We start from the raw sequence: 71,443 nt of genomic DNA, 5'->3' as shown, positions 1-71,443 counted from the left end.
AAGATCAGCCATGATCTAATTGAATGGCGGAGCAGGCTCGAGGGGCCAGATGGCCTACTCCTGCTCCTAGTTCTTATGTTCTTATGGGGGACCTTGTCAAAGGCTTTGCTGCAGTCCATGTAAACAACATCCGCCACCTCTCCCTCATCAATCATCTTTGTCACCTCCTCAAAAACCTTGATCAAGTTAATATTTGAAAGGGGGTGCAATCACTCGGGTTGCCCAGTTTCTTGAGTATTATTGGAGCTGCACTCATCCAGGCAAGTGGAGAATATTCCATTACAAAGAACAAAAAACAAAGAACAATACAGCACAGGAACAGGCCCTTTGGCCCTCCAAGCCTGTAATGATAGCACCTTTGGCCAAATCCTTCAGCACTTCCTTGTGCCGTATCCCTCTCTCCCCATCCTATCCATGTGTTTGTCAAGATGCCTTTTGAACGCCGTTAATGTATCTGCTTTCACAACCTCCCCTGGCAACGCGTTCCAGGCACTCACCACCCTCTGTGTAAAAACCCTGCCTCACACATCTCCTCTAAACTTTGCCCCACTGACCTCAAACCTATGACCACTGGGGGGACTGACCCCTCCACCCTGGGAAAGAGTGCCTGCCCATCCACTCTATCCATGCCCCTCATAATCATGTAGACCTCTATCAGGTCACCCCTCAACCTTCATCTTTCTAATGAAAACAGTCACCCTCTCCGTATAGCTAACACCCTCCAGACCAGGCAACATCCTGGTAAACCTCCTCTGCACCCTCTCCAAAGCCTCCACATCTTTCTGGTATTGTGGCGACCAGAATTGTACGCAATATTCCAAGTGCAGCCTTACCACCCTGGGGCTGGTTTAGCTCACAAGGCTAAATCGCTGGCTTTTAAAGCAGACCAAGCAGGCCAGCAGCACGGTTCGATTCCCGTACCAGCCTCCCTGGACAGGCGCCGGAATGTGGCGACTAGGGGCTTTTCACAGTAACTTCATTGAAGCCTACTCGTGACAATAAGCGACTTTCATTTCATTTCATTTCACCAAGGTTCTATACAACTGCAGCATGACTTGCCAGTTTTTGTACTCGATGCGCCTTCCAAAGAAGGCCAGCATTCCGTCTGCTTTCTTGACTACCTTGTCCACTTACATTGCCACTTTCAAAGATCTGTGGACCTGCACGCCCAGATCTCTCTGACTTTCTATATTCCCAAGAGTTTTGCCATTTATGGTATATTTCCCCTCTGTGTTAGAGCTACCAAAATGCATTACCTCACACTCCTGACTTGTGCCTTGTAGATGGTGAACAGGCTTTGGGAGGGGTCAGGAGGTGAGTTACTCACCGTAAGATTCCTAGCCTTTGACCTGCCCTGGTAGCCACAGTATTAATGTGGCTGGGTCCAGTTCAGTTTCTGGTCAATGGTAACCCCCAGGATGTTGATTGTGGGGATTCAGTGATGGTAATGCCATTGAACGTCAAGGGGCGATGGTTAGATCCTCTCTTGTCGGAGATGGTCATTGACCGGCACTTGTGTGGCACAAATGTAACTTGCCCCTTGTCAGCCCCAAGCCTGGATATTGTCCAGGTCTTGCTGCATGGTTTTGTGCAGGGAAGGTCATGTCTTACAAACCTAATAGAATTCTTTGAGGAAGTGACAAAGTTAATTGATGAGGGAAGGGCTGTAGATGTCATCTACATGGACTTCAGTAAAGCATTTGATAAAGTTTCCCATGGCAGGTTGATGGAAAAAGTGAAGTCGTATGGGGTTCAGGGTGTACTAGCTAGATGGATAAAGAACTGGCTGGGCAACAGGAGACAGAGAGTAGTGGTGGAAGGGAGTGTCTCAAAATGGAGAAAGGTGACTAGTGGTGTTCCACAGGGATCCGTGCTCGGACCACTGTTGTTTGTGATATACATAAATGATCTGGACGAAGGTATAAGTGGTCTGATGAGCAAGTTTGCAGATGATACAAAGATTGGTGGAGTTGCAGATAGCGAGGAGGACTGTCAGAGAATACAGCAAAATATAGATAGATTGGAGTGTTGGGCAGAGAAATGGCAGGTGGCGTTCAATCCAGGCAAATGCGAGGTGATGCATTTTGGAAGATCAAGAGCGGACTATATGGTCAATGGAAGAATCCTGGGGAAAATTGATGTACAGAGAGATCTGGGAGTTCAGGTCCATTGTACCCTGAAGGTGGCAACGCAGGTTGATAGAGTGGTCAAGAAGCCATACAGCATGCTTGCCTTCATCGGACGGGGTATTGAGTACAAGAGTCGGCAGGTCATGTTACAGTTGTATAGGACTTTGGTTAGGCCACATTTGGAATACTGCATGAAGTTCTGATCGCCACATTACCAGAAGGATGTGGATGCTTTAGAGAGGGTGCAGAGAGGGTTCACCAGGATGTTGCCTGGTATGGAGGGTGCTAGCTGTGAAGAAAGGTTGAGTAGATTAGGATTGTTTTCATTGGAAAGACGGAGGTTGAGTGGGGACCTGATTGAGGTCTACAAAATTATGAGAGGTATAGACAGGGTGGATAGCAACAAGCTTTTTCCAAGAGTAGGGGTATCAATTACAAGGGGGGTCACGATTTCAAGGTGAGAGGGGAAAGGTTTAAGGGAGATGTGCGTGGAAAGTTTTCTACGCAGAGGGTGGTGGGTGCCTGGAACGTTTTGCCAGCGGAGGTGGTAGAGGCGGGCACGATAGCATCATTTAAGATGCATCTAGACAGGTATATGAACGGGCGGCAACAGAGGGAAGTAGACCTTGGAAAATAGGCAACAGGTTAGATGAAGGATCTGGATCGGCGCAGGCTGGGAGGGCCGAAGGGCCTGTTCCTGTGCTGTAATTTTCCTTGTTCTTTGTTATGAACATGGCCGTGCACTCAGGTCCTGTGCAGACCAACTGGCGGGTGTGTACGCGGACATCTTCAACCCCTTCCTACTCCATTCCAAGGTCCCCACCTGCTGCAAGAAGACCACCATCATACTGGTGCCAAAGAAGAACCAGGCAACGTGCCTCAACGACTATCATCCGGTGGCCCTGACAGCGATCATAGTGAAGTGCTTTGAGAGGTTGGTCATAAGGCACATCAACTCCATACTCCCAGAACGACTTGATCCATATATACCTTGAGGTATAGGGTGGAATTAAAGGGGCGGGAGTTAAATAGGGAAGATGACGGACGGTAGAGGGGATTGGAGGCGCAAGCCTCCGGTAAGGTTGGTAACGTAGAATGTCCGGGGACTGAATGGGCCGGTTAAAAGGTCGCGGTGGTCGCGCACCTCAGGAGCTTGAAAGTGGGGGTGGTCTTCCTCCGTGTGAAGGACCAGGTTAGGTTAAGGAAGGGATGAGTCGGGGAGGTTTTTCACTCGGGTTTTGATTTTAAATCGAGGGGAGTGGCGATTTTATGAGTAAATAAATAGGATTTGTGAGTGTGAAGGAGGAGAGAGATCCAGGTGGGAGATATGTGATTGTGAGCGGGGTATTGGAAGGGGCACCGGTAGTGTTGGTAAATGTGTATGCCCCAAATTGGGATGATGTGGGTTTTATGAGGGGGTTGCTGGCAGCAATCCCGGATTTAGCCACGCACCAGTTGATCATAGGAGGAGATTTTGATTTGATTTGATTTATTATTGTCACATGTATCAGTATACAGTGATAAGTATTGTTTCTTGCCTGCTGTACAAACAATGCATACATAGGGAAGGAAGGAGAGACTGCAGAATATAATGTTACAGTTATAGCAAGGTGTAGAGAAAAGATCAACTTAATACGAGGTAGGTCCATTCAAAGGTCTGATGGCAGCAGGGAAGAAGCTGTTCTTGAGTCAGTTGGTACGTGACCTCAAACTTTGGTATCTTTTTCCTGACGGAAGGAGGTGGAAGAGAGTATGTCCGGGGGGGCGTGGGGTCTTTAATTATGCTGGCTGCCTTTCCGAGGCAGCGGGAATTATAGACAGAGTCAATGGATGGGAGGCTGGTTTGCGTGATGGACTGGGCTACATTCATGACCTTTTGTAGTTTCCTGCGGTCTTGGGCAGAGCAGGCTCCATACCAAGCTGTGATACAACCAGAAAGAATGCTTTCTATGGTGCATCTGTAGAAGTTGGTAAGTGTCGTAGCTGACATGCCAAATTTCCTTAGTCTTCTGAGAAAGTAGAGTCGTTGGTGGGCTTTCTTAACTATAGTGTCGGCATGGGGGGACTAGGACAGGCTGTTGGTGATCTGTACACCTAAAACCTTGAAGCTCACGACCCTTTCTACTTCGTTCCCATTGATGTAGACAGGGGCATGTTCTCCACTATGTTTCCTGAAGTCGATGATAATCTCCTTCGTTTTGTTGACATTGAGGGAGAGATTATTGTCGTCGCACCAGTTCACCAGATTCTCTATCTCATTCCCGTACTCTGTATCGTCATTGTTTGAAATCCGACCCACTACGGTGGTGTCATCAGCAAATTTGAAAATCGAGTTGGAGGGGAATTTGGCCACACAGTCATAGGTGTATAAGGAGTATAGTAGGGGGCTGAGGACACAGCCTTGTGGGGCACCGGTGTTGAGGATGAATGTGGAGGAGGTTTTAACTGTGTCCCAGAGCCATGGGTGGATAGGTTGAGCCCCAGGTCGATAGGTAGAATACGAATGGCGAGGGAGCTGGGGGGATTTATGGAGAGGATGGGTATGATGGATCCACGGCGCTTTCAGAACCCGGGGGAAGGGAGAATTCCTTCTTTTCACACGTCTATAAGGTGTATTCGAGGATTGATTAATTTGTAGTGAGTTGGGAGATTTTGGTTGGGGTGGAGGGGACAGAGTATGCGGGGGTAGTTATCTCGGACCATGCACCCCACTGGCTGGATATTCGGTTCAGTACAGGGCGAGAGCAGAGGCCGGGGTGGAGGTTTGACTCGAGGTTGTTGGAGGATGGAGGTTTCTGTGATAAGGTGCGGTCAGTGATTATGTGGAGTTGAATCAGAATGAGGAGGAGTCGGCGGCCATGTTTTGGGAAGCACTGAAGGCAGTGGTCCGGGGAGAAATTATCTCATTTACGGTTCGTGCAGATAAGGAAAGGAGGGCGGAACATGACTGTCTATTGAGCGAGACAGTGGAGGTGAACAGGGAATATTCGAGGGTGCCCACTGTGGAGGGATTGACGAGGAGGAAAAGGTTTTTGGGGCAGTTTGACAGGCTGACAACGGGGAGGGCGGTAGAGCAACTGCGTAGGGCAAGAGGGGTGCAATACGAGTATGGGGAGAAGGCGAGCCACATGCTGGCGCACCAGCTGCGGAGGCAGGCTGTGTCCAGGGAAATATTGAAGATCCGGACTGGGGCTGGGGTTTGGTGTTGGGGCCAGGGAAGATAAATGAGGCATTTAGAGAGTATTGCCAGGGACTTTATGAGATGGATCCAGGGGGAGAGGAGAGGTACATGGAGCGGTTTCTGGACAATGTGGAATTTCCCCAGGTGGAGGAAACAAAGAGACAGGCGTTGGAGGAGCCCCTGGGGCTGAGGGAGGTGCTGGATAGTATCAGGGGTATGAAGTCGGGGAAGGGCCCTGGGCCAGATGGGTACCCGGCAGAATTTTATAAGGAATTTGCGATGGACCTGCCGTTTAATGAAGCGCTGGAGAAGGGGGAGTTGCCGGAGACGATGACGCAGGCAGTAAACACACCAATCCCAAAAAAAGGGAAGGATTCGGTGGAATATGGGTCGTATAGACCCATATCGTATTGAACATGATGTGGAGATGACGGTGTTGAACTGGGGTGAACACAGTAAGAAGTCTGACAACACCAGGTTAAAGTCCGACTTTACTGTTCAAACCTGTTGGACTTTAACCTGGTGTTAACCTGACTTCTTACTATTGAACACGGATGTGAAAGTATTGGCTAAGTTGTTGACGGGGAGGATGGAGGACTGTGTCCCGGGGGTGGTTACAGAAGATCAAACAGGCTTAGTGAAGGGCAGGCAGCTCGCGAGTAATATAAGGCGGCTGTTGAATGTGGTGATGAATCCGTTGGGGGCTCTGGTGCCGGAAGTGGTGGTGTCCATGGACACGGAGAAGGCATTTTGATCGGGTGGAGTGGCGGTACTTGTTCAAAGTTTTGGGAAGGTTTGGGTTTGGGCCGAGATTTGTGGCACGGGTGTGGTTGCTGTATGTGGCACCAAGAGCGAGGGTGAGGACGAATGATATGAGCTCACAAAGCTTTGACTTACACAGGGGTACGAGGCAGGAGTGCCCGCTGTTGCCGCTGCTGTTGGCGTTGGCCATAGAGCCATTGGCGATGGCTCTCAGGGGTCAGCAGAGTGGCAGGGGATAATGAGGGGACAGAGGGAGCATCGGGTGTCTCTCTATGCTGATGACCTTTTGCTGTATGTTTCGGATCCGTTGGAGAGTATGGGAAGGATTATGGACCTGGTGGGGAGGTTTAGAACATAGAACATAGAACATTACAGCGCAGTACAGGCCCTTCGGCCCTCGATGTTGCGCCGACCTGTGAAACCCCTCTAAAGCCCATCTACACTATTCCCTTATCGTCCATATGCCTATCCAATGACCATTTGAATGCATTTAGTGTTGGCGAGTCCACTACTGTTACAGGCAGGGCATTCCACGCCCTTACTACTCTCTGAGTAAAGAACCTACCTCTGACATCTGTCCTGTATCTATCTCCCCTCAATTTAAAGCTATGTCCCCTCGTGCTAGACATCACCATCCGAGGAAAAAGGCTCTCAACGTCCACCCTATCTAATCCTCTGATCATCTTGTATGCCTCAATTAAATCACCTCTTAACCTTCTTCTCTCTAACGAAAACAGCCTCATGTACCTCAGCCTTTCCTCGTAAGATCTTCCCTCCATACCAGGCGTATGGAGGGTTCTCGGTGTACAAACTGAATGTAGGAAAAGCGAGGTATTCCCAGTGAATGAGCTGGGACAGCAGGCTAATTTAGGGGGAATGCCATTTACGGTAGCGAGGGATAGGTTTAGGTATTTGGCGATTCAGGTAGCGAGGGAATGAACGGGGGTCCATAAATGGAAGTTAACGAAGCCTGTGGAGGAAGCCAGGGAGGATCTTAGGAAGTGGGGTACACTACACTTAACGTTGGCGGGGAGGGTCCAAAGTGGTGAAAATTAATACTCTGGCGAGATTCTTATTTATCTTTCAGGCTCTCCCGATCTTTATATCTTTCGATTTGGTTTAAATTTGAAAGAGATGTATAGAACCTTAGTTAGGCCACACTTGGAGTATAGTGTTCAATTCTGGTCGCCACACTACCAGAAGGATGCGGAGGCTTTAGAGAGCGTGCAGAAGAGATTTACCCGGATGTTGCCTGGTATGGAGGGCATTAGCTATGAGGAGCGGTTGAATAAACTCGGTTTGTTCTCATTGGAACGACGGAGGTTGAGGGGCGACCTGATAGAGGTCTACAAAATGAATGAAATGAAATGAAATGAAAATCGCTTATTGTCACGAGTAGGCTTCAAATGAAGTTACTGTGAAAAGCCCCTAGTCGCCACATTCCGGCCCCTGTTCGGGGAGGCTGTTACGGGAATCGAACCGTGCTGCTGGCCTGCTTGGTCTGTTTGGTCTGCTTTCAAAGCCAGCGATTTAGCCCTGTGCTAAACAGCCCCTATGAGGGGCATAGACAGAGTGGATAGTCAGAGGCTTTTCCCCAGGGTAGAGGCGTCAATTACTAGGGGGCATAGGTTTAAGGTGCGAGGGGCAAGGTTTAGAGGAGATGTACGAGGCAAGATTTTTACACAGAGGGTAGTGGGTGCCTGGAACTCGCTGCCGGAGGAGGTGGTGGAAGCAGGGACGATAGTGACATTTAAGGGGCATCTTGACAAATACATCAACGGGATGGGAATAGAGGGATACGGACCCCGGACATGCAGAAGATTTTAGTTTAGATGTGCAGCATGGTCGGCACAGGCTTGGAGGGCCGAAGGGCCTGTTCCAGTGCTGTACCTTTCTTTGTTCTTTGTTCTATGCCAGAAACACCATCAAGTATGTGGTGGCATCAAGGACATTTTCTGGTGGGGAATTTGAGCTGGAGAGAAGTGGTTGGAGTTTGAGCATGAGAGGGAATTAAAAAGAAAGAAAAAGAAATGGAGATGCAGCAAAAAGAAAAGGAAATGGAGATTGAAATGGAGAGGATGGAAATAGAGAGAGAGGGAAAAGCAAAAGAAAGAGAGTTCCAGTTAAGGCACTGGAAATTAGAGCTGCCAGGAACTAGAGGGGAGCTTCATCTCAGAAGGGAACCCAGTGGCAATGTGTTTACATTTATATAGCCCCTCCCAAAATTTAATGAGAAGGAGGAAGAAACCTTTTTTTTCTGACTTTTGAGAAAATAACGACCCAAATGGAGTGGCCGAGAGAAAAGCTGACATTACCCGTGCAGAGTAAATTGACGGGGCAGGCACAGGAAGTTTATGCTTCCCAGTCAGAGTGGGAGTCTAAGGATTATGAGGTGGTAAAAAAGGCTATTCTGGATGGGAATTAATTGGTTCCTGAAGCAGAAAGAGACAGACAGACAGATGTGTGCTGAATTCGATATGGTTAAGCAAAAGAATTTTGATTGTTTGGTTACGAGTATTGGGAGTTGTAGCTCCTTCTGAGGCTCTGAGAGAGGTCATTCTCTGAGAGGAATTTAAGAATTCCCTACCTTCTATCATAAGAACCCATGTTGAAGACTAAAGGGTGGTGGCCGTGAGACAAGCAGCCAGCGTGGCTGACGATGATGAGCTGATCATAGAGTTTTTTAAAAAATAAACATTTTATTGAGATATTTTTGGTATTGAAACAGCAACAAAATAAATAATATACATGAAACCATAAACATAGTGCAATAGCCATTTACCTCTCGTACAGGTCTCACCCTTATTAACCCCTGACTCTAATCTAAACTACCCCCCCCCCCCCACTCCGCCCTGCTGACGATTAATTCTCCGCGAAGAAGTCAACGAGCGGTTGCCACCTCTGGGGGCAGCACGGTAGCATGGTGGTTAGCACAATCGCTTCACAGCTCCAGGGTCCCAGGTTCGATTCCGGCTTGGGTCACTGTCTGTGCGGAGTCTGCACATCCTCCCCGTGTGTGCGTGGGTTTCCTCCGGGTACTCCGGTTTCCTCCCACAGTCCAAAGATGTGCAGGTTAGGTGGATTGGCCATGATAAATTGCCCTTAGTGTCCAAAATTGCCCTTAGTGTTGGATGGGGTTACTGGGTTATGTGGATAGGGTGGAGGTGTTCACCTTGGGTAGGGTGCTCTTTCCAAGAGCCGGTGCAGACTCGATGGGCCGAATGGCCTCCTTCTGCACTGTAAATTCTATGATAATCTATGAAACCCTAACAGTGACCCTCTCAAGGCAAACTTGATTTTCTCCAAACAGAGAAAGCCGATAGCCAGGTCTCCGACTTCGGGGGCTTTGAGTCCCTCCAAGCTAATAGTATCCGTCTCCGGGCTACCAGGGAAGCAAAGACCAGAACGTCTGCCTCTTTCTCCTCCTGGATTCCCGGGTCTTCCGACACCCCGCAAATCACCACCTCTGGACTCTGTGCCACCCTTGTTTTTAACACCGTGGACATTCAGGAGCGCGGAGTGTGCTTTTTTTCAGCGAGAGCAGAAACCAGGGGCCTGTTGGAAAGGTAAGTTTTCCTATTTTAAAAACTTACCTTGCAGTTTCAATGTGTGTGAGGAGCTGAGCGGGAGTGGCCGAATTGCGCTCTGGGAAGGTGAGTGAACTGATATATTTGGGCAGCGGCTAAACCCGAGACACGACACGTGTCGTGTCTCCCACCCGCCCTTCTCCTCTAACCAAAAAAAAGACTGTGGTGATAAGGAGCAGCAGCCGTCAGATTCTCGGCGGGAGCAGCAGCCGTCAGATTCTCGGCGGGAGCAGTGGCCGTCAGATTCTCGGCGGGAGCAGTGGCCGTCAGATTCTCGGCGGGAGCAGTGGCCAGGGGGTCGTTGGGAAGGTAAGTTTACCTCTTTAAAACTTACCTTGAAGAGTGACATCACAGCAAAGCAGTGACCTGATTGGCTGGTAAGGAAAGTGTTCCAATTAGCAGCAGCTGGGAGAAATTTAACTCTTCCTGTGTTGGTGAGTATTGTGATTGGTAAGTAAAATCTTTATTCCTTTCACTTATTAATTATTTGATATTATATTTGTAATCAGTTAAGGTAAAGTGTGAAAATGGCAGGAGATCCCAGACCCATGTTATGCTCCTCGTGCTCAATGTGGGAGTTCAGGGACGCGGCCAATGCCCCTGACTCCTTCATGTGCGGGAAGTGTGTTCAGTTGCAGCGCCTGTTAGACCGCATGGCGGCTCTGGAGCTGCGGATGGACTCACTTTGGAGCATCCGCGATGCTGAGGAGGTCGTGGATAGCACGTTCAGTGAGTTGGTCACACCGCAGATTAGGATTGGTGAGGGAGACAGGGAATGGGTGATCAAAAGGCAGAGAAAGAGCAGGAAGGCAGTGCAGGTGTCCCCTGCGGTCATCTCCCTCCAAAACAGGTATACCGTTTTGGATACTGTTGGGGGAGATGACTCACTAGGGGAAGGCAGTAGTAGCCAGGCTCATGGCACCATGGCTAGTTCTGCTGCATAGAAGGGCGGGAAAAAGACTGGCAGGGCAATAGTCATAGAGGATTCAATTGTAAGGGGAGTAGACAGGCGTTTCTGTGGTCGAAAACGAGACTCCTGAATGGTATGTTGCCTCCCAGGTGCACAGGTCAGGGATGTCTCAGATTGGCTGCAGGACATACTGAAGGGGGAGGGTGAACAGCCAGTTGTCGTGGTGCATATAGGCACCAACGATATAGGTAAAAAACGGGATGAGGTCCCATAATCAGAATTTAGGGAGTTAGGAGATAAGTTTAAAAAGTAGGACCTCAAAGGTAGTAATCTCAGGATTGCTACCAGTGCCACAAAATAGTCAGAGTAGAAATTCAAGAATAGTCGGAATGAATACGTGGCTTGAGAGATGGTGCAGGAGGGAGGGGTTCAGATTGATGGGACATTGGAACTGGTTCTGGGGGGTGGGACCATTACAAACCGGATGGTCTACACCTGGGCAGGACTGGAACCAATGTCCTAGGGGGTGCTTTTGCTAACACTGTTGGGGAGGTTTTAAACTAATGTGGCAGGGGGATGGGAACCAGATTAGGAAGTTAGAGGTCAGTAAAGAGGCAGCAACTAAAGCCAGTAAGGTACTAGATAATAAACTCAATGTGACTAAGGGGAAGAGTAGATAGGGAAGAGATGATGAACGCAAAGGGACAGGTGGTCTGAGGTGCATTTGTTTTAATGTGAGAAGTGTAGCAGGTAAGGCAGATGAACTTAGGGCTTGGATTAGTACCTGGGAATATGATGCTATTGGTATTACTGAAGCTTGGTTGAGGGAAGGGCAAGATTGGCAACTGAATATCCCAGGTTATACATGCTTCAGGAGGGATAGAGAGGGAGGTAGAAGGGGTGGAGGAGTTGCATTACTAGTCAGAGATGATATCACAGCTGTGATTAAGGAGGGCACGATGGAGGATTCGAGCACTGAGGCAATATGGGTAGAGCTAAGAAATAGGAAGGGTTCAGTAACATTTTTGGGACTGTACTACAGGCCTCCCAAAAGCGAGCATGAAGAAGAGGTACAAATATGCAGACAGATTATAGAAAAATGTAGGAGCAATAGGGTGGTTGTGATGGGAGATTTTAACTTCCCCAACATTGAATGGGACTCATGTAGTGTTGGAGGCGTAGATGGAGCAGAGTTTGTAAGGAGCATCCAGGAGAGTTTTTTAGAGCAGTATGTAAATAGTCCAACTCGGGAAGGGGCCATACTGGACCTGGTATTGGGGAATGATCCCGGCCAGGTGGTTGATGTTTCAGTCGGTGATTACTTTGGGAATAGCGATCACAATTCCGTAAGTTTTAGAATACTCATGGACAAGGACAGGAGGGGTCCGAAAGGAAGAGTGCTAAATTGGGGAAAGGCAGAGTATAACAAAATTCGGCAGGAGCTAGGGAATGTGGATTGGGAGCAGCTGTTTAAGGGTAAATCCACATTTGAAATGTGGGAGTCTTTTAAGGAAAGGTTGATTAGAGTGCAGGGCAGACATGTCCCTGTGAAAATGAGGGATAGAAATGACAAGATTAGGGAACCATGGATGACGGGTGGAATTGTGAGACTAGCTAGATGAAAAAGGAAGCATACATAAGATCGAGGCAACTCAAAACTGATGAAGCTTTGGAGAAATATCGGGAAAGTAGGACGAATCTCAAACGCGCTATAAAGAGGGCTAAAAGGGGTCATGAAATATCTTTGGCTAACAGGGTTAAGGAAAATCCCAAAGCCTTTTATTCGTATATAAGGAGCAAGAGGGTAACTAGAGAAAGGATTGGCCCACTTAAAGACAAAAGAGGGAATTTATGCGTGGAGTCAGAGGAAATGGGTGAGATTCTTAATAAATACTTTGCATCGGTATTCACCAAGGAGAGGGACATGACGTATGTGGAGGCTGGGGATGGATGTTTAAATACTCTAGGTCAAGTCGTCATACGGAAGGGGGATGTTTTGGGTATTCTAAAAGACATTAAGGTGGACAAGTCTCCAGGACCGGATGGGATCTATCCCAGGTTGCTGAGGGAAGCGAGGGTCGAAATAGCTGGGGCCTTAACAGATATCTTTGCAGCATCCTTGAGCACGGGTGAAGTCCCGGAGAACTGGAGAATTGCTAATGTTGTCCCTTTGTTTAAGAAGGGTAGCAGGGAAAATCCAGGGAATTACAGACCTGTGAGCTTGACGTCAGTGGTAGGCAAACTGTTGGAGAAGATACTGAGGGATAGGATCTATTCACATCTGGAAGAAAATAGACTTATCAGTGATAGGCAGCATGGTTTTGTGCAGGGAAGGTCATGTCTTCTAATAGAATTCTTTGAGGAAGTGACAAAGTTAATTGATGAGGGAAGGGCTGTAGATGTCATATACATGGACTTCAGTGAGGCATTTGATAAAGTTTCCCATGGCAGGTTGATGGAAAAAGTGAAGTCGTATGGGGTTCAGGGTGTACTAGCTAGATGGATAAAGAACTGGCTGGGCAACAGGAGACAGAGAGTAGTGGTGGAAGTGGAAGAAATGGAGAACGGTGACTAGTGGTGTTCCAGAGGGATTTTGGAAGATCTGACTCAAGAGCAGACTATATGGTCATTGGAACAGTCCTGGGGAAAATTGATGTACAGAGAGTTCTGGGAGTTCAGGTCCATTGTTCCCTGAAGGTGGCAACGCAGATCGATAGAGTGGTCAAGAAGGTCACTTGTCACTGGACAACAGCCCCTTCACAAACCACCTTCAAATTACGCTGACCGCACTGCATGTATGAAATCTCCCCGGAACAGCCAATCAGTAGCTCTGCTCTGCTGCCCTCTGCTGGATGCTTGCCTTCACTTGAACACCTCGGGTCTCTTCCACCGGTACACCTTCAAAATTAGGACGCTTGAGAGTTACAAGTTAGCTAGGAAGGCTCTAAAGAGAGAGCTAAGAAGAGCCAAGCGAGGACATGAGAAGTCTTTGGCAGGTAGGATCAAGGATAACCCTAAAGATTTCTATAGATATGTCAGGAATAAAAGAATGACTAGGGTAAGAGTAGGGCCAGTCAAGGACAGTAGTGGGAAGTTGTGCGTGGAGTCCGAGGAGATAGGAGAGGTGCTAAATGAGTATTTTCCGTCTGTATTCACACAGGAAAAAGACAAAGTTGTCGAGGAGAATACTGAGATACAGGCTACTATACTAGAAGGGCTTGAAGTTCATAAGGAGGAGGTGTTAGCGATTCTGGAAAGTGTGAAAATAGATAAGTCCCCTGGGCCGGATGGTATTTATCCTAGGATTCTCTGGGAAACTACGGAGGAGATTGCTGAACCTTTGGCTTTGATCTTTAAGTCATCTTTGTCTTCAGGAATAGTGCCAGAAGACTGGAGGATAGCAAATGTTGTCCCCTTGTTCAAGAAGGGGAGTAGAGATAACCCCGGTAACTATAGACCAGTGAGCCTTACTTCTGTTGTGGGAAAAGTCTTGTAAAGGTTTATAAGAGATAGGATGTATGATCATCTGGAAAGGAATAATTTGATTAGAGATAGTCAACATGGTTTTGTGAAGGGTAGGTCGTGCCTCACAAACCTCATTGAGTTTGACCAAACAGGTGGATGAGGTTAAGCAATTGCTGTGGTGTATATGGATTTCAGTAAAGCGTTTCATAAGGTTCCCCATGGTAGGCTATTGCAGAAAATACAGAGGCATAGGATTCAGGGTGATTTAGCAGTTTGGATCAGAAATTGGCTAGCTGATGAAAGACAAAGGGTGGTGGTTGATGGGAAATGTTCTGACTGGTGTCCAGTTACTAGTGGTGTGCCACAAGGATCTGTTTTGGGGCCGTTGCTGTTTGTCATTTTTATAAATGACCTGGAGGAGGGCGTAGAAGGATGGGTGAGTAAATTTGCAGATGACACTAAAGTCGGTGGAGTTGTGGACAGTGCAGAAGGATGTTACAAGTTACAGAGGGACATAGATAAGCTGCAGAGCTGGGCTGACAGGTGGCAAATGGAGTTTAATGCAGAAAAGTGTGAGGTGATTCATTTTGGAAGGAATAACAGGAAGACAGAGTACTGGGCTAATGGTAAGATTCTTGGTAGTGTTGACGAGCAGAGAGATCTCGGTGTCCATGTCCATAGATCCCTGAAAGTTGCCACCCAGGTTGAGAGGGTTGTTAAGAAGGTGTATGGTGTGTTCGCTTTTATTGATAGAGGAATTGAGTTTCGGAGCCATGAGGTCATGTTGCAGTTGTACAAAACTCTGGTGCAGCCGCATTTGGAGTATTGCGTGCATTTCTGGTCCACACATTATAGGAAGGATGTGGAAGCATTGGAAAGGGTACAGAGGAGATTTACAAGGATGTTGCCTGATATGGAGGGAAGATCATATGAGGAAAGGCTGAAAGACTTGAGGCTGTTTTAGTTAGAGAGAAGAAGGTTAAGAGGTGACTTAATTGAGGCATACAAGATGATCAGAGGATTAGATAGGGTGGACGTTGAGAGCCTTTTTCCTCGGATGGTGATGTCCAGCACGAGGGGACATAGCTTTAAATTGAGGGGAGATAGATATAGGACAGATGTCAGAGGTAGGTTCTTTACTCAGAGAGTAGTAAGGGTGTGGAATGCCCTGCCTGCAACAGTAGTGGACCCGCCAACACTAAACGCATTCAAATGGTCATTGGATAGGCATATGGACGATAAGGGAATAGTGTAGAGGGACTTCAGAGGGGTTTCACAGGACGGCGCAACATCGAGGGCCGAAGGGCCTGTACTGTGCTGTAATGTTCTATGATTCTTGCAGTAAACCCATTGCCATCCACTTCAGATGCAAATATTTCCCAGAGCATGCCTGTTGTGAAGGAAAATATACACAATAGCTTGGCTTCAGTTATTCAGGATGAGGACAGCAAGGACTGTGAAGTGACACCAAGCAAACAGCGGATTAACCCACATCCTGGTTTAGAACACTGGGCTAAATCGCTGGCTTTTAAAGCAGACCAAGGCAGGCCAGCAGCACGGGTTCAATTCCCGTACCAGCCTCCCCGAACAGGCGCCGGAATGTGGCGACTAGGGACTTTTCACAGTAACTTCATTGAAGCCTACTCGTGACAATAAGCGATTTTCATTTCATTCATTTCATCCTTTGAAAGGCCTCTTCAAGCTAAAGGAAGCAAATAGCAAAGGAGGTGAATTAATTAGTGATCAATTCCTTCTGAAATGAGGAGGAAGGTGGATGATTAGGGTTTTCATAAGATGAGGAAATGATAAGGACCCGATTAGGGAATGACTAGGTAACAATGAACAAGAGGTTATGCTGCAACTGTACAAGACCCTGGTGAGACCACATTTGGAGTATTGTGTGCAGTTCTGGTCACCTCATTATAGGAAGGATGTGGAAGCATTGGAAAGGGTGCAAAGGAGATTTACCAGGATGCTGCCTGGTTTGCAGGATAGGTCTTATGAGGAAAGGTTGAGGGAGCTAGGGCTTTTCTCTTTGGAGCGGAGGAGGATGAGAGGCGACTTAATAGAGGTTTATAAGAGGATGAGGGGGATAGATAGAGTGGACATTCAGAGACTATTTCCTCGGGTGGATGTAGCTGTTACAAGGCAGCATAACTATAAGGTTCATGGTGGGAGATATAGGAGGGATATCCGAGGTCGGTTCTTTATTCAGAGAGTGGTTAGGGTGTGGAATGGACTGCCTGCTGTGATAGTGGAGTCAGACACTTTAGGAACTTTCAAGCGGTTATTGGATAGGCACATGGAGCACACTAGAATGACAGGGAGTGGGATAGCTTGATCTTGGTTTCGGACAATGCTCGGCACATCGAGGGCCGAAGGGCCTGTTCTGTGCTGTACTGTTCTATGTTCTATAATTTTTTAGCTAACGCTGAGAGTTTGATGAGGATTGTTGGAGATAATGAAGGTTTAATGTGTAATTAATAAGGGAGTAATTTAAAGATGGGAAGGTTTTAACACCTAAGACTGAGACAAGGTTTGGAAAGAAAGAAATGGTTCTGAGAAGGATAATAAATATGGAGCAGGTAAATTATTCAAAGAAAAATAGAATCATAGAAGAAGATAATCTTCCAGATGCCAATTTCGAAAGGTGATGTCATCGTGGTATTGTTACTGGATTAGTAATCCAGAGACCCTGGGTATTGCTCCAGGGTCCAAATCCCAACACGGCAGGTGGTGAAATTTGAGTTCAATAAAAATCTGGAATTAAAAGTCTGAAGATGACCATGGAACTATTGTCGATTGTCGCTAAAACCCATCACTAATGTCCTTTAGGGGAGGAAATCTGCCGTCCTTACCCGGTCTGGCCTACATGTGACTCCAGACCGACAGTAATGTGTTTGACACTGGAATGCCCTCTAAACAAGGGCAATTAGGGATAGGCAATAAATGCTGATCTGGCCAGCGATACCCACATTCCATTAACAAATAAAAAAGAAACATATCTCACGCACACAAACACTCTCTCCATGTGTGACTCACTTTGTTCAGTTAGTGCCAAATCAAACCAGGGCCCGACATTGCAGAGATTCAACCAGCTACCGCAAACACTCAGTCCAACCATTCCAACTTCAGTTTGCAATCAGAACGAAATGCAAAGACATGACTCCCAAGCTTAATTTACTGCTTTCCTGAAATGGAAAGTTCCTTTGGAGTCAGTGGGCAACAAGAGTGCGAAGCAGACAAACATCTGGATCTCATTTACTTTGAGGGGCACATACATCTGTATCCTATCAACCAGTTTATGGGCACAGAACTGAAAACAGTCATAAGGAAAACATTCCACCTACCAGTGAATTTGTCCCACCACACACTCCTTCTCTCTCGCTCCACCTCTTCCTCTCGCTGTCCATTTCTTTCCCTCTCTCTCGTTCCTCCTCTTCCTCTCTCTGTCCGTCTCTCTTTCCCTTTCTCAGTCCGCCTCTTTCACTCCCTCCCTCTCCTCCTCTTTCCCTCCCTCACAATCTAAGTCTCTTTGTCTTGTTTGCACGGTGACAATTGGAGCTGTTCCTTCTGCTGCAGCACGGGGCCACATCTTCCATCAGTCGTCTTCAAGTGATTGTACATGGAATGTTGAAACTGGGATTTCAACACATTCATACCAACAAATGCCAGGCAATGACCATCTCCTACAAGAGAGGATCTAACCATCGCCCCATGACATTCAATGGCATTCCCATCGCTGAATTCCCCACAGTCAACATCCTGGGGGTTACCATTGATCAGAAACTGAACTGGACCCAGCCACATTAATACTGTGGCTACCAGGGCAGGTCAGAGGCTCGGAATCCTGTGGAGAGTAACTCACCTCCTGACCCCCCAAAGCCAGTCCACCATCTACAAGGCACAAGTCAGGAGTGTGATGCAATACTCTTGACTTGCCTGGATGAGTGCAGCTCCAACAACACTCAAGAACCTTAACACCATCCGGGACAAAGCAGCCCCACTTGATTGCTCCCCTTCCACAAACATTCACTCCCTCCACCACCGGCGCACAGTGGCAGCCGTGTGTACCATCTAAAAGATACACTGCAGTAACTCACCAAGGCTCCTCAGGCAGCACCTTCCAAACCCACGACCACTACCATCTAGAAGGACAAGAGCAGCAGATACCTGGGAACCCCACCACCTGGAGGTTCCCCTCCCAGTCACTCACCGCCCTGACTGGGATATATATCGGCCGTTCCTTCACTGTCGCCGGGGCAACATCCTGGAACTCCCTCCCTAACAGCACAGTGGATGTACCTATACCTCAAGGTTCAAGAAGGCAGCTCACCCACCACCTTCTGAGGGGCAACTAGCGACGGGCAATAAATGCTGGCCTAACCAGCGACACTCACATCCCATAAATGAGTGATTCAAAACTTCCATCAGTTACCGGCTGCTGGCTACTGATATTTGCAGTAAACCAGGAGATGCGGTATGAGGGAAGTGTGGGTGTTGTCAGTTTGAGGGAGGGACGTGGGGAGGGTCAGTTTGAGGGAGGGACGTGGGGAGGGTCAGTTTGAGGGAGGGACGTGGGGAGGGTCAGTTTGAGGGAGGGACGTGGGGAGGGTCAGGTTGAGGGGGGGACGTGGGGAGGGTCAGTTTGAGGGAGGGACGTGGGGAGGGTCAGTTTGAGGGAGGGACGTGGGGAGGGTCAGTTTGAGGGAGGGACGTGAGGAGGGGTCAGTTTGAGGGAGGGACGTGGGATCAGTTTGAGGGAGGGACGTGGAGGTTCTGTCAGTTTCAGGGAGGGACGTGAGGAGGGGTCAGTTTGAGGGAGGAACGTGGGAGGGTCAGTTTGAGGGAGGGACATGAGGAGGGGTCAGATTGAGGGAGGGACGTGGGGAGGTGTCAGTTTGAGGGAGGGACGTGAGGAGGGTCAGTTTGAGGGAGGGACGTGGGGAGGGTCAGTTTGAGGGAGGGACGTGGGGAGGGTCAGTTTGAGGGAGGGACGTGGGGAGGGTCAGTTTGAGGGAGGGACGTGGGGAGGGTCAGTTTGAGGGAGGGACGTGAGGAGGGGTCAGTTTGAGGGAGGGACGTGGGATCAGTTTGAGGGAGGGACGTGGAGGTTCTGTCAGTTTCAGGGAGGGACGTGAGGAGGGGTCAGTTTGAGGGAGGAACGTGGGAGGGTCAGTTTGAGGGAGGGACATGAGGAGGGGTCAGATTGAGGGAGGGACGTGGGGAGGTGTCAGTTTGAGGGAGGGACGTGAGGAGGGTCAGTTTGAGGGAGGGACGTGGGGAGGGTCAGTCCAACACAGACCCTCTCCCCAACACAGACCCTCTCCCCAACACAGACCCTCTCTCCAACACAGACCCTCCCTCTGCTCTCCAACATAGACCCTCCCTCCGCTCTCCAACACAGACCCTCCCTCCACTCTCCAACACAGACCCTCCCTCCACTCCCCAACACAGACCCTCCCTCCACTCCCCAACACAGACCCGCCCTCCACTCCCCAACACAGACCCTCCCTCCACTCTCCAACACAGACCCTCTCCCCAACACAGACCCTCCCTCCGCTCCCCAACAGACTCTCCCTCCACTCCCCAACACAGACCCTCCCTCCACTCCCCAACACAGACCCTCCCTCCACTCCCCAACACAGACCCTCCCTCCGCTCTCCAACACAGACCCTCCCTCCACTCCCCAACACAGACCCTCTCCCCAACACAGACCCTCTCACCAACAGACCCCCCTCCGCTCCCCAACAGACCCTCCCTCCACTCCCCAACACAGACCCTCCCTCCACTCTCCAACACAGACCCTCTCCCCAACACAGACCCTCCCTCCGCTCCCCAACATAGACCCGCCCTCCACTCCCCAACACAGACCCTCCCTCCGCTCTCCAACACAGACCCTCTCCCCAACACAGACCCTCTCACCAACACAGACCCTCCCTCCGCTCCCCAACATAGACCCGCCCCTCCGCTCCCCAACAGACCCGCCCTCCGCTCCCCAAGATAGACCCGCCCTCCACTCCCCAACACAGACCCTCCCTCCGCTCTCCAACACAGACCCTCTCCCCAACACTTGCTTGAATTCCAATTCCAGCACGTCTATAGACTCCTCTTTATCCACAACTCCAGTTACGCAGAGTCATACTACACAGTAAAGGCCTTTCGGCCCATCGAGTCTGCTCCGCCATTCAATCATGGCTATTATTTTCTCATCCCCATTCTCCTGCCTTCTCCCCATAACCCCTGATCCCCTTATTAATCAAGAACCTATCTATCTCTGTCTTAAAGACACTCAGTGATTTGGCCTCCACAGCCTTCTGCGGCAAAGAGTTCCACAGATTCACCACCCTCTGGCTGAAGAAATTTAAAGGATCGGGTTTAAAAATAAATAAATTTAGAGTACCCAATTCATTTTTTCCAATTAAGGGGCAATTTAGCGTGGCCAATCCACCTACCCTGCACATTTTGTTTTTGGGTTATGGGGGTGAAACCCACGCAAACACGGGGAGAATGTGCAAACTCCACACAGACAGCGAGCCAGAGCCGGGAACGAACCTGGGACCTCGGTGCCGTGAGGCAGCAGGGCTAACCCACTGCGCCACCGTGCTGCCCCAAAGGATCTGTTTTAAAGGATCGTCCCTTTAGTCTGAGATGGTGTCCTCTGCTTCTAGTTTTCCTACAAGTGGAAACATCCTCTCCATGTCCACTCTATCCAGGCCTCGCAGTATCCTGTAAGTTTCAATAAGATCCCCCCTCATCCTTCTAAACTCCAACGAGTACAGACCCAGAGTCCTCAACCGTTCCTCATACGACAAGCTCTTCATTCCAGGGATCATTCTTGTGAACCTCCTCTGGACCCTTTCCAAGGCCAGCACATCCTTCCTTAGATACGGGGCCCAAAACTGCTCACAATGCTCCAAATGGGGTCTGACCAGAGCCTTATACAGCCTCAGAAGTACATCCCTGGTCTTGTATTCTAGCCCTCTCGACATGAACGCTAACATTGCATTTGCCTTCCTAACTGCCAACTGAACCTGCACATTAACCTTAAGAGAATCGTGAACAAGGACTCCCAAGTCCCTTTGTGCTTCTGACTTCCTAAGCATCTTCCCATTTAGAAAATAGCCTGTGCCTAAATTCCTCCTTCCAAAGTGCATAGCCTCACACTTACCCGGATTGAATTCCATTTGTCACTGATAAGCCCATCTGACCATAAGACCACAAGATATAGGAGCAGAATTAGGCCACTCAGCCCATCGAGTCTGCTCCACCATTTGATCCTGGCTGATATGTTTCTCATCCCCATTCCCCTGCCTTTTCCCCATAACCCCTGACCCCCTTATTAATCAAGAACACCAGGTTTGTGCTTGAGGTGCTGTCACCTACAGGGCTACAGACCAAGAGCTGGATGGTGGAATTAGACACAATAGATTTTTTCTTAGAACAGAAGAACTAGGAGCAGCAGCAGTCCATTCAGCCCCTCAACCTCGCTCCACCGTTTAATACGATCATTGCTGCTCCCATCCTGGCCTCAACCCCAACCTCCTGCCCGTTCTCCATAACCCTTCTACCCATTACCCATTAAAAATCTGTCTGACTCCTCCTTAAATGTACTGTCCCAGCATGCACCGCACTCTGGGGTAGCGAATTCCACAGATTCACAACCCTTTGGGAGAAGTAGCTTCTCCTCAAATCTGTTTTAAATTTGCTCCCTCTTATCCTGAGATTATGACGTCTCGTTTTAGAAGGCCAATAAGAGGAAGCATCAGTTCCACATCTACTTTATCCATACCTTTTAGCATCTTGTACACCTCAATTAGATGAAATGAAATGAAAATCGCTTGTTGTCACGAGTAGGCTTCAATGAAGTTACTGTGAAAAGCCCCTAGTCGCCACATTCCGGCGCCTGTCCGGGGAGGCTGGTATGGGAATCGAACCGTGCTGCTGGCCTGCTTGGTCTGCTTTAAAAGCCAGCGATTTAGCCGAGTGAGCTAAACCAGCCCCTCATTATTCTAAACTCGAAAGAGTGTCGGCCTAAACTGTTCAATCTCTCCTCATCCGACAAACCCCCATCTCTGGAATCTAGTGAACCTCCAATCCCACTACATCTTTCCTCAAATAAGGGGACCCAAACTGTGCCGAATACTCCAGCTGCGGTCTCACCAATACCGTGTACAGCTGCAACAACACTTCCTTACCTTTATACTCAATTCCTTTTGCTATAAATGCCAACATTCTATTTGCTTTCCTTATTATCTGCTGTTCCTGCAATGCTTGTTTTGTGTGACTCACGCACGAGGATACTCAGATCCCTCTGCATCGGAGCTCCGCCAAGTCTCTCCCATTGAGATAAGAAGTTGCCTTTCCATTTTTATGACCTAAATGAAGGGGAAATGAAGGGTTAAACTCCATCTGCCACATTTTGTCCCACTCTCCTAATCTATCGCTATCCATTTATAAGGTTTGTATTTCCTCATTACAACTTACTGTTCCACCTACTTTTGTGACATCTGCAAATTTGGCTGGAGAACCTTTCCCCCTGTATCCAAGTGGTTAATATAGATTGTAAATAGCTGGGGCCCAAGGACTGAACCCTGTGGTACCCCACTAGTTACATCTTGCCATCCAGAGAAAGACCCATTTATCCCAACTCTCTGTCTCCTGTCTGTCAGCCAGTCTTCTCTCCAAGCTAATTAATTACCCCTAATTTTCACGGTAACTTCATTGCAGTGTTAATGTAAGCCAACATGTGACAATAATAAAGATTATAATCCCATGTGATCTCACCTTGTGAATAAACCTTCTGTGCGGCACCTTATCATACACCTCTGGAAGTCCAGATATACTACTTCTACAGGATCCCCATTATCCACTTTGCTTGTTACATCTTCGAAGAACTCTACCAAATTAGTCAAACACGATTTCCCCTTCATAAACCATGCTGACTCTGACGGATAGCATTTTGACTTTCCAAATGTACTGATATTACTTCTTAATAATGGATTCTAATAATTTTCCAACAACAGATGTTAAACTAACTGCTCTGTAATTTCCCACATTCTGCCTCCCTCCCTTTTGAATTAGGGCATTACATTAGCATTTTTCTAATCCACTAAGAACCTTTCACGTGTCCAGGGAAATTTGGAATATTATAACCAATGGTTCCATTTCCTTAATACTCTGGGATGTTGGCCATCAGGCCCAGGCGACAGGCAATTTAGCGTGGCCAATCCACCCAACCTGCACATCTTTGGGTTGTGGGGGTGAGACCCACACAGACTCACGGAGAATGTGCAAACTCCACACGGACAGTGACCCGGGGCCGGGATCGAACCCGGATCCTCAGCACCGTGCGGTAGCAGTGCTAACCACTGTGCTACTGTGCCGCCCCCTAATCCCAATAGTTTGTTGAGTACCGTTACCCTATTGATGCTGATTGTTCCAAGTTTCTCCATTTCTATTACCTTTGCCCATTCCAACAGGAATGATACTTGTGTCCTCCACCAGGAAAACTGAAGCCAAATATTGATGTAGAATCTTTGCCATTTCCCCAGTATTAACTCTCCGGTTTCCCATTCCGATGGAGCAACACTAGGGGCTGGTTTAGCTCACTGGGCTAAAGAGCTGGCTTTGAAAGCAGACCAAGGCAGGCCAGCAACACGGTTCAATTCCCGTACCGGCCTCCCGAACAGGTGCCGGAATGTGGCGACTAGGGGCTTTTCACAGTAACTTCATTGAAGCCTACTCGTGACAATAAGCGATTTTCATTTCACATTGACTTTAGTGACTCTTCCTTTTCATGTACTTATAGAAACTTTTTCTATCCTTTTTGCTATTTTACGCTAGCTTTCTTTCGTAATTTACCTTAACTCTTTTGATTACTTTTTGAGTAACCTTCTGTTTACGTTTGAAAGTTTCCCAATCTTCCAGCCTGCCACTGACCCATCTATATCCTCCTGGAATCAAAGGCTAGCCTCCTCACTATTTACCACCCCATCGTTTTCGTATCATCCGCAAACTTACTGATCAACCCTCCTACATTCATATCTAAATCATTGATATAAACCACAAACAGCAAGGGCCCCAACACTGATCCCTGTGGGACCCCACTGAGAACAGGCTTCCAGTCAGAAACACATCCCTCGCCCATCACCCTCTGCTTCCTGCCACTCAGCCAATTCTGGATCCAATTTGACAAATACTCCTTCAAAGAACTGCAGTGGAGTGGTCACAGCTCCATGGCTTTTTGCAGTACAGCTTGCCCAGTGATTATAATTACAGCGCTCTGTTCCAATTCTTGGTGTATAGCTGTTACAGGAATGTTTTTTGCAACATCTTTCATGAAGACAGAAGCAAATTGTTTGTTCAATTCATCTGCTATTTCCCTACATCAACGTTTAACTCCCGGCTGTCATAGAGGGACCAACACTCACTTCATTCACTCTTTCCATTCTCAATTCTCTGCAGAAACTCTTGCTACACATTATTACATTTCCTGCTAGGATCCTCTCATTCTCTAATGGGAGCCAGGGGGAGGGATAGATGGAAGGAGGGAGGGAAGGAGGGGATGCGGAGGAGAGGGAAGGGATGGAGGAGGTGCGGGGGAGAGGAAAAAACATGAGGGAGGGAAGGGATAAGGGGGGAGGAGGAGAGGGGAAAGAGTGAGGGAGTGAGTAAAGAGTGAGGGGAGAGTGAGGGTGGGGAGAGTGAGGAAGGAGTGACAGGAACGTGAACTTGTGAGGAAAGTGAGGTGAATGAGGGTGTGAGCAAAGAGTGAGAGGGGAGTGAGCGAAGTGTGAGGGAGTGAGGGAAATGTGAGGGATAGAGGGCAGTGTGAGGGAGTGAGGGAAGTGAGGGAGAGAGGGAAGTGTGAGGGAGTGAGGGAAGTGTGAGGGAGGGAGGGAAGTGTGAGGGAGGGAGGGAAGTGTGAGGGAGGGAGGGAAGTGTGAGGGAGGGAGGGAAGTGTGAGGGAGAGAGGGAAGTGTGAGAGTGTGAGGGAAGTGTGAGGGAGAGAGGGAAGTGTGAGGGAGTGAGGGAAATGTGAGGGAGAGAGGGAAGTGTGAGGGAGAGAGGGAAGTGTGAGGGAGGGAAGTGTGAGGGACAGAGGGAAGTGTGAGGGAGTGAGGGAAGTGTGAGGAGTGAGGGAAGTGTGAGGGAGTGAGGGAAGTGTGAGGAGTGAGGGGAGTGTGAGGGAGTGAGGGAAGTGTGAGGAGTGAGGGGAGTGTGAGGGAGTGAGGGAAGTGTGAGGGAAGTGTGAGGGATGTGTGAGAGTGTGAGGGAAGTGTGAGGGAGTGAGGGAAGTGTGAGGGAGTGAGGGAAGTGTGAGGGAGTGAGGGAAGTGTGAGGAGTGAGGGGAGTGTGAGGGAGTGAGGGAAGTGTGAGGGAAGTGTGAGGGATGTGTGAGAGTGTGAGGGAAGTGTGAGGGAGTGAGGGAAGTGTGAGGGAGTGAGGGGAGTGTGAGGGAGTGAGGGAAGTGTGAGAGTGTGAGGGAGTGAGGGAACTGTGAGTGTGAGGGAGTGAGGGACGTGTGAGGGACAGAGGGAAGTGTGAGGGATAGAGGGAAGTGTGAGGGAGTGAGGGAAGTGTGAGGGAGTGAGGGAAGTGTGAGGGAGTGAGGGAAGTGTGAGGGAGAGAGGGAAGTGTGAGGGAGAGAGGGAAGTGTGAGGGAGTGAGGGAAGTGTGAGGGAGAGAGGGAAGTGTGAGGGAGTGAGGGAACTGTGAGGGAGTGAGGGAAGTGTGAGGGAGAGGGGGAAGTGTGAGGGAGAGAGGGAAGTGTGAGGGAGTGAGGGAAGTGTGAGGGAGGGGAGTGTGAGAGTGGGAGGGAAGTGTGAGAGTGTGAGGGAGTGAGGGAAGTGTGAGGGAGTGAGGGAAGTGTGAGGGAGGGAGGGAAGTGTGAGGGAGTGAGGGAAGTGTGAGGGAGAGAGGGAAGTGTGAGGGAGTGAGGGAAGTGTGAGGGAGTGAGGGAAGTGTGAGGGAGTGAGGGAAGTGTGAGGGAGGGAGGGAAGTGTGAGGGAGAGGGGGAAGTGTGAGGGTGTGAGGGGAGTGTGAGGGAGTGAGGGAAGTGTGAGGGAGTGAGGGAAGTGTGAGGGAGTGAGGGAAGTGTGAGGGAGGGAGGGAAGTGTAAGGGAGAGGGGGAAGTGTGAGGGAGTGAGGGAAGTGTGAGGGAGGGAGGGGAGTGAGAGGGATGGAGGGAAGTGTGAGGGTGTGAGGGAGTGAGGGGAGTGAGAGGGAGTGAGGGGAGTGTGAGGGAGGGAGGGAAGTGTGAGGGAGTGAGGGAAGTGTGAGGGAGTGAGGGAAGTGTGAGGGAGTGAGTGAGGGGAGTGTGAGGGAGTGAGGGAAGTGTGAGGGAGTGAGTGAGGGGAGTGTGAGGGAGTGAGGGGAGTGTGAGGGAGTGAGGGGAGTGTGAGGGAGGGAGGGAAGTGTGAGGGATGGAGGGAAGTGTGAGGGAGTGAGGGAAGTGTGAGGGAGTGAGTGAGGGGAGTGTGAGGGAGTGAGGGAAGTGTGAGGGAGTGAGTGAGGGGAGTGTGAGGGAGTGAGGGGAGTGTGAGGGAGTGAGGGGAGTGTGAGGGAGGGAGGGAAGTGTGAGGGAGAGAGGGAAGTGTGAGGGAGAGAGGGAAGTGTGAGGGAGTGAGGGGAGTGTGAGGGATGGAGGGAAGTGTGAGGGAGAGAGGGAAGTGTGAGGGATGGAGGGAGGCTGAGGGCGGGCGGCTCGCGTGAGAGTTTCGGATAACCGGCTGCGGTTCCGCTCCGGGCCGCAGGTGTCGCTGTTCCGGGAGGGGGCGCAGTGCGGTTCCGGGAGGGGGCGCAGGTGTCGCTGTTCGGGAGGGGGCGCAGTTATGTTCCGCTCCAGGCCGCGGGGGTCGCTGTGTCGGGAGGTGGCGGGATGCGGTTCCGCTCCAGGCCGCGGGAGTCGCTGTGTCGGGAGGGGGCGGATTGCGGTTTCGCTCCGGGCCGCGGGTGTCGCTGTGTAGGGAGGTGGCGGGATGCGGTTCCGCTCCGGGCCGCGGGGGTCGCTGTACCGGGAGGTAGCGGGATGCGGTTCCGCTCCGGGCCGCGGGGGTCGCTGTATCGGGAGGGGAGAAGCAGGAGCGGCTCCGGATCCGGCAGCGGGTGAGTGCGGCTGAGGGGCCGGGTCTGTGTCCCGGTGTCCGAGCGTCACTCCCTCCGGGGAGTATTTAAACCCAGACCCGCGGACTGAGGCCCAGAGACAGGGTCAGTACTGAGGGAGTGCTGCACTGTCAGAGGGTCAGTACTGAGGGAGTGCCGCACTGTCAGAGGGTCAGTACTGAGGGAGAGGGAGTGCTGCACTGTCAGAGGGTCAGTACTGAGGGAGTGCTGCACTGTCAGAGGGTCAGTACTGAGGGAGTGCCGCACTGTCAGAGGGTCAGTACTGAGGGAGTGCCGCACTGTCAGAGGGTCAGTACTGAGGGAGTGCCGCACTGTCAGAGGGTCAGTACTGAGGGAGTGCTGCACTGTCAGAGGGTCAGTACTGAGGGAGTGCTGCACTGTCAGAGGGTCAGTACTGAGGGAGTGCCGCACTGTCAGAGGGTCAATACTGAGGGAGTGCCGCACTGTCAGAGGGTCAGTACTGAGGGAGTGCTGCACTATCAGAGGGTCAGTACTGAGGGAGTGTCGCACTGTCAGAGGGTCAGTACTGAGGGAGTGCCGCACTGTCAGAGGGTCAGTACTGAGGGAGTGCCGCACTATCAGAGGGTCAGTACTGAGGGAGTGCTGCACTGTCAGAGGGTCAGTACTGAGGGAGTGCTGCACTGTCAGATGGTCAGTACTGAGGGAGTGCTACACTGTCAGAGGGTCAGTGCTGAGGGAGTGCTGCACTGTGAGAGGGTCAGTACTGAGGGAGCGCTGCACTGTCAGAGGGTCAGTACTGAGGGAGTGCCGCACTGTCAGAGGGTCAGTACTGAGGGAGTGCCGCACTGTCAGAGGGTCAGTACTGAGGGAGTGCCGCACTGTCAGAGGGTCAGTACTGAGGGAGTGCCGCACTGTCAGAGGGTCAGTACTGAGGGAGTGCCGCACTGTCAGAGGGTCAGTACTGAGGGAGTGCTGCACTGTCAGAGGGTCAGTACTGAGGGAGTGCCGCACTGTCAGAGGGTCAGTACTGAGGGAGTGCCGCACTGTCAGAGGGTCAGTACTGAGGGAGTGCCGCACTGTCAGAGGGTCAGTACTGAGGGAGTGCCGCACTGTCAGAGGGTCAGTACTGAGGGAGTGCTGCACTGTCAGAGGGTCAGTACAGAAGGAGTGCTGCACTGTCAGAGGGTCAGTACTGAGGGAGTGCTGCACTGTCAGAGGGTCAGTACAGAAGGAGTGCTGCACTGTCAGAGGGTCAGTACTGAGGGAGTGCTACACTGTCAGAGGGTCAGTGCTGAGGGAGTGCTGCACTGTGAGAGGGTCAGTACTGAGGGAGCGCTGCACTGTCAGAGGGTCAGTACTGAGGGAGTGCCGCACTGTCAGAGGGTCAATACTGAGGGAGTGCCGCACTGTCAGAGGGTCAGTACTGAGGGAGTGCTGCACTATCAGAGGGTCAGTACTGAGGGAGTGCCGCACTGTCAGAGGGTCAGTACTGAGGGAGTGCTGCACTGTCAGAGGGTCAGTACAGAAGGAGTGCTGCACTGTCAGAGGGTCAGTACTGAGGGAGTGCTGCACTGTCAGAGGGTCAGTACTGAGGGAGTGCTACACTGTCAGAGGGTCAGTGCTGAGGGAGTGCTGCACTGTGAGAGGGTCAGTACTGAGGGAGCGCTGCACTGTCAGAGGGTCAGTACTGAGGGAGTGCCGCACTGTCAGAGGGTCAGTACTGAGGGAGTGCCGCACTGTCAGAGGGTCAGTACTGAGGGAGTGCCGCACTGTCAGAGGGTCAGTACTGAGGGAGTGCCGCACTGTCAGAGGGTCAGTACTGAGGGAGTGCCGCACTGTCAGAGGGTCAGTACTGAGGGAGTGCTGCACTGTCAGAGGGTCAGTACTGAGGGAGTGCCGCACTGTCAGAGGGTCAGTACTGAGGGAGTGCCGCACTGTCAGAGGGTCAGTACTGAGGGAGTGCCGCACTGTCAGAGGGTCAGTACTGAGGGAGTGCTGCACTGTCAGAGGGTCAGTACAGAAGGAGTGCTGCACTGTCAGAGGGTCAGTACTGAGGGAGTGCTGCACTGTCAGAGGGTCAGTACAGAAGGAGTGCTGCACTGTCAGAGGGTCAGTACTGAGGGAGTGCTGCACTGTCAGAGGGTCAGTACTGAGGGAGTGCTACACTGTCAGAGGGTCAGTGCTGAGGGAGTGCTGCACTGTGAGAGGGTCAGTACTGAGGGAGCGCTGCACTGTCAGAGGGTCAGTACTGAGGGAGTGCCGCACTGTCAGAGGGTCAGTACTGAGGGAGTGCCGCACTGTCAGAGGGTCAGTACTGAGGGAGTGCCGCACTGTCAGAGGGTCAGTACTGAGGGAGTGCCGCACTGTCAGAGGGTCAGTACTGAGGGAGTGCCGCACTGTCAGAGGGTCAGTACTGAGGGAGTGCTGCACTGTCAGAGGGTCAGTACTGAGGGAGTGCTGCACTGTGAGAGGGTCAGTACTGAGGGAGCGCTGCACTGTCAGAGGGTCAGTACTGAGGGAGTGCCGCACTGTCAGAGGGTCAGTACTGAGGGAGTGCCGCACTGTCAGAGGGTCAGTACTGAGGGAGCGCCGCACTGTCAGAGGGTCAGTACTGAGGGAGTGCTGCACTGTCAGAGGGTCAGTACTGAGGGAGTGCTGCACTGTCAGAGGGTCAGTACTGAGGGAGTGCCGCACTGTCAGAGGGTCAGTACTGAGGGAGTGCTGCACTGTCAGAGGGTCAGTACTGAGGGAGTGCTGCACTGTCAGAGGGTCAGTACTGAGGGAGTGCTACACTGTCAGAGGGTCAGTGCTGAGGGAGTGCTGCACTGTCAGAGGGTCAGTACTGAGGGAGTGCTGCACTGTCAGAGGGTCAGTACTGAGGGAGTGCGGCACTGTCAGAGGGTCAGTACTGAGGGAGTGCGGCACTGTCAGAGGGTCAGTACTGAGGGAGTGCCGCACTGTCAGAGGGTCGGCATTATCCACTTCCCCTTGTTGTATTGTTTGCCGCTGTTGTCCTCTTTACTAATGGCAGTAACTTTATTTATTTGGCACCTTTTATACAGTAAAACATTCCTAGATTGTTCACAGCGACTCTCTGAAACAAATACCAAACCTGTTCATGAGATGTGAGGACAAATGACCAAACATTTGCTCAAACAGCTGTTTTTTAATGGATTATCTTAGACGGAGCTGGGAAAGGTTTAGAGTCGGAGAGGATTCAGGAGGCGATTCCAAGGTTGGACAGGTTAAAATCATGGACGCTGAGAATTCGAGGAACGCCAGTTTCTCGGAGGTTTCTGGGGCTGGAGGATATTACAGAGGTAGAGGTGAAGGTATTCGTGGGATGTGAGTAAGGAATGGGGCAGGGTGTTTTGGGATCGGGCTGTGGGTAGAGGATGGTGGTCTTGGGTGATGGCGTAGATAGAAACATAGAACAGTACAGCACAGAACAGGCCCTTCGGCCCTCGATGTTGTGCCGAGCAATGATCACCCTACTCAAGCCCACATATCCACCCTATACCAGTAACCCAACAACCCCCCTTAACCTTACTTTTTTAGGACACCTAAGGGCAATTTAGACTGGCCAATCCACCTAACCCGCACATCTTTGGACTGTGGGAGGAAACCGGAGCACCCGGAGGAAACCCACGCACACACTGGGAGGACGTGCAGACTCCGCACAGACAGTGACCCAGCCGGGAATCGAACCTGGGACCCTGGAGCTGTGAAGCATTTATGCTAACCACCATGCTGCCCAGATGTGAGGGTACAGGACTGAAATATTGGACAAAATTATTATTGAAAGGAGATACTAGCAGGTTTAACAGTGGATAAATCCCCAGGCCCAGATAAGATATATCCCCAGGATAAATCCCCAGGCCCGGATGAGATGTATCGCAGGCTGTTGGGGGAGGTGACATCGGGGCATGGCAGTAATTCTAAAATCCTCTTTGGCCACAGGTGAGGTGCCAGAGGGCTGGAGAACTGCTGACATTGTCCCATTATTAAAAAAGGGAGGTTGAGATAGACGAGGAAATTACAGACCAGACAATGTAACCTCGGTTGTGGGGAAGTTAGTGGAAAGAATTCTGGGATACAGAATATATCTGCACTTGGATAGACACAGATTAATCATGGATAGTCAATATGGGAAGGCGGTGTTGATGGGGAGACGTGTTTGACAAGTTGAATCATTTTTTGAAGAGCTCACGAGGAGTGTTGATGAGGGTCATGCATTTGGTGTGGTCAGTGGGGACTTTAGCAAGGCTTTTGATAAGGTTCCTCACGGCAGACTGGTCAAGAAAGTAAAGGCTCATGAGATCCAAGGCAAATTGGCCCATTGGGGTCGGAATTGGCTGAGGGGCAGGAAACGGAGGGGTGTTTCTGTGAAGGGAAGTCTGTTTCCAGTGGGGTTCCACAGTGCCGGGGCCCTGGGGTGTACACCAATGATTTGGATAGAGGGTTTGATCAAGAAGTTTGGGGATGACACAGACATAATTAATAATCATTATTGTCACAGGTAGGCTTCCATTAACACTGCAATGAAGTTGCTGTGAAAAGCCCCTAGTTGTCACACTCCGGCACCTGTTCGGGTACACAGAGGGAGAATTCAGAATGTCCAATTCACCCAACAGCACATCTTCCGGGACTTGTGGGAGGAAACCGGAGCAGCCGGAGGAAACCCACGCAGACACGGGGAGACCGTGCAGACTCCACAGACAGTGACCCAAGCCGGGAATCAAACCCGGGACCCTGGCGTTGTGAAGCAACAGTGCTAACCAACTGTGCTACCTTACTGTACGTTGATTGGAAGCCACATAATAGAAAGGATGTGACTGGAGAGGATGCAGAGGAGGTTTACCCGGATGCTGCCAGGGTTGGAGGGTCTGAGCCACGAGGGAAGATTAGATAGGCTGGGGCTGTTTTCTTATAGCAGCGAAGGCTGAGAGGGGACCTGATTGAGGATTATGAGGGGCATAGATAGGGTGGATAGGAAGGCGGCAGTGTTTCCACTGGTAGAGGGATCAATAACCGGGGGGGGGGGGGGCAGAGATTTACGGTAAGAGGGGATCTGAGGAGGAACCTTTTCACCCAGAGGGTGGTGGGAATCTGGAACTCGCTGCCTGAAAGGGTGGTGGAGGCAGAAACTCTCGTAATGGAAGCATTGAGGTATTCACCACTTTGCCATAATCTCCAGGCTACAGGCAAACACTGGAAAATGGGATTAATGTCGTCCAATCTTTGTTAATTGGCGTGGACATGCTGGGCCAAGTGGCTTCTTTCTGTGTGTGCTGTAAAATCTGAATGGAAGGTGGGCTGGGTGGGGTTTACGTGTTGGGTGCCGGTGTTGGGTACGGGTGCCAGTGTTGGGTACGGGTGCCGGTGTTGGGTACGGGTGCCGGTGTTGGGTACGGGTGCTGGTGTTGGGTATTGGGTACGGTACGGGTGTTGGGTACGGGTGCTGGTGTTGGGTACGGGTATTGGGTACGGGTACAGGTGTTGGGTACGGGTGCTGGTGTTGGGTACGGGTGCTGGTGTTGGGTACGGGTGCTGGTGTTGGGTACGGGTATTGGGTACAGGTGCTGGTGTTGGGTACGGGTGCTGGTGTTGGGTACGGGTGCTGGTGTTGGGTGCTGCCCAGGTCGCAAGCTCTGATATTTCTCTTTCTGATACAGGTTTCACGGGAAGAGAACGTTTTCCAGACAAAATGTTTCAAGGCATCGCAGCAAATGCTGGTGTTGGAGGTGAGGTTATTAAACAATTGCTCTTCTGTCTCTGGGATACTCTCAGCAACAAAACCCCCCACACCACTGGGACTAGCTCACATCACACCCAGCGGCAAATGGTGGCAACACAACATGGCTTTAATTCACTCACAGGGGGGCGATGAGCATTGCTGGTTAGACCTGCCTTTATTCCCCATCCCGAGTTGCCCTTCAGAAGGTGGGGGTGAGCTGCCTTCTTCAATGGCTGCAGTCCCTGAGGTGTAGGTACACCCACTGTGCTGTTAGGGAGGGAGTTCCAGGATGTTGTCCCGGCGACAGTGAAGGAACGGCCGATATATTTCCCAGTCAGGGTGGTGAGTGACTGGGAGGGGAACCTCCAGGTGGTGGGGTTCCCAGGTATCTGCTGCTCTTGTCCTTCTAGATGGTAGTGGTCGTGGGTTTGGAAGGTGCTGTCTAAGGAACCTTCGTGAGTTCCTGCAGTGCATCTTGTAGATGGTACACACGGCTGCCACTGTGTGTCGGTGGTAGAGGGAGTGAATGTTTAAGTTGGGTGGGGTGTTTTGTCCTGGATGGGGTTGAGCTTCTTGAGTGTTGTTGGAGCTGCGCCCATCCAGGCAAGTGGAGATTATTCCATCACACTCCTGACTTGTGCCTTGTAGATGGTGGACAGGCTTTGGAGGGGTCAGGAGGTGAGTTACTCACTGCAGGATTCCTCGCCTTTGACCTGCCCTGGTAGCCACAGTATTAATCTGGCCGGGTCCAGTTCAGTTTCTGATCAATGGTAACCCCCAGGATGTTGACTGTGGGGATTCAGCGATGGTAATGCCATTGAATGTCAAGGGGCGGTGATTAGATTGTCTCTTGAAGGAGATGGTCATTGCCCGGCACTTGTGTGGCACAAATGTAACTTGTCAGCCCCAAGCCTGGATATTGTCCAGGTCTTGCTGCATTTGGACACGGACTGCTTCATTATCTGAGGAGATTGAATGTTGTGCAATCCTCAGTTTTTACCCTCGAGTGTGTGCTGCTGATAACTCGGTCCTGGGGTACTCTCCCAACAGCTGGCTGCTGATAACTCAGCCCTGGGGTACTCTCCCAACAGCTGGCTGGTGATAACTCAGCCCTGGGGTACTCTCCCAACAGCTGGCTGGTGATAACTCAGCCCTGGGGTACTCTCCCAACAGCTGGCTGCTGATAACTCAGCCCTGGGGTACTCTCCCAACAGCTGGCTGCTGATAACTCGGTCCTGGGGTACTCTCCCAACAGCTGGCTGCTGATAACTCAGCCCTGGGGTACTCTCCCAACAGCTGGCTGCTGATAACTCGGTCCTGGGGTACTCTCCCAACAGCTGGCTACTGATAACTCAGCCCTGGGGTACTCTCCCAACAGCTGGCTGGTGATAACTCAGCCCTGGGGTACTCTCCCAACAGCTGGCTGCTGATAACTCGGTCCTGGGGTACTCTCCCAACAGCTGGCTGCTGATAACTCAGCCCTGGGGTACTCTCCCAACAGCTGGCTGCTGATAACTCGGTCCTGGGGTACTCTCCCAACAGCTGGCTGCTGATAACTCGGTCCTGGGGTACTCTCCCAACAGCTGGCTGGTGATTTGATCGCTGAAGCTCACCCTTTGTGTTCTTGTGTATTTTCAGGTCAAGGGAACAAACCGGAACTGTACGAGGTGAGCAATCGATGACAGTGCTGTTGGTGGGAGGGTCTGGGAGATGGGAGGTGGGTGTGTTAGGAGAGGGGTATGGGTGGGTGGGTGTTGGCTTGGCTTGGTGGGTACACATTGGCTGGGTGGGGGAACAGCACACTGTTGGGGGAGGGATGGGGGGGAACACACTCTTCAGTGGAATCCCCAAGCCTTTGTGAAGAATACACTGAGACGCCAGTTTATCACTTGCCATAGAACATACTTCTCCATTCTAATATAGACGCTCAGTGCTGGCTGGGGTTTAAGTCACTGATTAATATCCAAGATCTCTTCACCTTGTTACCTTAAACGATAAGGTTTTTCAGGCAGACTGGGCTAAATAGCTGGCTTTGAAAGCAGACCAAGGCAGGCCAGCAGCACGGTTCAATTCCCGTACCTGCCTCCCCGAACAGGTGCCGGAATGTGGCAACTAGGGGCTTTTCACAGTAACTTCATTGAAGCCTACTTGTGACAATAAGCGATTTTCATTTTCATTTCACATTCCTCAAACAGGGCCGATAGATATGAGCACTGTGTCCAGGGGAAACATGGTTAAAGGATGGTCATGACTGGGAGTTAAATACCCGAGGGTAACAAACTATTCGGAAGGACAGAGTGGATGGTAAGGGAGGTGGATTAGCTCTGTTAAATAAGGATGACATCCGGGCAATAGTAAGGGATGACATCGGTGCTATGGAGGATAAGGTTGAATCCATTTGGGTGGAAATCAGGAATAGTAAGGCGAAAAAGTCACTGATAGACTACTCCTATCGGCCACCAAATAGTAACGTTATGGTGGGGCAGGCAATAAACAAAGAAATAACTGATGTATGTAGAATGGTACAGCAGTTATCATGGGGGATTTTAATCTACATGTCGATTGGTTTAACCAGGTCGGTCAAGGCAACCTTGAGGAGGAGTTTATAGAATGTATCCGCGATAGTTTCCTAGAACAGTATGTAATGGAACCTACGAGGGAACAAGCGGTCCTAGATCTTGTCCTGTGTAATGAGACAGGATTGATTCATGATCTCATAGTTAGGGATCCTCTCGGAAGGAGCGATCACAATATGGTGGAATTTAAAATATAGATGGAGGGTGAGAAGGTAAAATCAAATACTAGTGTTTTGTGTTTAAACAAAGAAGATTACAATGGGATGAGAGAAGAACTAGCTACGGTAGACTGGGAGCAAAGACTTTATGGTGGAAGAGTGGAGAATTTTCCAAGCGATTTTTCACAGTGCTCAGCAAAGGTTTATACCAACAAAAAGGAAGGACGGTAGAAAGAGGGAAAATCAACCATGGATATCTAAGGAAATAAGGGAGAGTATCAAATTGAAGGAAAAAGCAGACAAAGTGGCAAAGATTGGTGGGAGACTAGAGGACTGGGAAATCTTTAGGGGGCAACAGAAAGCTACTAAAAAAGCTAGAAAGAAGAGTAAGATAGAGTATGAGAGTAAACTTGCTCAGAATATAAAAACAGACAGTAAAAGTTTTTGCAAATATATAAAACAAAAAAGAGTGGCTAAGGTAAATATTGGTCCTTTAGAGGATGAGAAGGGAGTTTTAATAATGGGAGATGAGGAAATGGCTGAGGAACTGAACAGGTTTTTTGGGTCGGTCTTGACAATGGAAGACACAAATAACATGCCAGTGACTGATAGAAATGAGGCTATGACAGGTGAGGACCTTGAGAGGATTGTTATCACTAAGAAGGTAGTGATGGGCAAGCTAATGGGGCTAAAGGTAGACAAGTCTCCTGGCCCTGATGGAATGCATCCCAGAGTGCTAAAAGAGATGGCTAGGGTAATTGCAGATGCACTAATGATGATTTACCAAAATTCCCTAGACTCTGGGGTGGTCCCGGCGGATTGGAAATTAGCAAACGTGACACCACTGTTTAAAAAAGGAGGTAGGCAGAGAGCAGGAAATTATAGGCCAGTGAGCTTAACTTTGGTAGTCGGGAAGATGCTGGAATATATCATCAAGGAAGAAATTGCGAGGCATCTGGATAGAAATTGTCCCATTGGGCAGACGCAGCATGGGTTCATAAAGGGCAGGTCATGCCTAACTAATTTAGTGGAATTTTTTGAGGACATTACCAGTGCAGTAGATAACGGGGAGCCAATGGATGTGGTATATCTGGATTTCCAGAAAGCCTTTGACAAGGTGCCACACAAAAGGTTGCTGCATAAGATAAAGATGCATGGCATTAAGGGTAAAGTAGTAGCTTGGATAGAGGATTGGTTAATTAATAGAAAGCAAAGAGTTGGGATAAATGGGTGTTTCTCTGGTTGGCAATCAGTAGCTAGTGGTGTCCCTCAGGGATCCGTGTTGTACATAGATGATTTGGAGTTGGGGGCCAAGGGCAATGTGTCCAAGTTTGCAGACGACACTAAGATGTGTGGTAAAGCGAAAAGTGCAGAGGATACTGGAAGTCTGCAGAGTGATTTGGATAGGTTAAGTGAATGGGCTAGGGTCTGGCAGATGGAATACAATGTTGACAAATGTGAGGTTATCCATTTTGGTAGGAATAACAGCAAATGGGATTATTATTTAAACATTAAAATATTAAAGCATGCTGCTGTGCAGAGAGACCTGGGTGTGCTAGCGCATGAGTCACAGAAAGTTGGTTTACAGGTGATTAAGAAGGCAAATGGAATGTTGTCCTTCATTGTTGGAGGGATGGAGTTTAAGACTAGGGAGGTTGTGCTGCAATTGTATAAGGTGTTAGTGAGGCCACACCTGGAGTATTGTGTTCAGTTTTGGTCTCCTTACTTGAGAAAGGACGTACTGGCACTGGAGGGTTTGCAGAGGAGATTCACTAGGTTAATCCCAGAATTGAAGGGGTTGGATTACGAGGAGTGGTTGAGTAGACTGGGACTGTACTCGTTGGAATTTAGAAGGATGAGGGGGGGATCTTATAGAAACATTTAAAATTATGAAGGGAATAGATAGGATAGATGCGGGCAGGTTGTTTCCACTGGCGGGTGACAGCAGAACTAGGGGGCATAGCCTCAAAATAAGGGGAAGTAGATTTAGGACTGAGTTTAGGAGGAACTTCTTCACCCAAAGGGTTGTGAATCTATGGAATTCCTTGCCCAGTGAAGCAGTTGAGGCTCCTTCATTACATGTTTTTAAGGTAAAGATAGATAGTTTTTTGAAGAATAAAGGGATTAAGGGTTATGGTGTTCGGGCCGGAAAGTGGAGCTGAGTCCACAAAAGATCAGCCATGATCTCATTGAATGGCGGAGCAGGCTCGAGGGGCCAGATGGCCGACTCCTGCTCCTAGTTCTTATGTTGGGGAGGGGCTACGGTGTTGTGAGGGGGCCACAGCTTTCGGGGGGTTGGTGTCAGGGAGGGGGCACGGTGTGGGAGCAGACTGGTGGTGTCCGGATGTTGGAAGGGGGTTGATAGGAGCAGCGGTTGGGTGTAGAGGGGTGAAAGCAGAGTAGATAGTTTGGGGTGGGGTTATGTGAGGTGTTGCTATTGGAGGCTCAGCAAATGGGAGCAAGAGGAGGCCATTCGGCCCATCAAGTCCGCTCCGCCATTCATTATGATCATGGCTGACCATCCAACTCAGTAGCCTAATCCCACTTCCCCCCCCCCCCCCCCCCATCCTTTGATCCCATTTGCCCTCAGTGCGATATCTAACTGCTTCTTGAAAACAGGCAATGTTTTGGTCTCAGCTACTTCCTGTGGTTATGAATTCCACAGACTGACCACTCTCTGGGTGAAGAGATTTCTCCTCATCCCCGCCCTAAATGGTCGACCCCGTATCCTCAGACTGTGACCCCTGGTTCTGGACTCCCCCACCATCCAGAATATCCTTCCTGTCCAGTCCTGTTTCCATGAAATCCCCCCTCATTCTTCTGAACTACAGTGAATACAATCCTAACCGATTCAATCTCTCCTCGTATGTTAGTCACAGAATCGCAGTGCAGCAAAGGCCATTCAGCCCATCTAATCTGCACCACTGCATGAAAGACACCTGACCTGCCAAGCCTAATCCCACTTGCCAGCACTTGGCCCATAGCCTTGAATGTTGTGACGTTGCCAAGTGCCCATCCAGTTCCTTATTAAAGGCTATGGGTCAAGGCAGAAGGCAGGTTAATAGGGGGGTGAAAAAGGCATATGGGACACTCGTTTTTATCAATCGAGGCATAGATTACAAAAGCAGGGAGGCCATGATGGAGCTGTATAGAACTTTGCTGAGTAGATAGAACATAGAACAGTACAGCACAGAACAGGCCCTTCGGCCCTCAATGTTGTGCCGAACAATGATCACCCTACTTTAAACCCACGTAACCCGTATACCCGTAACCCAACAATCCCCCCATTAACCTTACACTACGGGCAATTTAGCATGGCCAATCCACCTAACCCTGTGTGCAGTTCTGATGGCCACATTATAGGATTCCCTGTACAACTGAAGCATAACCTCCCTACTTTTATAATCACTTCCCCCTCAAGAGTAAACATTAACATTCTATTACTTGCTGTATTTGTGTACTAACTGTTTGTGATTCATACACTAGAACATCCAGATCCCTCTGTAACTCAGAGCTCTGCAATTTCTCACCATTTAGATAATAAGCTTCCTGCCAAAATGGACAATTTCATATTTTCCCACATTATACCCCATTTGCCAGATCTTTTCCCACTCACTTAACCCATCATGTAGCCTCCTTGCGTCTTCTTCACAATTTACCCTCCTACCTCTCAGTCAGTCCCTTCATCCAAGTCATTTACATAAACATTTGTTTCCATAGAGTGATCTCTGTGGCACGTCCTACCAACCAGAAAATACATTTATAATGGGCCGGTTCACACTCAATGGGCCAGATGGCCTCCTTCTGCACTATAAATTCTATGAAATAATCTTTATTGTCACAAGTAGGCTTACATTAACACTGCAATGAAGTTACTGTGAAAAGCCCCTAGTCGCCACATTCCGGCACCTGTTCGGGTACACAGAGGGAGAATTCAGAATGTCCAATTTACCCAACAGCACATCTTTCGGGACTTGTGGGAGGAAACCGGAGCACCCGGAGGAAACCCACGCAGACACAGGGAGAATGTGCAGACTCTGCACAGACAGTGACCCAAGCAGGACTCAAACCTGGAACCCTGGCGCTGTGAAGCAGCAGAGCTAACCACTGTGCTGCCACAGTTTCCTGTGAGCTAATCTTCACTCCGTGTTACCCCCTACACTCTGAGCTTTCACTTTCCTCAATAACCTCGGGTGTGGCACCTTATCAGATGCTTTCTGCGCCGTTGGATCTTGTGCATTGGTTGGGGTTTCATTGTTGCTGAGTCATCCAGTCTGAATTCTAATTCTATTTATTTCAGGAAGTCAAGTTGTACAAAAACGCCAGGGAGCGGGAAAAGTGAGTAATGCTGCTTTTGGTATGGTTGTGATTACACAGGGAGGCCACACACACAGAGCCGGGCTGAGTGAGTGGCTGAGGGAAGAGAGCAAACTGTAGCAAATCTGTAAGTTGCAGGGCCTTGCTGAGAGCACTCCGGGATAGTATTACCCACAACTCTGCATTCCCTTTCTAAGGAAACACAAACTTGTCTTTGTGCATTTCCAGCATTACAACTGACCACATTTCAGAACATTGTCAAACCCTTCCAGCTGTCTGGTGGTTGTGAAAACATCAAATTGATGTAGGTGGGAATGATTCAAGGTTCACTTGAGTTATATTTGGGATAATGGGATTGTCCTCTGAGGAGGGATTGAGTAATCAAGGCTTTTATTCCCAAGCGTTTAGAGGGATGATGTGTGATTTAAAAAAAAAAAAATTGTTATTCAGATTTTCACAAAATATCAATAACAGAAAATATTAATAAAAAATATTAACAACTAAGAAAAACAAGAAAGAACTAACCCCCCCCCCCCGCTAAATACCAAAAGAAGAAATAGATTAACACCCGTCATAAACAAAGAACACATGTACACATCCCTTCAACCAAACCCACCGAAATGACCCCCCCCCCCCCCAACCCCTGAAAAACCCCTGTACTGATCCCCAGGGAAAATTTCACCCTCTCCAATTTGATGAACCCCGCCATATCGTTGATCCAGACCTCCACACTTGGGGGCCTCGCATCCTTCCACTGAAGAAGAATCCTCCGCCGGGCTGCTAGGGACGCAAAGGCCAGAACACCGGCCTCTTTCGCCTCCTGCACTCCCGGCTCCACTGCCACCCCAAATAGGATGACGTGTGATTTAATTGTAAGTATAAAATTCTGACAGGAGGGGGTCAGGGTTCATATTAAGAGGCTGGAAAATCCAGAATTAATGTTTAGGAAGAACAACCCTAACCCTAATATGGGGCCGGTTTAGCACAGTGGGCTAAACAGCTGGCATGTAATGCAGAACAAGGCCAGCAACACGGGTTCAATTCCCGTACCAGCCTTCCTGAACAGGTGCCGGAATGTGGCGACTAGGGGCTTTTCACAGTAACTTCATTGAACCCTGCTTGTGACAATAAGCATTTATTATATTATCATTCAATGGGGAGGGGTCTACCAGAGAGGGGAGCAGCGTTAACAACTTCTTTAATTCATCCATTTCATAGTCAGAGTCATCTGCATCAAACAACAGGATCAGCTCCACGGAGAATGTGGCAGAGTGTACAAGATCACATATACATGTCAGACAGGGTCACACGTACAGGACGGGTGCGTATCAGACCGGGTCATAGGTACACATAGAAAATAGGAGCAGGAGGAGGCCATTCAGCCCTTTGAGCATGCTCCACCATTCAATGAGATTATGGTTGATCGTTTGTGGACTCAGCTCCAGTTTCCGGCCCGAACACCATAACCCTTAATCCCTTTATTCTTAAGAAAAAACTATCTATCTTTATCTATCTATCTTTACGTTAAAAACATTTAATGAAGGAGCCTCAACTGCTTCACTTGCTAATGAATTCCATAGATTCACAACCCTTTGGGTGAAGAAGTTCCTCCTAAACTCAGTCCTAAATCTACTTCCCCTTATTTTGAGGCTATGTCCCCTAGTTTTGCTGTCACCCGCCAGTGGAAACAACCTGCCCGCATCTATCCTATCTATTCCCTTCATAATTTTAAATGTTTCTATAAGATCCCCCCTCATCCTTCTAAATTCCAACGAGTACAGTCCCAGTCTACTCAACCTCTCCTCATAATCCAACCCCTTCAGCTCTGGGATTAACCTAGTGATTCTCCTCTGCACACCCTCCAGTGCCAGTATGTCCTTTCTCAAGTAAGGAGACCAAAACTGAACACAATACTCCAGGTGTGGCCTCACTAACACCTCATACATTTGCAGCATAACCTCCCTAGTCTTAAACTCCATTCCTCTAGCAATGAAGGACAAAACTCCATTCGCCTTCTTAATCACCTGTTGCACCTGTAAACCAACTTTTTGTGACTCATGCACTAGCACACCCAAGTCTCTCTGAACAGCGGCATGTTTTAATATTTTATCGTTTAAATAATCCCTTTTGCTGTTATTCCTAACAAAATGGATAACCTCACATTTGTCAGCATTGTATTCCATCTGCCAGACCCTAGCCCATTCACTTAACCTATCCAAATCCCTCTGCAGACTTCCAGTATCCTCTGCACTTTTTGCTTTACCACACATCTTAGTGTCGTCTGTAAACTTGGACACATTGCCCTTGGTCCCCAACTCCAAATCATCTATGTAAATTGTGAACAATTGTGGGCCCAACACGGATCCCTGAGGGACACCACTAGCTACTGATTGCCAACCAGAAAAACACCCATTAATCCCCACTCTTTCCTTTCTATTAATTAACCAATCCTCTATCCATGCTACTACTTTACCCTTAATGCCATGCATCTTTATCTTATGCAGCAACCTTTTGTGTGGCACCTTGTCAAAGGCGTTCTGGAAATCCAGATATACCACATCCATTGGCTCCCCGTTATCTACTGCACTGGTAATGTCCTCAAAAAATTCCACTAAATTAGTTCGGCACGACCTGCCCTTTGTGAACCCATGCTGCGTCTGCCCAATGGGACAATTTCCATCCAGATGCCTCGCTACTTCTTCCTTGATGATAGATTCCAGCATCTTCCCTACCATTCCAGAGTCCAAAGAATTTTGGAAAATGACCGCCAATGGATCTACTATTTCCAGGGCCACTTTCTTAAGTACTCTGGATGAAGATTATCAGGCCCTGGAGATTTGTCCATCTTCAATCCCATTACTTTCTCCAAAACCATTTCTTTACCAATCCTTCAGCTCCTCGCTAAAATCTGTATTTCTCAGAACTCATGTCTTTGGAGAACAATACAGTACAGGAACAGGCCCTTCGGCCCTCCAAGCCTGTACCAGCCATGATACCACCCTTGGACAAAACGCTCAGCACTTCCTTGTGCCGTATCCCTCTATACCCATCCTATCCATGTGTTTATCGAGATGCCTTTTGAACGCCGTTAATATATCTACTTCCACTTGAAGATATTCAAGATATAGTACTTGGGGAGAATGGGATCAAAGGCTATGGGGAGAAAACAGGATTGGGCTATTGAGTTGGATGCCCAGCCATGATCGTGATGAATGGCGGAGCAGGCTCGAAGGGCCAAAAGGCTTCCTCCTGCTCCTCTACATTTTGCCCCAGGGACCTTAAACCTATTCCCCCGAGTGACTGACCCCTCCACCCTGGGAAAGAGTGCCTGCTCATCCACTTTATCCATGCACCTCGTAATCTTGTCGACCTCTATCAGGTCACCCCTCAACCTCTGTCTTTCCAATGAAAACAGTCAACCTCTCCTCATAGCTAACACCCTCCATACCAGGCAACATCCTGGTAAATCTGTTCTGCACCCTCTCCAAAGCCTCCACGTCCTTCTGGTAGTGTGGCGACCAAAATTAGTTCCTCAGCCATAATGGACTCCAGCAACTTCCACACTCCTGACATTTGGCTCACTGGTCTATAGTTCCCTGTTTTCCCTCTCCTTCTCTTTGAATAGTGAGGTTATATTAGCTACCCTCCAATCTGTAGAAACCATTCCAACGTCCAAAGAATTTTGGAAAGTGGATCTGTTTCTAGGGCTACTTCCTTAAATACTCTGGGATGGAGATTATCCAGCCCTGGAGATTTATCCACCTTCAACCCCGTTAATTTCCCCAAATACATTTCTTTACTGATACTAATTTCCTTCAACTCCTCACTGAAACTTGTGTTTCTCAGAACCTCCGGTACATTATTCATGTCTTCCTTTCTGAAGACAGAAGCAAAATACGAATTTAGTTCCTCAGCCATTTCTTTGTTCCCTGTTATGAATTCTCCCGTTTCTGACTATAAGGGTTTTTATCAATTAGTTGTTATCAATCTTCTCTTTACATACCTAGAGAAACTTTTACAGTTATTTTTTATGTTCCCCGTTAGTTTACTCAAATTGTACTTTCCCTTTAATCAATCCCTTGGTCTGCCTTTGCTGAATTTTAAACTGTTCCCAATCCTCAGGTCTATTGCTTTTTCTTGCTAATATGTATGCCTCTTCTTTAAATCTAATACTGTTTCTAATTTCCCTTGTAAGCCATGGTTTGTCCACAGTTCCCTTTCTACTCTTGTACCAAATAGGAATAAACAACTTTTGGAGTCACCTAGTCGTTCCGTGAATACTGCCTTTGCCTGTCCGCTCTCAAAGAACAAACAAACAACAAAGAAAAGTACAGCACAGGAACAGGCCCTTCGGCCCTCCAAGCCTGTGCCGACCATGCTGCCCGTCTAAACTACAATCTTCTACACTTCCGGGGTCCGTATCCCTCTATTCCCATCCTATTCATGTATTTGTCAAGATGCCCCTTAAACGTCACTATCGTCCCTGCTTCCACCACCTCCTCCGGCAGCGAGTTCCAGGCACCCACTACCCTCTGTGTACAAAACTTGCCTCGTACATCTCCTTTAAACCTTGCCCCTCGCACCTTAAACCTATGCCCCCTAGTAATTGACCCCTCTACCCTGGGGAAAAGCCTCTGATTATCTACTCTGTCTATGCCCCTCATAATTTTGTAGACCTCGATCAGGTCGCCCCTCAACCTCCTTTGTTCCAGTGAGAACAAACCAAGTTTATTCAACCTCTCCTTATAGCTAATGTCCTCCATACCAAGCAACATCCTGGTAAATCTCTTCTGCACCCTCTCTAAAGCCTCCACATCCTTCTGGTAGTGTGGCGACCAGAATTGAACACTATACTCCAAGTGTGGCCTAACTAAGGTCTATACAGCTGCAACATGACTTGCCAATTCTTATACTCAATGCCCCGGCCAATGAAGGCAAGCATGCCATATGCCTTCTTGACTACCACCTCCACCTGTGTTGCCCTTTTCAGTGACCTGTGGACCTGTACACCTAGATCTGTACAGGGCAGCATGGTAGCATTGTGGATAGCACAATCGCTTCACCGCTCCAGGGTCCCAGGTTCGATTCCATCTTGTGTCACTGTCTGCACATCCTCCCCGTGTCTGTGTGGGTTTCCTCCGGGTGCTCCGGTTTCCTCCCACAGTCCAAAGATGTGCAGGTTAGGTGGATTGGCCATGATAAATTGCCCTTAGTGTCCAAAATTGCCGTCAGTGTTATAGAGAGAACAGCACAGAACAGGCCCTTCGGCCCTCGATGTGCCGAGCAATGATCACCCTACCCAAACCCACGTATCCACCCTACACCTGTAACCCAACAACCTCCCCCAACCTTACTTTTTAGGACACTACGGGCAATTTAGCATTGGGTGGGGTTGGTTGGGTGGGGTTACTGGGTTATGGGGATAGGGTGGAGGTGTTGACCTCGGGTAGGGTGTTCTTTCCAAGAGCCGGTGCAGACCCGATGGGCCGAGTGGCCTCCTTCTGCACTGTAAATTCTATAATAATCTCTCTGACTGTCAATACTCTTGAGGGTTCTACCATTCACTGTATATTCTCTACCTGTATTAGACCTTCCAAAATGCATTACCTCACATTTGTCCGGATTAAACTCCATCTGCCATCTCTCCGCCGAAGTCTCCAAACGATCTAAATCCTGCTGTATCCTCTGACAGTCCTCATCACTATCCACAATTCCACCAACCTTTGAGTCGTCCGCAAACTTACTAATCAGACCAGTTACATTTTCCTCCAAATCATTTATATATACTACGAACAGTAAAGGACCCAGCACTGATCCCTGCGGAACACCACTAGTCACAGCCCTCCAATCAGAAAACCCTTCCATTGCTACTCTCTATGACCTAGCCAATTCTGTATCCATCTTGCCAGCTCACCCCTGATCCCGTGTGACTTCATCTTTTGTACCAGTCTGCCATGAGAGACCTTGTCAAAGGCCTTACTGGTCCATTTGGACAACATCCACTGCCCTACCTAAATCAACCATTTTATCAAGTTAGTGAGACACAACTGCCCCTTCACAAAACCATGCTGCCTCTCGCGAAGACGTCCACGTGCTTCCAAATGGGAGTAGATCCTGTCTTAAAGAATTCTCTCCAGTAATTTCCCTATCACTGTCATAAGACTCACTGGCCTATAGTTCCCTGGATTATCCTTGCTCCCCTTCTTAAACAAAGGTACAACATTGGCTATTCTCCAGTTCTCCGGGACATCACCTGAAGACAGTGAGGATCCAAAGATTTCTGTGAAGGCCTCAGCAATTTCCTCTCTAGCCTCCTTCACTATTCTGGGGTAGATTCCATCCGGCCCTGGTGACTTATCCACCGTAATATTTTTCAAAACGCCCAACACCTCGTCTTTTTGGATCTCAATGTGACACAGCTAACTGCGCACCCTTCTCCGGACTCAACATCCACCAATTCCTCCTCTTTGGTGAATACTGATGCAAAGTATTCATTTAGTACCTCGCCCATTTCCTCTGGCTCCACACATAGATTCGCTCCCCTGTCCTTCAGTGGGCCAACCCTTTCCCTGGCTATTCTCTTGCATAGAGAAATGGACGGATCGTGCAGAGACCTTCTTGTTTAAAGAGACTGCCAATCGAGAAGGATTCCAGTTGGAAGAAGACTATATTATTATATCTGTTTGCATGTGTTGTTTTTTAAACGAAAATGTATATTTACTGTGTGCATTTCTTAAAGGATAGAAAAAAGGTGAAAAATGAAACCACCTTGAAGTTGATGATTTATTTTTTTATTGGGGGGAGGTGTCATGTGAGAGTACCTTCAAGAAATAGGTGTTTATAAATGGGTGTATATAAATATCTGTAGTGAGAGTACCGTTACGAAATGGGTGTTTACTACTGCAGTGATGTCAGAGTGAGTGGAGCTGGGCTGTCTGTCAGCTTTTTACTTTCGTTTTTGAGCAGGCGTGTGTTTTAGTTTTGTTTTCAGCGCTGGATAGCTGCAGTCACAGCCAGAAGGTGTATGAATCTCTCTCTGTAATCTAAAGACTGTAAATCGATCCTGGTGATTTAAATTAATAACAGTAGTGACTTTAACCTGATGTGCTTCTGGTAAAAGGTGTTTTAAGTCTTATGGATGTTAAAAGGAAAGCTTAAAGGATTACTTAGTGTTGTATTCTTTGGGGGTTGTATTTGAATTGATGGTTGCTAAGATGTTCACTGTCTGTTTTAAAAATATTAACGAGTTCATAGAATAAACATTGTTTTGCTTTAAAAAATACTTTTCCATTTCTGCTGTACCACACCTGTAGAGTGGGCCGTGTGCTCCCCATACCGCAATCTATTAAATGTTGTGGGTCAGGTGAACTCCATGATACACTTTGGGGTTCTTTAAACCCTGGCCCATAACATGACTCTCATATCAGTTAAGCTTCAACCTACCTCCTAATCAAGCTTCAGGTGATGGACAATGTGTGTGTACTCGGCAGGGTCACATGTACCCAATGGGTGTGTATCCAGTGTTAACACTCTGCATCTATTCCAGATTTGATAACATGGCTGAACTGTTTGCTGTAGTGAAGACACTTCAGGCACTGGAGAAAACCTACATTAAGGATTGTGTCACTCCGACTGAGTGAGTATCACACTGGGAATTCACACTGTGGGAGGGGAGCGGAGGGATCAGCTGATCGGTCCTGTGTGGCTGGGTGGCAACATGGTGGGGACAGGCAGAGTCAGTTGCAAGCGGGACTGAGAGCAGGGTGGGGCAGATTGATGTTTGAGGGTATGCGTGAGCATTGGTTAATGCAGGTACTGTTGTCTGCTAAATGTTGATTGTAGACGAGGTAAGCAGCACTTTGTGCAATGACAAGTATATTTCAGCAGTTTAGAGTGGGTGGGAGCACAGGAGAGGCACAAGGAGAACTCCAGCGAGTGGGAGAAAGGGACGAGAGTGGCTTCTGAATCTGGCAGCTTCTCCCCTTCACTGTGATATCAGAATCATACAGTGTCCATCCAGTCTGCACCAACACATGAAAAACACCTGACCTAATCCCATTTTTATTTTATTTTTAATAACCTTTCGGGCAGCACGGTAGCACACGTGAATAGCACAGTTGCTTCACAGCTCCAGGGTCCCGGGTTCGATTCCTGGCTTGGGTCACTGTCTGTGCCGAGTCTGCACGTTCTCCCCGTGTCTGCGTGGGTTTCCTCCGGGTGCTCCGGTTTCCTCTCACAGTCCAAAGATGTGCGGGTTAGGTGGATTGGCCACACTCCGGCGCCTGTTCGGGTACACTTGAGGGAGAATTCAGAATGTCTAAATTCCGTAACAGCATGCCTTTTGGGACTCTGGGAGGAGTGGTAAAGCGAAAAGTGCAGAGGATACTGGAAGTCTGCAGAGGGATATGGATAGGTTAAGTGAATGGGCTCGGGTCTGGCAGATGGAATACAATGTTGACAAATGTGAGGTTATCCATTTTGGTAGGAATAACAGCAAACGGGATTATTATTTAAACGATAAAATATTAAAGCATACCGCTGTTCAGAGAGACTTGGGTGTGCTAGTGCATGAGTCACAGAAGGTTGGTTTACAAGTGCAACAGGTGATTAAGAAGGCAAATGGAATTTTGTCCTTCATTGCTAGAGGGATGGAGTTTAAGACTAGGGAGGTTATGTTGCAATTGTATAAGGTGTTAGTGCGGCCACACCTGGAGTATTGTGTTCAGTTTTGGTCTCCTTACTTGAGAAAGGACGTACTGGCGCTGGAGGGTGTGCAGAGGAGATTCACTAGGTTAACCCCAGAGCTCAAGGGGTTGGATTATGAGGAGAGGTTGAGTAGACTGGGACTGTACTCGTTGGAATTTAGAAGGATGAGGGGGGATCTTATAGAAACATTTAAAATTATGAAGGGAATAGATAGGATAGATGCGGGCAAGTTGTTTCCACTGGCGGGTGACAGCAGAACTAGGGGACATAGCCTCAAAATAAGTGGAAGTAGATTTAGGACTGAGTTTAGGAGGAACTTCTTCACCCAAAGGGTTGTGAATCTATGGAATTCCTTGCCCAGTGAAGCAGTTGAGGCTCCTTCATTACATGTTTTTAAGGTAAAGATAGATAGTTTTTTGAAGAATAAAGGGATTAAGGGTTGTGGTGTTCGGGCCGGAAAGTGGAGCTGAGTCCACAAAAGATCAGCCATGATCTCATTGAATGGTGGAGCAGGCTCGAGGGGCCAGATGGCCGACTCCTGCTCCTAGTTCTTATGTTCTTGTGAAACCGGAGCACCCGGAGGAAACCCACGCAGGCACGGGGAGAACGTGCAGACTCCGCACAGACAGTGACCCAAGCCGGGAATCGAACCTGGGACCCTGGTGCTGTGAAGCGACAATGCTAACTAGTGTGCTGCCGTGTATTTGCCAGCACTTGGCCCACAGCCTTGAATGTTGTGACGTTGCCAAGTGCTCATCCAGTTCCTTTTTTAAAGGATGTGAGGCAACCCGCCTCTCCCACCCTCCCAGGCAGTGCGTTCCAGCCTCTCCCACCCTCCCAGGCAGTGCGTTCCAGCCTCTCCCACCCTCCCAGGCAGTGCGTTCCAGACCCTCATCACCCTCCCAGGCAGTGCGTTCCAGCCTCTCCCACCCTCCCAGGCAGTGCGTTCCAGCCTCTCCCACCCTCCCAGGCAGTGCGTTCCAGACCCTCTCCCACCCTCCCAGGCAGTGCGTTCCAGCCTCTCCCACCCTCCCAGGCAGTGCGTTCCAGCCTCTCCCACCCTCCCAGGCAGTGCGTTCCAGACCCTCACCACTCTCCCAGGCAGTGTGTTCCTGACCGTCACCACCCTCCCAGGCAGTGCGTTCCAGACCCTCACCACCCTCCCAGGCAGTGTGTTCCTGACCATCACCTCCCTCCCAGGCAGAGCGTTCCTGACCCTCGCCACCCTCCCAGGCAGTGCGTTCCAGCCTCTCCCACCCTCCCAGGCAGTGCGTTCCTGACCGTCACCACCCTCCCAGGCAGTGTGTTCCAGACCCTCACCACCCTCCCAGGCAGTGTGTTCCAGACCCTCACCACCCTCCCAGGCAGTGTGTTCCAGACCCTCACCACCCTCCCAGGCAGTGTGTTCCAGACCCTCACCACCCTCCCAGGCAGTGTGTTCCAGACCCTCACCACCCTCCCAGGCAGTGTGTTCCAGACCCTCACCACCCTCCCAGGCAGTGTGTTCTAGACCCTCACCACCCTCCCAGACAGTGTGTTCCTGACCGTCACCACCCTCCCAGACAGTGTGTTCCTGACCGTCACCACCCTCCCAGGCAGTGTGTTCCTGACCATCCCCACCCTCCCAGGCAGTGTGTTCCTGACCGTCACCACCCTCCCAGGCAGTGTGTTCCTGACCGTCACCACCCTCCCAGGCAGTGTGTTCCTGACCGTCACCACCCTCCCAGGCAGTGTGTTCCTGACCGTCACCACCCTCCCAGGCAGTGTATTCCAGACCCTCACCACCCTCCCAGGCAGTGCGTTCCAGACCGTCACCACCCTCTGGGTAAAACATGTTATCCTCAAATCCCCCCCTAAACCTCGCACCCCTCACCTTGAACTTGTAGTGTGTGTCGCTCCCCCCCCCCCCCCTCCCCCCAGTGCAATCACATCGTTCCTATAATGTGGTGACCAGAATTACACACAGTGCTCCAGCTGTAGCCTCACCAAAGTTCTCCAACTCCAACATGGCCTCCCTGCTTTTGTAATCCATGCCCCGATTGATAAAGGCCAGTGTCCCATATGCCTTTTCCACCCCCCCTATTAACCTGACCTTCTGCCTTCAGAGATCTATGGACAAACACACCAAGGTCCCTTTGTTCTTCGGAACTGCCTATCAGATCCCTGTGGTCCCCACTGGACACTGGCTTCCAGTCACTAAAGCAGCCGTCTGTTACCACCCTCTGCCTCCTACAGCTCAGCCAGCTTTGAATCCACCTTATCAAGTTCCCCTGGATCCCATGTACATTTCCCTTCTTTATAAATCTCCCATGTGGGGCCCTATCAAAGGCTTTGCTGAAATCCATGTAAACCACATCAACTGCACTACCCTCATCTACACACCTGGTCACATGCTCAAAAAATTCAATCAGATTTGTCAGGTATGACCTCCCTCTGACAAAGCCATGCTGACTATTCCTGATCAAACCTTCCCTCTCCAAATGGAGATAGATTCTCTCCTTCTGAATCTCCTCCAGTAGTTTCCCCACCACTGACGTGAGACTCACTGGTCTGTAGTTCCCTGTCTTGTCTCTACAACCGTTCTTAAATATCAGAACCACATTAGCTGCTCTCTAGGCCTCTGGAATCTCCCTCGAGGCCAGAGAGAGATTAAAAATTTGGGTCCCTCGCCCCCCACAGCATCCTGGGACACAATTCATCCGGACTTGCAGATTTGTCCACTTTTAAGCCCGCCAACACCTCCAATACGTTGTCCCTCCCTATTCGCTCAATAGCCTCACAGCATCTCTCCTTGAGTTCCATATTTACATCTCTGTTGGATGAAGACTGTTCAAAACCCAACCTCTGGCTTCACCCACAGATTTCCCCCTTGGTTCCTAATGAGCCCTACCCTTTCCCTAATTGTCCTCTTCCCATTGATATCTTGGGATTTTCCCTTTGACCAGCCAGAGCTTTCTCATTTCCCCTCTTTACTCTCCTAATTGCTTTGTTAAGCTCCATCCTGCACTTTCTGCACTTCACTAATGTCTCAGTTAGGGCAGCACGGTGGCCTAGTGGTTAGCCCTGCTGCCTCATGGCGCTGAGGTCCCAGGTTCGATCCCGGCTCTGGGTCACTGTCCGTGTGGAGTTTGCACATTCTCCCCGTGTCTGCGTGGGTTTCGCCCCCACAACCCAAAAATGTGCAGAGTAGGTGGATTGGCCACGCTAAATTGCCCCTTAATTGGAAAAAATAATTGGGTAATCTAAATTTATTAAAAAAAACTAATGTCTCAGTTGATTTGCTCCCCTTGTACTTGTTAAACGCCTCTCTCTTCCTTCTCATCGTATCGTGAATATCTCTGACCATCCATGGTTCTCTGGGTTTGTTACTCCTTCCTATTACCCTAGAGCAGGGGTGGGCAAACTACGGGCCGCATGCGGCCCGCCAAAGGTCTTTATGCGGCCCACCAAGGTCAAGTCATAATTTTTTTTTAAATTTTATTTTTTTATTTTTTTTTATAAGGTTAATGGGGGGGGGGGGGCTGTTGGGTTACTGGTATAGGGTGGATACGTTGACTTGCTTAGGGTGATCATTACTCGGCACAACATCGAGGGCCGAAGGGCCTGTTCTGTGCTGTACTGTTCTATGTTCTATATGAGGCGCCCAGAATCATAACCGGGTGAAGCGCCATTTTTGAAAAGTAGAGAAAAAGAGGGCTAAAGGCAGGATGCCGCCGGGGGAAGCGCTGAGGTATATGCCGCACGCTAATTGGTTACAACCGGGACTATTAATTAATATACTATGCGGCCCTTTAAAATTGTGAATTTCTGAATGTGGCCCTTGCACGGAAAAGTTTGCCCACCCCTGCCCTAGAAGGACATATTGGGCCTGGACCCTCCCCATTTCCCTTCAGAAAACCCCCCACTGCTCTTCTGTAGATTTCCCAACAAGTAACTCTTTCTAATCTTCATTGGCCAGATCCTGCCTTATTTTGTTACATTCACTCTTCCCCCAATCCAAAACCTTTTGGATGCCTATCCCAATTAATGTTCGGAAAGTTGGAATCACCTAATAAAATTAATTACCCTATTATTATTTGTACACACCTCTGCGAATTGCGCATATATTTGCTCCTCAATATCCCGCTGACTATCTGGGGGTCTGTATGGGCGGCAAGGTAGCACAGTGGTTAGCATGCTGCTTCACACCGCCTGGATCCCGGGTTCGATTCCCGACTTGGGTCACTGTCTGTGCGGAGTCTACACGTTCTCCCCGTGTGTGCGTGGGTTTCCTCCCACAAGTCCCAAAAGATCTGCTGTTAAGTAATTTGGACATTCTGAATTCCCTCTCTGTGTACTTGAACAGGTGCCGGAATGTGGCGACTAGGGGCTTTTCACAGTAACTTAATTGCAATGTTAATGTAAGCCTACTTGTGACAATAATAAAGATTATTATATTATAATAAACACCTAGCAACATGGTTATCCCTTTTTTATTCCTAAGCGCTACCCACAAAGCTTCATTTGATGCCCTCCCCAGGATATCACCTCTCCTTAACTAATAATGCAATGCCTCCTCCTCCTCTTTTACACATGAAGATTCTGTATCCCGGGATCTTGAGTTGCCAATCCTGCCTCTCCCTCAACCATGTCTCCATGATGGCTGCTATATCACAATTCCATGTGTCAATCCTTGCCTTTAACTCATCCGTTTTACCTGTAATACTCCTGGCATTAAAGTAGAGGCCATCCAGCCTTGTCTTACTCTCCTGAAACTTACAATCTGTGATGCACTGTGTCCCTATTCTGCTAACTGTCTGGGTCCTTCCATTACAGGTACACAGCGGCTTGCTCCCGTCTGCTCGTTCAATACAAAGCAGCATTTAAACAGGTTCAGGGCTCAGATATCACCACCATTGAGGAGTTCTGTAGAAAGTACAGGGTAAGCAAGGGTGGGTGTGGTTGGGGGATTGGGGCGGGGGTCTGTGGGGATGTGTGTGTGTGGTTGTGGGGGATGGGAGTGGATGGGGGTCTGTGGGGTTGTGTGGGTGTGTCGAGTCAGTGGGGGAGTGTCTGGGTGATGGGAGTGTGAGGTTGGGGGGGCTGGTTGTGGAGGTGCGGAGTGTGGTTGTGGATGGGGTGGGGGGTGTCGAGTCAGTGGGGGGGTCTGGGGATGGTTGTGGGTGTGGATGTGTGTAGTTGGAGATGGGTGTGGTTGTGGGTGGGGGAGGGTGTTGAGTCAGTGGGGGATTCTGGGGGATGTGGGGTGGGGGGGGTGTGGGTGAGAGTATGGGGGTGTCAGTCAGTGCGGGGAGGGGGTTGTGTGGGTGAGAGTATGGGGGTGTCAGTCAGCGCGGGGAGGGGGTTGTGTGGGTGAGAGTATGGGGGTGTCAGTCAGCGCGGGGAGGTCTGGGGGATGGGTGTGTGGTTGTGTGGGTGGGGGTGGAGGGGGTTGTGTGGGGGTGGAGGGGGTTGTGTGGGGGTGGAGGGGGTTGTGTGGGTGGGGAGGGGGGTCGTGTCAGTGGGGAGTCTGGGGGGTGGGGGGGGGGGGGGGGGGGGGGTTGAGTCGGTGGGGGGTTGGTCAATGTGGAGGGCTGTTGGGTATTTGGAAGAAGGGTTGTGATTGGATGGGACGTGGGTGAGGGACTGATTGGTGGCAATGGGAGTGTGTGGGGTGGGGTCTGGTGGCATTGGGAGTGTGGGTTGGGGTCTGATTGGTGGCATTGGGAGTGTGTGGGCTGGGGTCTGAGTGGTGGCATTGGGAGTGTGTGGGGTGGGGTCTGAGTGGTGGCATTGGGAGTGTGTGGGGTGAGGGTCTGAGTGGTGGCATTGGGAGTCTGTGGGGTGAGGGTCTGAGTGGTGGCAATGGGAGTGTGTGGGGTGGGGTCTGAGTGGTGGCAATGGGAGTGTGTGGGGTGAGGGTCTGAGTGGTGGCAATGGGAGTGTGTGGGGTGGGGTCTGAGTGGTGGCAATGGGAGTGTGTGGGGTGAGGTCTGAGTGGCATTGGGATGTGTGTGGGGTGGGGTCTGATTGGCATTGGGAGTGTGTGGGGTGGGGTCTGATTGGTGGCATTGGGAGTGTGTGGGGTGGGGTCTGATTGGTGCCATTGGGAGTGTGTGGGGTGGGGTCTGATTGGCATTGGGAGTGTATGGGGTGAGGGTCTGATTGGTGGCATTGGGAGTGTGTGGGGTGGTGGGGTCTGATTGGTGCCATTGGGAGTGTGTGGGGTGGGGTCTGATTGGCATTGGGAGTGTATGGGGTGAGGGTCTGATTGGTGGCATTGGGAGTGTGTGGGGTGGGGTCTGAGTGGTGGCAATGGGAGTGTGTGGGGTGAGGGTCTGAGTGGCATTGGGAGTGTGTGGGGTGAGGGTCTGAGTGGCATTGGGAGTGTGTGGGGTGGGGTCTGAGTGGCATTGGGAGTGTGTGGGGTGAGGGTCTGATTGGTGGCATTGGGAGTGTGTGGGGTGAGGGTCTGAGTGGCATTGGGAGTGTGTGGGGTGAGGGTCTGATTGGTGGCATTGGGAGTGTGTGGGGTGAGGGTCTGAGTGGCATTGGGAGTGTGTGGGGTGAGGGTCTGATTGGTGGCATTGGGAGTGTGTGGGGTGGGGTCTGAGTGGTGGCATTGGGAGTGTGTGGGGTGGGGTCTGAGTGGTGGCATTGGGAGTGTGTGGGGTGGGGTCTGAGTGGTGGCATTGGGAGTGTGTGGGGTGGGGTCTGATTGGCATTGGGAGTGTGTGGGGTGGGGTCTGAGTGGTGGCATTGGGAGTGTGTGGGGTGGGGTCTGAGTGGTGGCATTGGGAGTGTGTGGGGTGGGGACTGATTGGCAGACGGGGATCGATTTACTGGACCAGTTTAAATTTTTTGATTTTAATTCCAGCTGGATTGTCCATTGGCGATGGAGAGGATTAAGGAGGATCGTCCAATCACAATCAAGGATGACAAGGGCAATCTGAATCGTTGTATTGCAGACATCGTGTCGGTGAGACTGACCCTGTCCATCTGCACAGGACTGACCATTAACTCACTGTCCATCCGCACAGGAGTGACCATTAACTCACTGTCCATCCGCACAGGAGTGACCATTAACTCACTGTCCATCCGCACAGGAGTGACCATTAACTCTGTCCATCAGGGCAAGAGTGACCATTAACTCACTGTCCATCCGCACAGGAGTGACCATTAACTCACTGTCCATCCGCACGGGAGTGACCATTAACTCACTGTCCATCCGCACGGGAGTGACCATTAACTCACTGTCCATCCGCACAGGAGTGACCATTAACTCACTGTCCATCCGCACAGGAGTGAACATTAACTCTCTGTCCATCAGGGCAGGAGTGACAATTAACTCTCTGTCCATCAGGGCAGGAGTGACAATTAACTCACTGTCCATCAGGGCAGGAGTGACAATTAACTCACTGTCCATCAAAGAACAAAGAGAACAAAGAACAAAGAAAATTACAGCACAGGAACAGGCCCTTCGGCCCTCCCAGCCTACGCCGATCCAGATCCTTTATCTAAACCTGTCTCCTATTTTCCAAGGTCTACTTCCCTCTGTTCCTGCCCATTCATATACCTGTCTAGATGCTTCTTAAATGATGCTATCGTGCCCGCCTCTTCCACCTCCGCTGGTAAAGCGTTCCAGGCACCCACCATCCACTGCGTAAAAAACTTTCCACGCACATCTCCCTTAAACTTTCCCCCTCTCACCTTGAAATCGTGACCCCTTGTAACTGACACCCCCACTCTTGGGAAAAGCTTGTTGCTGCCCACCCTGTCCATACCTCCCATAATTTTGTAGACCTCAATCAGGTCCCCCCTCAACCTCCGTCTTTCCAACAAAAACAATCCTAATCTACTCAACCTTTCTTCATAGCTAGCACCCTCCATACCAGGCAACATCCTGGTGAACCTCCTCTGCACCCTCTCCAAGGCATCCACATCCTTCTGGTAATGTGGCGACCAGAACTGCACGCAGTATTCCAAATGTGGCTGAACCAAAGTCATATACAACTGTAACATGACCTGCCAATTCTTGTACTCAATACCCCGTCCGATGAAGGCAAGCATGCTGTATGCCGCCTTGACCACTCTATCGACCTGCGTTGCCACCTTCAGGGTACAATGGACCTGAGCTCCCAGATCTCTCTGTACATCAATTTTCCCCAGGACTCTTCCATTGACCATATAGTCCGCTCTTGGATTAGATCTTCCAAAATGCATCACCTCGCATTTGCCTGGATTGAACTCCATCTGCCATTTCTCTGCCCAACTCTCCAATCTATCTATATTTTGTTGTATTCTCTGACAGTCCTCCTCGCTATCTGCAACTCCACCAATCTTAGTATCATCTGCAAACTTGCTAATCAGACCACCTATACCTTCCTCCAGGTCATTTATGTAGATCACAAACAACAGTGGTCCGAGCACGGATCCCTGTGGAACACCACTAGTCACCCTTCTCCATTTTGAGACACTCCCTTCCACCACTACTCTCTGTCTCCTGTTGCCCAGCCAGTTCTTTATCCATCTAGCTAGTACACCCTGAACCCCATACGACTTCACTTTTTCCATCAACCTGCCATGGGAAACCTTATCAAACGCCTTACTAAAGTCCATGTATATGACATCTACAGCCCTTCCCTCATCAATTAACTTTGTCACTTCCTCAAAGAATTCTATTAGGTTTGTAAGACATGACCTTCCCTGCACAAAACCATGCTGCCTATCACTGATAAGTCTATTTTCTTCCAGAAATCCCTCAGTATCTTCTCCAACAGTTTGCCTACCACTGACGTCAAGCTCACAGGTCTATAATTCCCTGGATTATCCCTGCTACCCTTCTTAAACAAAGGGACAACATTAGCAATTCTCCAGTCCTCCAGGACCTCACCCGTGCTCAAGGATGCTGCAAAGATATCTGTTAAGGCCCCAGCTATTTCGACCCTCACTTCCCTCAGTAACCTGGGATAGATCCCATCCGGTCCTGGGGACTTGTCCACCTTAATGTCTTTTAGAATACCCAAAACTTCCCCCTTCCGTATAACAACTTGACCGAGAGTATTTAAACATCCATCCCTAGTCTCAACATCCGTCTTGTCCCTCTCCTTTGTGAATACCGATGTAAAGTACTCATTAAGAATCTCACCCATTTCCTCTGAGTCCACGCATAAATTCCCTCTTTTGTCTTTAAGTGGGCCAATCCTTTCTCTAGTTACCCTCTTGCTCCTTACATCCGAATAAAATGCTTTGGGATTTTCCTTAACCCTGTTAGCCAAAGATATTTCATGACCCCTTTTAGCCCTCTTTATTGCACGTTTGAGATTCGTCCTACTTTCCCGATATTCCTCCAAAGCTTCATCAGTTTTGAGTTGCCTCGATCCTATGTAAGCTTCCTTTTTCATCTTAGCTAGTCTCACAATTCCACCTGTCATCCATGGTTCCCTAATCTTGCCATTTCTATCTCTCATTTTCACAGGAACATGTCTGTCCTGCACTCTAATCAACCTTTCCTTAAAAGACTTCCACATTTCAAATGTGGATTTACCCTTAAACAGCTGCTCCCAATCCACATTCCCTAGCTCCTGCCGAATTTTGTTATACTCGGCCTTTCCCCAATTTAGTACTCTTCCTTTCGGACCCCTCCTGTCCTTGTCCATGAGTATTCTAAAACTTACGGAATTGTGATCGCTATTCCCAAAGTAATCACCGACTGAAACATCAACCACCTGGCCGGGATCATTCCCCAATACCAGGTCCAGTATGGCCCCTTCCCGAGTTGGACTATTTACATACTGCTCTAAAAAAAACTCTCCTGGATGCTCCTTACAAACTCTGCTCCATCTACGCCTCCAACACTACACGAATCCCATTCAATGTTGGGGAAGTTAAAATCTTTAAGTGACCATTAACTCACTGTCCATCAGGGCAGGAGTGACCATTAACTCACTGTCCATCAGGGCAGGAGTGACCATTAACTCTCTGTCCATCCGCACAGGACTGACCATTAACTCACTGTCCATCAGCCCAGGAGTGACCATTAACTCACTGTCTATCAGCGCAGGACTGACCATTAACTCACTATCCGTCTTTCCCTATCCCTCGTTCTGTATTCACTCTGACTCGATGTGTTTCCCTCTCTCCACAGCTTTTCATTACTGTCATGGATAAGCTACGTCTCGAGATCAGAGCCATGGATGAGGTAAGGAGATGTTGCTGAACAAGGTATTGTTTGTTATGTTCCCAACAACAGGGTCATGGGAAAATGAGGCTCGGCCACTGAGGTTAGACTAACCTCAGAGAGCAACAGTGTCAGAGGGGACACGGTTCATGTAGCAACTGGGTCAGGGGCGGCAGGTCATGAGTTGATGACCAGATTTATAAACAGCATTGCTACGACTGAGAACTCGTATGAGATTCTATGATTCATCCACATTCAAACCATTATAAATATGTTATCTGTGTGGAGCACAGCATTCTTCCTAAACCTAACTACTTCCTCAGATCCAGCCTGATCTCCGGGAACTCATGGAGACGATGAATCGGATGAGTAATCTGCCAGCGGACTTCGAGGGAAAGGAAAGAGTTAATCAGTGGTGAGTTTTGATAGTGAATTCCTGGGTAATAATCATCAATTTAAATAGGAAAGAAACTTACACCGAGAGATGCATAGAAAATATAACCAGGAGGAGGCCGTTTGGCCCTTCAAGCCTGCTCCCCCATTCATTATGAACATGGCTGATCATCCAACTCAATACCCTGATCCCGCCTTACCCCCATATCCCTTTCTCCCCAAAAGGTGTATCTAATTCCTTCTTGAAATCACATGTTTTGGCCTCAACTACTTTCTGTGGTAGTGAATTCCACAGATTCACCACTCTTTGGGTGAAGACATTTCTCCTCACCTCAGTCCTGAAAGGTTCACCCCTTATCCTCAAACTATGACCCCTAGATCTGGACTTCCCACCATCGGGAACATTCTTTCTGAATCTACCCTGTCTAATCCTCAAACGTCAGTCCCACCATCCCAGGAATCAGCCTGGTAAACCTTCGCTGCACTGCCTCCATAGCAAGAACATCCTTCCTCAGATAAGGACATCAAAACTGCGCACAATACTCCAGGTGTGGCCTCACCAATGCCCTATACAATTGCAGTAAAACATCTCTATTCCTATACTCGAATCCTCTTGCTACGAAGGCCAACATACCATTTGCCTTCTTTACTGCCGGCTGTACCTGCACGCTTACTTTCAGCGACTGATGCACGAGGACACCAAGGTCTCGCTGAGTATCCGCCTCTCTCAATTTACACCCATTCTAATAATAATCTGCCTTCCTATTTTTGCTACCGAAGCGAATAACATTTATCCACATTATACTGCATCTGCCATGCGTGTGCCCACTCACTCAGCCTGTCCAAATCCCATTGAAGCATCTCTGCATCCTCCTCACAGCTCATCCTCCCATCCAACTTTGTATCATCTGCAAATTTGGAGATAATACATTTATTCTCACGTCCAAATCATTAATATATAATGTGAATAGCTGGGGTCCCAGCACAGATCCCTGCGGTACCCCCACTAGTCACTGCCTGCCAATCAGAAAAAGACCCATTTATTCCAACTTTTTGCTTCCTGGCTGCTAACCAGCTTTCCATCCATCTCAAGACATGACCTGTAATCCCATGCTCTTTAACTTTACACATTAACCTGCTACGTGAGACCTTGTCGAAAGCCTTCTGAAGTCAACTCTACTGGTTACATCCGCAAAGAATTCCAGTAGATTTGTCAAGCATGATTTCCCTTTTATAAATCCATGCTGACTTTATCTGATTACATCACTGCTTTCCAGATGCTGTGATATGAAATCCATGATGATGGACTCCAGCAACTTCCCTGCTATCGACGTTAGGCTCACTGGTCTATAGTTCCCTGTTTTCTCTCTCCCTCCCTTTTTGAATAGCGGGGTTACATTCGCTACCCTCCAATCTGTTGGAACCATTCCAGAGTCCAAAGAATTTTGGAAAATGGCCACCGATGGATCTACTATTTCTCGGGCCACTTCCTTAAGGACTCTGGGATGGAGATTATCCGGTCCTGGAGATTTATCCACCTTCAATCCCATTAATTTCCCCAAATCCATTTCTTTACAAACACTCATTTCCTTCAACTCCTCGCTTAAACTTGTGATTCTCAGAACTTCCAGTACATTGTTCATGTCTTCCTTTGTGATGACAGGAGCAAAGTACGAAGTTAGTTCCTCAGCCATTTCTTTGTTCCCTGTCATGAATTTCCCCGTTTCTGACTGTAAAAACATTTGTTTTTATCAATCCTTTTCTCTTTACATACCTATAGAAACTTTTACAGTCAGTTTTTATATTCCGCACTAGCTTACACTCAAATTGTATTTTCCCCTTCTTAGTCAATCCCTTGATCTGCCTTCGCTGAATTTTAAACTGTGGGTCTATTGCTTTTTCTTGCTAATTTATATGCCTCTTCTTTGAATCTAATACTATCTCTAATTAGCACAGTGGTTAGCACTATTGCTTCTCAGCGCCAGGGATCACGGCTTGATTCCCACTTGGATCACTGTCTATGCGGAGTCTGCACGTTCTCCCCGTGTCTGCATGGGTTTCCTCCGGGTGCTCCGATTTCCTCCCACAGTCCTGAAAGACTTGCTGTTCTGAATTCTCCCTCAGTGTACCCAAACAGGTGCCGGAATGTGGTGACTAGGGGATTTTCACAGTAACTTCAATGCAGGTTAATGAAAGCCTACTTGTGATGCTGATAAAGATTATTATTATTAAATTCCCTTGCAAACCATGGTTTGGCCACAGTTCCCTTTCTACTCTTGTGCCAAATAGGAATAAACAACTTTGGAGTTCACCTATTTGTTCCTACAGGGCTATGAGGAGAGAGCGGGGCAGTGGGATTAGTTTGGGGATTGATACAGGGCTATGTGGAGAGAGTGGGGCAGTGGGATTAGTTTGGGGATTGATACAGGGCTATGTGGAGAGAGTGGAATTAGTTTGGGGATTGATACAGGGCTATGGGGGGAGAGTGGGCAGTGGGATTAGTTTGGGATTGATACAGGGCTATGGGGAGAGTGTGGGGCAGTGGGATTAGTTTGGGATTGATACAGGGCTATGGGGAGAGAGAGGGGCAGTGGGATTAGTTTGGTGATTGATACAGGGCTATGGGGAGAGTGTGGGGCAGTGGGATTAGTTTGGGATTGACACAGGGCTATGGGGAGAGAGTGCGGCAGTGGGATTAGTTTGGGGATTGATACAGGGCTATGTGGAGAGAGTGGGGCAGTGGGATTAGTTTGGGGATTGATACAGGGCTATGGGGAGAGAGTGGGGCAGTGGGATTAGTTAGAACATAGAACATAGAACGATACAGCGCAGTACAGGCCCTTCGGCCCACGATGTTGCACCGACATGGGAAGTCAAAAACTAAAGGCCATCTAACCTACACTATGCCATTATCATCCATATGCTTATCCAATAAACTTTTAAATGCCCTCAATGTTGGCGAGTTCACTACTGTTGCAGGTAGGGCATTCCACGGCCTCACCACTCTTTGCGTAAAAAACTTACCTCTGACGTCTGTCCTATATCTATTACCCCTCAATTTAAGGCTATGTCCCCTCGTGCTAGCAACTTCCATCCGCGGGAGAAGGCTCTCACTGTCCACCCTATCTAACCCTCTGATCATTTTGTGTGCCTCTATTAAGTCACCTCTTAACCTTCTCTCTAACGAAAACAACCTCAAGTCCATCAGCCTTTCCTCATAAGATTTTCCCTCCATACCAGGCAACATCCTGGTAAATCTCCTCTGCACCCGTTCCAAAGCTTCCACGTCCTTCCTATAATGAGGCGACCAGAACTGTACGCAATACTCCAAATGCGGCCGTACTAGAGTTTTGTACAGCTGCAACGTGACCTCATGGCTCCGGAACTCAATCCCTCTACCAATAAAGGCCAACACACCATAGGCCTTCTTCACAACCCTATCAACCTGGGTGGCAACTTTCAGGGATCTATGTACATGGACACCGAGATCCCTCTGCTCATCCACACTGCTAAGAATTTTACCATTAGCCAAATATTCCACATTCCTATTATTCTTTCCAAAGTGAATCACCTCACACTTCTCTACATTAAACTCCATTTGCCACCTCTCAGCCCAGCTCTGCAGCTTATCTATGTCCCTCTGTAACCTGCAACATCCTTCCGCACTGTCTACAATTCCACCGACTTTAGTGTCGTCTGCAAATTTACTCGCCCAACCTTCTGTGCCCTCCTCTAGATCATTTATAAAAATGACAAACGGCAACGGCCCCAGAACAGATCCTTGTGGTACGCCACTCGTAACTGAACTCCATTCTGAACATTTGCCATCAACCACCACCCTCTGTCTTCTTTCGACTAGCCAATTTCTGATCCACATCTCTAAATCACCCTCAATCCCCAGCCTCCGTATTTTCTGCAATAGACGACCGTGGGGAACCTTATCAAATGCTTTACTGAAATCCATATACACCACATCAACTGCTCTACCCTCGTCTACCTGTTCAGTCACCTTCTCAAAGAACTCGATAAGGTTTGTGAGGCATGACCTACCCTTCACAAAACCATGCTGACTATCCCTAATCATATTATTCCTATCTAGATGATTATAAATCGTATCTTTTATAATCCTCTCCAAGACTTTACCCACAACAGACGTTAGGCTCACCAGCCTATAGTTACCGGGGTTATCTCTACTCCCCTTCTTGAACAAAGGGACCACATTTGCTATCCTCCAGTCCTCTGGCGCTATTCCTGTAGCCAATGATGACATAAAAATCAAAGCCAAAGACTCAGCAATCTCTTCCCTGGCTTCCCAGAGAATCCTAGGATAAATCCCATCATGCCCCGGGGACGTATCTATTTTCACCTTGTCCAGAATTGCCAACACTTCTTCCCTACGCACCTCAATGCCATCTATTCTAATAGCCTGGGACTCAGCATTCTCCTCCACAACATTATCTTTTTCCTGAGTGAATACTGACGAAAAGTATTCATTTCGTATCTCGTTTGGGGATTGATACAGGGCTATGGGGAGAGAGTGAAAATGAAAATTGAAAAAATGAAAATCGCTTATTGTCACGAGTAGACTTCAATGAAGTTACTGTGAAAAGCCCCTAGTCGCCACATTCCGGCGCCTGTCTGGGAAGGCTGGTACGGGAATCGAACCGTGCTGCTGGCCTGCTTGGTCTGCTTCAAAAGCCAGCGATTTAGCTGAGTGAGCTAAACCAGCCCCTAGACGACCGTGGGGAACCTTATCAAATGCTTTACTGAAATCCATATACACCACATCAACTGCTCTACCCTCGTCTACCTGTTCAGTCACCTTCTCAAAGAACTCGATAAGGTTTGTGAGGCATGACCTACCTTTCACAAAACCATGCTGACTATCCCTAATCATATTATTCCTATCTAGATGATTATAAATCATTTATTTTATAATCCTCTCCAAGACTTTACCCACAACAGACGTTAGTGGGGCAGTGGGATTAGTTTGGGGATTGATACAGGGCTATGGGGCGAGAGCGGGGCAGTGGGATTAGTTTGGGGATTGATACAGGGCTGTGAGGAGAGCGTGGGGCAGTGGGATTAGTTTGGGGATTGATACAGAGCTATAGGGAGAGGGTGAGACAGTGGAATTAGTTTGGGATTGATACAGGGCTTTCTGGAGAGAGCGGGGCAGTGGGATTAGTTTGGGGATTGATACAGGGCTGTGAGGAGAGCGTGGGGCAGTGGGATTAATTTTGGGATTGATACAGGGCTGTGAGGAGAGAGCGGGACAGTGGGATTAGTTTGGGATTGATACAGTGCTTTCTGGAGAGAGCGGGGCAGTGGGATTAGTTTGGGGATTGATACAGGGCTGTGAGGAGAGCGTGGGGCAGTGGGATTAGTTTGGGGATTGATACAGGGCTGTGAGGAGAGAGCGGGACAGTGGGATTAGTTTGGGATTGATACAGTGCTTTCTGGAGAGAGTGGGGCAGTGGGATTAGTTGGGATTGATACAGGGCTATGGGGAGAGAGCGGGGCAGTGGGATTAGTTTGGGGATTGATACAGGGCTATGGGGAGAGAGCGGGACAGTGGAATTAGTTTGGGATTGATACAGGCTATGTGGAGAGAGTGGGGCAGTGGGATTAGTTTGGGGATTGATACAGGGCTATGGGGAGAGAGCGGGACAGTGGAATTCGTTTGGGGATTGATACAGGGCTATGGGGAGAGTGGGGCAGTGGGATTAGTTTGGGGATTGATACAGGGCTATGGGGGAGAACAGGGCAGTGGGATTAGTTTGGGGATTGATACAGGGCTATAGGGGGAGAACAGGGCAGTGGGATTAATTTGTGATTGATACAGGGCTATGGGGAGAGAGCGGGACAGTGGGATTAGTTTAGGATTAGTTTGGGGATTGATACAGGGCTATGGGGAGAGCGGGGCAGTGGGATTAATTTGTGATTGATACAGGGCTTTGGGGGGGGAGAACAGGGCAGTGGGATTAGTTTGGGATTGATACAGGGCTATGGGGAGAGAGTGGGACAGTGGGATTAATTTGGGACTGATACAGGGCTATGGGGAGAGTGTGGGGCAGGGGGATTAGTTTGGGGATTGATACAGGGCTATGGGGAGAGAGTGGGGCAGTGGGATTAGTTTGGGATTGATACAGGGCTATGGGGAGAGAGTGGGGCAGTGGGATTAGTTTGGGATTGATACAGGGCTATGGGGAGAGAGTGGGGCAGTGGGATTAGTTTGGAGATTGATGCAGGGCTATGGGGAGAGAGTGAGGTAATGGGATTAGTTTGGGATTGATGCAGGGCTATGGGGAGAGAGTGGGGCAGTGGGATTAGTTTGGGATTGATACAGGGCTATGGGGAGAGAGTGGGGCAGTGGGATTAGTTTGGGGATTGATACAGGGCTATGGGGAGTGAGTGGGGCAGTGGGATTAGTTTGGGATTGATACAGGGCTATGGGGAGAGAGAGTGGGGCAGTGGGATTAGTTTGGAGATTGATGCAGGGCTATGGGGAGAGAGTGGGGTAATGGGATTAGTTTGGGATTGATGCAGGGCTATGGGGAGAGAGTGGGGCAGTGGGATTAGTTTGGGATTGATACAGGGCTATGGGGAGAGAGCGGGGCAGTGGGATTAGTTTGGAGATTGATGCAGGGCTATGGGGAGAGAGTGGGGCAGTGGGATTAGTTTGGGGATTGATACAGGGCTATGAGGAGAGTGTGGGGCAGTGGGATTAGTTTGGGATTGATGCAGGACTATGGGGAGACAGTGGGGCAGTGGGATTAGTTTGGGAGTGATACAGGGCTATGGGGAGAGAGTGGGGCAGTGAGATTAGTTTGGGATTGATACAGGGCTATAGGGAGAGAGTGGGGCAGTGGGATTAGTTTGGAGATTGACACCGGCGATGGGGAGAGAGTGGGATTAGTTTGGGATTGATACAGGGCTATGGGGAGAGAGCTCTATGGTGGGCCATCCCTACACTAAATGAGCACTGACTCTGCAGTTACACAGAGAATGGGAAGTGATTTCCTGTGGTTTGGACAGTGTGACTTGATTCCAATGCCTTGTGGTGTTTTGCAGGTTACAGAAGCTGACGGGGATGTCAGCCTCCGATGAACTGGATGATAACCAGGTGCGTCAGATGTTGTTTGACTTGGAGTCTGCGTACAACTCGTTCAACAGGTTTCTGCACTCTTCGTAGTGAGCTCCTTGAGCGGTGCCCACGTGGAGAAGGACCCAGTGGATCCTCCTTTCACACTCACACTAAGTTTCCTCAAATCCACCAGCCATTTGATGGGCTTTTCAGACTGAATGTAACTCTCTCAAACTCCTCCTCCTTTCTGTGTTTCCTGTGGGCAATGCAAATGTTTATGTCTCTGTCTCTTTGTGATGATATCGTAGCTGCTGTTTGATAGATCTGCTCCCTTTTTTTGGCCCATGTACGATTGCTTTTAATTCTCTGAATAAAATGGTCGCTCATTGTCATTCTGTTTATTTCTCATTTTCCCCACTGGGAGAACAGCTGATGTTTAGTAAATATTTGCGTCAAGTGACTTTACCTGTTTGGTGTCAGGTGATTTCCCTAAATTTAGTCTGTGGTTGAATAATGACGCCACATTTTGTGAGTCAGCAACTTGTATTGGCAACGGTCCGAGCTCCACAACAATGAATTTGCAGCTTCAGCACTTGCTGAATAAATGATGTAAGACATTTAAAAGTCCATGAGGAATATTCCTGAAATACCTCTGGATATTTAACACAGTGGAGAGTGTTGAATACCAGTGCAGTGATTTCAGCTGGGTGTTAGAATCATAGACTTTACAGTGCACAAGGAGGCCATTCGGCCCATCGAGTCTGCACCAACCCCCTGATAGAGCACCCTATCTAAACCCAGGCCTCCATCCTATCCCTGTAACCCAGTAACCCCACCTAACCTCTTGCACACTAAGGGACAATTTAGCAGGGCCAATCCACCTAACCTGCAGATCTTTGGAGCAAGAAATCACTCCAGCAGGAGCATTTGCTTCCCAGAGAGAGGGCAACACATCCTGTCAGTGTGTGAAGTCTCCCCGTGGTCAGTGTGTGAAGTCTCCCCGTGGTCAGTGTGTGAAGTCTCCCCGATGGTCAGTGTGTGAAGTCTCCCCGATGGTCAGTGTGTGAAGTCTCCCCGATGGTCAGTGTGTGATGTCCCCCCTATGGTCAGTGTGTGATGTCCCCCCGATGGTCAGCGTGTGATGTCCCCCCGATGGTCAGCGTGTGATGTCCCCCCTATGGTCAGCGTGTGATGTCCCCCCTATGGTCAGTGTGTGATGTCCCCCCTATGGTCAGTGTGTGATGTCCCCCCTATGATCAGTGGAATGACTCCTGTTAAGGGCCGGGGCTTAGAAACTCCGAAGTGTATTATGAAGTTCACCTGACCTATAACCTTTCTGTTGAATTTGGCTGGGATGAGCACTAAAGCCTTCACTGTAGGTTTGATTCTTCAGACTTACTGGACCCTTCAATCAAAACGGGGTTTATTCTAAGAATGTAGTTAACATAAATTGAATTCACTTATTGAATTCCCCCTTAGCTGTTCCAATTCAATAACAAAATCCAATTAAACCAAATCCCCTATTCAAGGCATGGCCCAGCACAGTATTCTCACTTGAATGGGTCTGGCCCTTTTCCTGAAATTCTGATCCAGGTCAAACATGCAGAGTTCCCAAGGCAATGGTAGGGAAATTATTGGAAATGATTCTTCGAGACAGGATTTACTCACATTTGGAAACAAATGGACTTCTTAGTGATGGACAGCACGGTTTTGTGAAGGGGAGGTCGTGCCTCAGTAATTTGTTCGAGTTTTCCGAGGAAGTGACGAAGATGATTGATGAGGGGAGGGCGGTAGATGTTGTTTACATGGACTTCAGTGAAGCCTTTGACAAGGTGCCTCATGGCAGACTGGTACAAAAGGTGAAGTCACAGGGGGTCAGAGGAGAGCTGGCAAGTTGGACACAGACTGTCTTGGGCACAGAAGACAGTGGGTAGCAGTAGAAGATGCTTTTCTGAATGGAAGGCTGTGACTAGTGGCGTTCCACAGGGATCAATTCTGGGCCTTTGTTGATCATGGTGTATATAAATGATTCGGAAGAAAAGGTAGCTGGTCTGATTAGTAAGTTTGCTGACGACACAAAAATTGTTGGAGTTGCAGATAGTGAAGAGGATTGTCAGAGGACATAAATTTAAGATAAATGGTGGAAGATATAGAGGGGATGTCATAGGTAGGTTCTTTACCCAGAGAGTAGTGGGGGCATGGAATGCACTGCCTGTGGAAGTAGTTGAGTCGGAAAAGTTGGGGACCTTAAAGCGGCTATTGGATAGGTACTTGGATTAGGGTAGAATAATGGAGTGTAGGTTAACTTCTTAAGGGCAGCACGGTAGCATTGTGGATAGCACAATTGCTTCACAGCTCCAGGGTCCCAAGTTCGATTTCGACTTGGGTCGCTGTCTGTGTGGAGTCTGCACATCCTCCCCGTGACTGCGTGGGTTTCCTCCGGGTGCTCCGGTTTCCTCCCACAGTCCAAAGATGTGCAGGTTGGGTGGATTGGCCATGAAAAATTGTCCAAAATTCTATGATTAACCTAGGACAAAAGTTCGGCGCAACATCGTGGGCCGAAGGGCCTGTTCTGTGCTGTATTTCTCTATCTATCTATCTGATACAGCAGGATAAATAACAAAGAAAAGTACAGCACTGGAACAGGCCCTTCGGCCCTCCAAGCCTGTGCCGACCATGCTGCCCGCCTAAACTAAAATCTTCTACACTTCCTAGGTCCGTATCCCTCTATTCCCATCCTATTCATGGATTTGTCCAGACGCCCCTTAAATGTCACTATCTTCCCTGCTTCCAGCACCACCTCCGGCAGCGAGTTCCAGGCACCCACTACCCTCTGTGTAAAAATAAATAAATAAATTGCCTCGTGCATCTCCTCTAAACCTTGCCCCTCGCACCTTAAACCTATGCCCCCTAGTAATTGATCCCTCTACCCTGGGGAAAAGCCTCTGACTGTCCACTCTGTCTATGCCCCTCATAATTTTGTCGACCTCTATCAGGTCGCCCCTCAACCTCCGTCGTTCCAGTGAGAACAAACCGAGTTTATTCAACCTCTCCTCATAGCTAATGCCCTCCATACCAGGCAACATCCTGGTAAATCTCTTCTGCACCCTCTCTAAAGCCGCCACATGCTTCTTGTAGTGTGGCGACCAGAATTGAACACTATACTCCAAGTGTGGCCTAACTAAGGTTCTATACAGCTGCAACAGCTTAGGGGGCACGGTAGCATTGTGGATAGCACAATCGTTTCACAGCTCCAGGGTCCCAGGTTCAATTCCGGCTTGGGTCACTGTCTGTGCGGAGTCTGCACATCCTCCCCGTGTGTGCGTGGGTTTCCTCCGGGTGCTCCGGTTTCCTCCCACAGTCCAAAGATGTGCAGGTTCGGTGGATTGGCCATGATAAATTGCCCTTGGTGTCCAAAATTGCCCTTAGTGTTAGGTGGGGTTACTGGGTTATGGGGATAGGGTGGGGGTGTGGGCTTGGGTAGGATGCTCTTTCCAAGAGCCGGTGCAGGCTCGATGGGCTGAATGGCCTCCTTCTGCACTGTAAATTCTATGAACATGACTTGCCAATTCTTATACTCAATGCCCTGGCCAATGAAGGCAAGCATGCCATATAAACTGGTTGGAGCGTAGGGCGAAGAAATGGCAGATGGAGTTTAATCCGGACAAGTGTGAGGTAATGCACTTTGGAAGGTCCAATGTATGTAGGAATTACACAGTAAATGGTAGAACTTGGGAGTCCTGACAGGCAGAGAGATCTGGGCCTGCATGTCCACCGATCACTGAAAGGGGCAACACTTGGATAAGGTGGTCAAGAAGGCATATGGCATGCTTGCCTTCATCGGCCGGGGCATTGAGTATAAAAATTGGCAAGTCATGTTGCAGCTGTATAGAACCTTAGTTAGACCTCATTTGGAATATTGCGCACAATTCTGGTCGCCACACTACCAGAAGGATGTGGAGGCTTTGGAGAGGGTATAGAAGCGGTTTACTAGGATGTTGCCTGGTATGGAGGGCATTAGCTATGAGGAGAGGTTAGATAAACTCGGTCTGTTCTCATTGGAAAGACAGAGGTTGAGAGGTGGCCTGATAGAGGTCTAAATGTATGAGTGGCATAGACACAGTGGATAGTCAGTTGCTCTTTCCTAGGGAAGGAGAGTAAAATACTGTAAAATAAACTGCGCGGGGAAATGTTTAGAACAGATGTGCGAGAAAAGTCTTTTACACAGAGGGTGATAAATATATGGAACGCGCTTCCTGGGGAGGGGGTGGGAGCCGGTACGATAGCGGCATTTAAGGGGCGCCTGGACAAATATATGAATAGGGTGGGAATGGAAGGATACAGACTCCGTAGATGGTTTTAGTTTAGGCAGGTACCATGGTCGGCGCAGGCTTGGAGGGCCGAAGGGCCTGTTCCTATGCTGTATTGTTCTTTGGCAGTTAGCCACAACCAGTGGGCCTTTTACTGGAGCACCTTTTAAAACTAAAATAGAGACAAACAGGGAAAATACTTTTCTCCTACTGGAATGCAAAGCAGTGAAACTGAAACTGAACTCACCTCACAACCCAATGTGCTACAAGTCACATGATAAGAGACTAAACCTTTCTTAAAGGGACACTCACCTGACACCTTCCCCCAAGCAAAAGAAATAAACCATCAACTTCAAAGATGGTTTCATTCTCACCTTTTCACTTGCACATTCCTAACACTTGACAATAAACATACATTTTAAAACCTCAAAACAGGCAATAATTTACAATAATACAGTCCATTTTAGCTCTTTGTCTTCCTCTATCAAACCTGCTTCTCTTCATCGCATTGGTGATAAAGCATCGTCTATGCCGTTTTCCCATCCTGCCACCGCAATAGCTATAAGTATTAAATTAAATGGCTGTAATAATAAACTCCATCAAAACAGTCTGCCATTTTTATTCTTGCATTTCTCCAAAAACGTCAATGGATTATTTTTTTTATTTTTTATAGCATTTACAGTGCAGAAGGAGGCCATTCGGCCCATCGAGTCTGCACTGGTTCTTGGAAAGAGCACTCTACCCAAGGTCAACACCTCCACCCTATCCCCATAACCCAGTAACCCCACCCAATACTAAGGGCAATTTTGAACATTAAGGGCAATTTATCATGGCCAATCCACCTAACCTGCACATCTTTGGACTGTGGGAGGAAACC

The 71,443-nt window shown here is 49.1% G+C and overlaps 1 protein-coding gene across 4 annotated transcripts; it reads left to right on the top strand.

Moving 5' to 3' along the window:
- Nucleotides 1–27,016: 27,016 nt before the first annotated feature.
- vps28 (VPS28 subunit of ESCRT-I) lies at nucleotides 27,017–66,648 on the top strand. 4 transcript variants are annotated; one of them, XM_038798740.1, is made up of 10 exons: nucleotides 27,017–27,144; nucleotides 32,799–32,867; nucleotides 34,499–34,527; nucleotides 39,895–39,932; nucleotides 47,458–47,547; nucleotides 53,433–53,538; nucleotides 55,474–55,575; nucleotides 58,744–58,797; nucleotides 59,100–59,191; nucleotides 66,244–66,648. In XM_038798740.1, the coding sequence occupies exons 1-10, from the start codon at nucleotides 27,018–27,020 to the stop codon at nucleotides 66,362–66,364; spliced, it is 828 nt and encodes a 275-aa protein (XP_038654668.1). In that variant the 5' UTR covers nucleotide 27,017; the 3' UTR covers nucleotides 66,365–66,648. The 4 variants fall into 4 exon arrangements, with proteins under 4 accessions (XP_038654668.1, XP_038654669.1, XP_038654670.1 ...); XM_038798741.1 differs by having other exon boundaries at nucleotides 27,116–27,246; nucleotides 66,244–66,478; XM_038798742.1 differs by having other exon boundaries at nucleotides 27,139–27,279; nucleotides 66,244–66,478.
- Nucleotides 66,649–71,443: the final 4,795 nt, after the last annotated feature.

The sequence above is a fragment of the Scyliorhinus canicula genome, chromosome 5 (genome assembly GCF_902713615.1).
Source record: "Scyliorhinus canicula chromosome 5, sScyCan1.1, whole genome shotgun sequence".
NCBI classification, from domain to species: Eukaryota; Metazoa; Chordata; class Chondrichthyes; order Carcharhiniformes; family Scyliorhinidae; genus Scyliorhinus; species Scyliorhinus canicula.
The sequence above is the reverse complement of the archived record's forward strand: the minus strand, read 5'-3'. Positions and strand labels throughout refer to the sequence as shown.

Coding starts and splice junctions, on each gene's coding strand:
- vps28 (XM_038798740.1), top strand. CDS start 27,018: ATGCGGTTCCGCTCCGGGCCGCGGGGGTCGCTGTACCGGGAGGTAGCG. Junction 53,539..55,473: donor AGTTCTGTAGAAAGTACAGG/GTAAGCAAGGGT, acceptor TTTTAATTCCAG/CTGGATTGTCCATTGGCGAT. Junction 55,576..58,743: donor GTATTGCAGACATCGTGTCG/GTGAGACTGACC, acceptor CTCTCTCCACAG/CTTTTCATTACTGTCATGGA.